At 44.6% G+C, this 72,089-nt stretch overlaps 2 protein-coding genes across 2 annotated transcripts; both read right to left on the reverse strand.

The window, feature by feature from the left end:
• Positions 1 to 2,484: 2,484 nt before the first annotated feature.
• Positions 2,485 to 17,141, reverse strand: TOPORS (TOP1 binding arginine/serine rich protein, E3 ubiquitin ligase; the record flags this gene model as incomplete). The annotated part of the gene is made up of 2 exons (XM_082245250.1): positions 16,938 to 17,141; positions 2,485 to 5,505 (listed from the first exon to the last, which is right to left on the reverse strand). The coding sequence occupies exons 1-2, from the start codon at positions 16,995 to 16,997 to the stop codon at positions 2,485 to 2,487; spliced, it is 3,081 nt and encodes a 1,026-aa protein (XP_082101376.1). The 5' UTR covers positions 16,998 to 17,141.
• Positions 17,142 to 47,654: 30,513 nt separating this feature from the next.
• NDUFB6 (NADH:ubiquinone oxidoreductase subunit B6) lies at positions 47,655 to 63,145 on the reverse strand. Its single transcript, XM_082243214.1, has 4 exons — positions 62,848 to 63,145; positions 53,257 to 53,346; positions 50,096 to 50,140; positions 47,655 to 47,803 (listed from the first exon to the last, which is right to left on the reverse strand). The coding sequence occupies exons 1-4, from the start codon at positions 63,025 to 63,027 to the stop codon at positions 47,726 to 47,728; spliced, it is 393 nt and encodes a 130-aa protein (XP_082099340.1). The 5' UTR covers positions 63,028 to 63,145; the 3' UTR covers positions 47,655 to 47,725.
• Positions 63,146 to 72,089: the final 8,944 nt, after the last annotated feature.

Genomic DNA, 72,089 nt, shown 5'->3' on the forward strand with positions numbered 1-72,089 from the left:
ACCCACAATACTGCACACAGCTTTGGAGGATATTGTTTGGTTAAACATTGGTTTGTTCCAGTTACAAAAGCAGCTAAACGTAAAAGACAATAAAATAAAAAAAGAGGTACTCAGTCCCAAACCAAAACATCTTCATTAGGTATACCCAATTCATTACAAATCAGTTTTATTTAAAAATGTTGTTACTCTATAAAGGGTAACTCCATTTTTGTGGGAAAAAACAGCAAATAAAAAAAAAAAAATTGTAATATAGTGTATATATTTGCTGACTGAGCCATATTGTATTTTAATGTTATTAAAAATTGCCTTTCCTTTTCAATCTGCAGCCGCTTTAACCACTGGCAGACCGCAATAGGTATATATACGTTGCAGTTTGCAAGTGGTTTACCCGGATTATGGCTAAAGCAATCAGCCATAACCCCAGTATTTTTTTGTTCAACCAGCGGCTGGCTCTCTCATGAAAAGCGATGAGTGGCTCATTAGCCAACGGATCGCTTTCCAAATTGGCGCACCCAAGAAACAATCAGAAGATGTGGTCACAGAGGCAACGAGGAACTAGATAGTCTAATTGCCTCTATGGCCTTGGAGGACCATCACTTTTTTTTTTGATCTTTTGCTTTTTAAAAAAGGTAAAAAGGAGAGATATGAGGTCTTTTTGACCCTAGATCTTACCATAAAGCGGCTCAGTCATTCTTATTTCTACTACAAGGGATGTGTACATTCATTGCAATAGTAATACGAGTTAATAAAAAAAAAAAAAAAAATTAAAGAGTGTAAAAATAAAAAAAAAGGAATAAAAAATAAATAAATAGCACCTCCATCCCTCCGTGCTCATATGCTTAAAGTTGGTTGCCATTCCACGAGCGTGAGCAACTTTAAAGGAGTGACATGTTAGGTATCTATTTACTCAGCGTATCATCATTTTTCATATTTTACAAACAAATATATATTACTGTTTTTTCCCCAGAAAGTTGCATTTGAAATACCACTGCGCAAATACTGAATGGCCTATGAAACTGATCGCCATTTTATTTCCTAGTGCCTATGCAAAAAAAAAATATATATACATATAATGTTTGTGGGCTATACGTAATTTACGTAATAAACTTGTAAACAAAAAGGTGTCAGAAAAGGCTTGGTCTTCAAGTAGATCATTTTCTTCCGTCCACCTCTGGTGTATAAAACACCCCCAGAAGCATAATTTCCATAGTTTCATAAAAAACGGATGCAAAAATGGTTGAAAAACTGATACATTTTGACGTGACTAAACTGATGAACTGAATGGACAGTATGTGTGAAAGGGGCCTTATAGTAAACCTGTGCTTTGTTTATGCAGAGAAACACAAAAAAATAAAGGCAAATAGAAATATTAGCTTTTCTAAGGAGAACATTTGACCCACTCCCTACCTTCCTGTGATGTGAACAGGGAGTCTAAGCAAAAAAATTGCCAAAAACTCTTATTTAGGGGTAAGAAGAATCCTGATGTATTGGGAATGATACCATCTGCAGAGTTTACTCATAAGAACACATGGTTTTTGGTGTACATTACTTTGTTTTATCTTTTGCAGAGGCTCTGCTATTTGTCTGAGAAGAAAAAAAAATAATGATGCACCATAGATCCCATTCCAAAAATCCAGTTTTTGTAATGTAGAGCTTTAAGTTCTACTTAAACTTTATTCTCTTTCCAAGTGCTTTAGTAATTTTGTGGGTTATACAGAAAACTTCCACAATCCTGAAAGGTTTCTGCAATCAATGCTACTGGTTTTCACTGTGCCTTGTAATGCATTGCATGTCTGTGAGCACATAAAAATTGTATGCTTACAGTCAGCACTGTAAATGATTTCAAACTGGAAAGGGCTGCCTCATTTTCCTATGTATTGTATATTCTCATTTTCCTTTTTTTATTTCTAATTTAAATGGTTATTGCAACTTGAATGCTTCAAGTATAACTATAGGCAAAACTTTGTTTCATTTTGGATAGAGTAAGGGAGGGTTATAACCAGTCAGATTTTTCTTTCGCCATCTGTGTCCCGTTGGAGATTTACCTTCACTTTGTGTCCCATAGCCAAACAGGAAGTGAGGAAATACCATGGGGATCCCCAGATCACCAGAACCAATGTTCCCATTGGAAGATTTTCCCCAAACTTTGGAATTTTCTTTTACTTTCAATGATAATGGTAAACAGGACAAACAGAGAGGATGAATCTTTCTAACTAGGACACAGATCGCAATAAAACTTAAACGTGTGCTAATCCATCTCCACTTTATCCAAAAAACTAAAAGGAAAGGAGGTGGTGAAGAATATGCCTTTAGGTATACTTTCAGACAAAAATGGTAACCAATTTCCCTCTAAATAAATTGAATTGAAACAGACATGCATGGCTCAATTAGAAAGACAACACACATCAAAAGCACCGATTGTTTTTATGATCTTCAAAATGTATTAAATGTTAAAATGAAAACTGAACTTCAAGAAATAAATGCTCATGAAATTGTTGGAGAAAGGTGTTCTACTATATCTTCCAAATGTTCACAGATGGTCTCGGCAAATGTATCTTGCAAGGTCTCTCTTTCTTCAGAGGCCATTAGAGGTGGTGCAATAGAAGGCATATTTTGCAAATGTTCACAGACAGTCTCAGGAAATACTTCTTGTGAGGTTGTTATAGGGGGTGTAGTAGAATTTTCTCTGTCCTGCGACAGTTTGGAATCAGATGTAGGAAGCCCGGTCACTGCAGTTTCATCAAGAAGTGAAGGTGTTTTAGGTGGACTGGGTGCTGGCAGAAAAGCTTCTCCATCCAAACTTTCACCAAAATAAAATCCATCAAGTATCTCTGACGCAGCATCAAGATATTCATTAACTGATGTCAGATTGCAAGCTTTGGAATAAGGGCTTGCCGCTTCCCCACAATCCCTGTCTATGGTGTTAACAGGTGCAGAGGTACTTGGCGAGTCATTTATCAGATCCATATTAGACTCCATGCCGTTACTTTTACCAGGCAGTGTATCAACATCATTACTGCTCAGCACATCAAGTTTCTCTGGTGTGTCGCTATCACTGTCAATTCTGATGACAACTGGAGAACTCTTTTCATGTTTGCGTTTTTTCTTGTGTTTCTTTTTTTTCTTTTTATGTTGTTTGGTATCTTGTGTGCTTTTTCCTTCATACACAATCTCCACACTGGGGCTCCTTGCCCTTTTCCTCCATTTAGGCTTGTGTTCACTTGAAGATTTATCCATCAAACTATCCTCCAAGTCTCTCAAGGCTGTCTGTGTATGAGCCTCTTTTCCAATGGGAACTTCCGTCTCACCATTGTTCTTGTTTTTGTCCTGTGGCTCCAGATGTCGGGTTTTATATTTCCTCTTACCACTGGGTTTGTCAGACTGGGTTTGTTGTGCACCAGTTGTAGTAGGACGACTGCTGTTTGATCGGCTTCTTGATTGATGATGATGCTTATCAACAATAGGTTCTTTGCGCTTCTTTGATTCTTTCCTTTGAGAAAAAGCCTGGAAATGGTAATCAGGACTGTCAGAATGACCTCTACCACGAGAATGTTTTTTATAGGACTTTTGAAACTCTTCTCTATTACGGTTTTTGCTATAGTATGTATACTCCCAGTGATAAGTACTGCGATAGTTGCCTGTATTGTCACTGTCACGACTTCGTGACCTTCCTCTGCTACGCTTTCGATTTCTAGAGCTGGATCTTTTCAGCTCTCTGGAGCTTTCACTTGACAAAGAAACAGTTCTACTCCTCCAAGATGAACTTCTATCTCTACTACGTGATCGCCTCCTTTCTCTCCAACTTTTATGCCTCTTTTCTCGAGTTTTAGTTCTTTGTTTATTCTTACTGTGACATTTTTTGTGACTGTCATAAGCCTTATTACGAGAAGAACGAGAATAACAATCAGAGCTCAAAGAACGTTCTCGCCATCTTGATGTGCCTTCATTGAAAGAATGTCTGTCGTCTTTTCTAGATTCAAACAATCTTCTAGAAGATGCCTCTGTTGATCTTTTCTCTTTCTTTTTTGAATGAGATTCGTCACTGGGTGACTTCTGTTTTTGTTTAGTTTTACATGATGGCTTATCGTTTGATCGAGATAAAGAAATGGAAGACCTATGTGACTCACTGCTGTCATATAAAGTAAAAGGTCTTTCTTGGGGCTTTTTAGTTTGCTCAATCTTCACTTCACAAAGGGAAGGTTCTGAATCAGAAGAGAGCTCAACTAATTCTGGGGTTCTTTCTGCAAGCGGTTTAACAAAACCCACTATAATACAGTCATCAGAAGGAATACTCTGGCTCTGAATATCATCAGTAGCGTCTTTATTCATATTGGCAGACTCCAGTCTACTACTTGAAGGCTCCTCATCTGAGCTATCTAAAGTAGTTAACATACTACTAGTTGCCTGCTCCACTGTAGAGTAGGAAGGTCCAGGTGTTTCATCATCCCAGGGAGCTTGACCAACTTCAACAGAAGAGGAAGGCACATCAGGCTCTCTTGAATGGACTTCATCTGGGGATATAGTAATTACAGAGGATTCTGATTCACTACCTTCTTCGTATGAAGGTGCAGGACAATCGTAGTTGGCATGCTGGTCATATGCATCGATATTATAAGGGCACCGTGCAAAATTAATGAACTCATGAAGAAAGTGTTCTGTACGGTGAAGCAGGAAAGGCTGCAAATCTTGTAAGAAGGCTTGACTTTCCATGTCAAATCGAGTAACATTGCTCATAATGATGTGCTGCACAATGTTAACAAGGGAACCATGTGTGCCAAATAACACTGTCAATTCCCTCTTAAGCCAGGGTATAAGCCGGTGAAGGCAAGCAGGATTTCTGCGGAAGAATTCGGCAGATATATCACGGTAGCGTCCTCCATCCTGAATATTTCTGACACGTATTCCAGATCTGTAAAGTGCTCTTCTGAAGTTTATGAGCTCCTGCTCTTGAATTTGTCTCATTGTCCTTCCCTCTGCACTTGCTTGTCGTCTGGAAGCTAGCCTTCTCATCATCTGTTGAATATTGCTGCCCCTTTGATGAGATTGTCTAGTTGTATATCCCTCAAACAGAACACCATTGTCTGGAGGTGAAAATGTTCTGTGTGCATTAGATCTTAACGTTCGCATGGGCAAGTTACTGTCCCTGGTCATAGTAGTACGATATCGAAATCTCTGCCCATCTGGACTGGCAAAAGAGCCATTTAAAGTGGGACGTAAAACGTATTCTTTGAAATCATCTTCAGCTCGCACACTATGAAATATAGAATGAAAGGGCTGCTTGCATAGAGGACATTCTGCTTTGTTTTTTGCCCATTCCTTTATACATTTAAAGCAAAACCTATGGAGGCATCGGTCTAAGTGCGATATGTTTTCAAGGCGGTCCAGACATATGGGACATTTTGAGTCTGGAGAAACATCTGTTGGGGATCCTTTATTGTGTGATTTCCTGGAACCAGCTTTAGAGCTGCTAGCTCCTATTAAGTCATCTGTTGAGGTTGACTGCATCTGCAAAAAAAACAAAAAACTATGTATTAGAACATGAAAATGAATGATAGGCAAACCTACCTACAGCACTGTGCTAAAGTTTTAGGTGTGGAGTAATGCTGTAAAGTATGAATGCTTCCAACATGTATATTTTAAATGTTTTATTTTTTAATCAATTCACAAAATGCAAAGTGAGTGAACAATCAAATCAATATTTGGTGTTACTACCCTTTAGCTTCAAACCAGCATAAATTCTTACACTTGCATAAAGTCAGGGATTTTGTAGGATTAGGCTATGTTCACACTGATCAGACACAAAAGTTGCACAACTTTTGTTCTGACTTTGCCATGAGACTTCATGTCGGACTTCCATGCAACTTCAAAGAACGGGATCCGATTTTGATCAGACTTTGAGATGATTGTGCCTTGTCCTTTGACCAATTAAAGCAATTCCTTTGCTTATGGTATGGATGAAACCGCACGCTAAATTTTTAAAAACACACGGCATTGGGTCCCCCCCACAATCCATACCAGACATTTATTGGAGCATGCAGCTCCCCACGCAGTTTTATGGGGGGGGGGGGGATTTTACTTTCATACACTTGATCTCAGCGCACAAGCCGTGTGCCACAAAGTTAAGAACCGACTTAGGTGCAACTTCCATTCATATCTATGGGCTGAAATTGTGCCCAAGTCGGATCAAAGTAGTGCAGGAACTTTTTTCAAAGTTGGACCAACACAAGTCAGACCAGTTTAGATAGTTCTCATAGGGAACCATTGATTTTTGACATGTCATGCAACTTGTGCTCTCGAAATCGGAGCGATTGTCAGACCAGTGTGAACCAGCCCCTTAGAGTCAGGTGTATGATTAACCAATTATACCAAGCAGGGGCTAATGATCATTAATTTCATAAGTAGGTTGAAACAGTCAGTAACGGAAACAAAACCAGCTGTGTAGAAGGCTTAAAACTGGGTGAGGAGCAGCCTAACTCTGCTACTAAGGGGAGGATGTGGAAGACAGTGCCACGTCACAGGTCATGCACCATGGCAAAACAGCAACAAGACACAAGGAAGTTATACTGCATCAGCAATGTCCCCCCCCCCTCCAAGCAAAGATTTCTAAGCTGACTGGGGTTTCAAGATTTTTTGAAGAAGCACAAAGAAATGGGCAACGTTCATGACTGTAGATGCAGTGGTCACATAACATAAAAATGGCACCAAGTGCTCAGTACTGAGGAGTCAAAATTTGAAATATTTGGCTGTAGCCAGAGGCAGTTTGTTTGCCGAAGTACAGTGCCTTGCTAAAGTATTCAGCCCCCTTGAACTTTGCGACCTTTTGCCACATTTCAGGCTTCAAACATAAAGATATAAAACTCATTTTTTGTGAAGAATCAACAAGTGGGACACAATCATGAAGTGGAACGAAATTTATTGGATATTTCAATCTTAAATAAAAAACTGAAAAATTGGGCGTGCAAAATTATTGAGCCCCCTTAAATGAATACTTTGTAGCGCCACCTTTTGCTGCGATTACAGCTGTAAGTTGCTTGGGGTATGTCCCTATCAGTTTTGCACATCGAGAGACTGAAATGTATGCCCATTCCTCCTTGCAAAACAGCTCGAGCTCAGTGAGGTTGGATGGAGAGCGTTTGTTAACAGCAGTTTTCAGTTCTATCCACAGATTCTCGATTGGATTCAGGTCTGGACTTCGACTTGGCCATTCTAACACCTGGATATGTTTATTTGTGAACCATTCCATTGTAGATTTTGCTTTATGTTTTAGATCAGGGATCCTCAAACTACGGCCCTCCAGCTGTTGCAGAACTACAAATCCCATGAGGCATTGTAAAACTCTGACATTAACAGACATGACAGGGCATAATGGGAATTGTAGTTCCCGAACAACTGGAGGGCCATAGTCTGAAGACCCCTGTTTTAGATCATTGTCTTGTTGGAAGACAAATCTCCGTCCCAGTCTCAGGTCTTTTGCAGACTCCCATCAGGTTTTCTTCCAGAATGGTCATGTATTTTGCTCCATCCACCTTCCCATCAATTTTAACCATCTTTCCTGTCCCTGCTGAAGAAAAGCAGGCCCAAACCATGATGCTGCCACCACGTTTGACAGTGGGGATGGTGTGTTCAGGGTGATGAGTTGTGTTACTTTTACGCCAAACATAACGTTTTGTATTGTTGCCAAAAAGTTTGATTTTGGTTTCATCTGACCAGAGCACCTTCTTCCACATGTTTGGTGTGTCTCCCAGGTGGCTTGTGGCGAACTTTAAACGACACTTTTTATGGATATCTTTAAGAAATGGCTTTCTTCTTGCCACTCTTCCATAAAGGCCAGATTTGTGCAGTATACGACTGATTGTTGTCCTATGGACAGAGTCTCCCACCTCAGCTGTAGATCTCTGCAGTTCATCCAGAGTGATCATGGGCCTCTTGGCTGCATCTCTGATCAGTCTTCTCCTTGTATGAGCTGAAAGTTTAGAGGGACGGCCAGGTCTTTGTAGATTTGCAGTGGTCTGATACTCCTTCCATTTCAATTTCAATTTTAATCGCTTGCACAGTGCTCCTTGGGATGTTAAAAGCTTGGGAAATCTTTTTTGTATCCAAATCCGGCTTTAAACTTTTCCACAACAGTACCTCGGACCTGCCTGGTGTGTTCCTTGTTCTTCATGATGCTCTCTGCGCTTTAAACGGATCTCTGAGACTATCACAGTGCAGGTGCATTAATACGGAGACTTGATTACACACAGCTGGATTCTATTTATCATCATTAGTCATTTAGGTCAACATTGGATCATTCAGAGATCCTCACTAAACTTCTTGAGAGAGTTTGCTGCACTGAAAGTAAAAGGGGCTGAATAATTTTGCACGCCCAATTTTTCAGTTTTTTTATTTGTTAACAAAGTTTGAAATATCCAATAAATTTCGTTCCACTTCATGATTGTGTCCCACTTGTTGTTGATTCTTCACAAAAAATTAGTTTTATATTTATGTTTGAAGCCTGAAACGTGGCAAAAGGTCGCAAAGTTCAAGGGGGCCGAATACTTTTGCAAGGCACTGTATATTAATGAGTGTTTGCAGGCAACAGTGAAGCATGATGGAGGTTTCTGGCAAGTTTGGGGCTGAATTTCTGCAAACTCCAATTTGCAGCCCATTCAAATGTATCACACTGCAGAACGTGCAAGAGTCGCACAGGAAAGTGGTGCGCGTTCCAGTGCGATTCGAGAGTTAACCAGCCCTAAATGCCATACACGTAGGGCAGGAATGGCATCCCCAAAGCCTGACTAAATAAATAACCCTGGCCGGCATTTAGATCTTCTCAACGGTCCGAATTGCATAATATCAAAAAATTCTGCAGAGCCTTGCAGCTCTCTTAAAGTGGTTGTAAACCCAAGAACATTTACCTATAGGTAAGCCTTTAACCACTTGCCGACTGCCTAATGCCGATTTACGTCGGCAGTCAGCCCCTCACAGGCAAAGCGACGTAGGTCTACGTCGCTAGCCTGTGAGGCTCTAGGGAGCGAGCACGCGCCGCCGGAGGCACGCTCCCGCTCGCTCACGGACCCGATGTCCGCCGGGCACTCGCGATTGTCCGCTACATCGGGAGAAAGGCAGGCGGCTAATGTAAACACAGTTTTGCCTATAGTTCTTCTTTACTGTCACTTGAAGACCCCTTTCACACTTGTGTAACCTAAAAGTCGTGTGATTTTGCTGTGGTTTTGACTGGACTTGAAGCAATGCCTGTGTAATCTTGAGGTCTATGGACCTCAATGTTTATCAAAGTAGTGCAGAGACTACTTTGAAGTAGCTGCGAATTGAAGTCGCACAAATATGAAAGGCGCTCATTGGAAGTCATGGAGTATGACTTGTCATGTGACTTTGCAGTCCCAAATCGCACAAGTGTGAAAGGGGTGTAAAGCAGAACTAAACCCTCCTATTCTTTTTAGCCAAGGAATTGCCATCTTAGCCTCTGATCTGCAACTGCCAGGGTGCTGCAAATGTGTTCAGTTATGACACCAGACATTTGATGGTTTGACAGTTTGGTTGAGGACACAAGCAAATGGGACAGTTAGCAATCCTGGATTGCTAACTGTTTTTTGAAACAAATCGATGGGTTTAGTTCCATTTTAAGGTGGCAGGTGTTAAAACCGTGCAACTGTCTATTTTTTACCAGCCTCCCAGGGCCAACAACTCCTCAGAGCTATGGATGCTGTTGGGATGATGTTACTGCTGTAAGGATTCCGTAGCAATGTCAGCCCTTCACAGACTGCCTGGCACACTTGGTTACGCGATCGCTTGGGTAAAAAAGGGTGTTTAAAACTTTACCCATAGCAACTTGATAAAAAAAAAAAACAAAAAAAAAAAAAAAAAAACAGTTCTTTAGCAAGGAATATACATTTCACGTTAATTATGCTATCAAAATAAATGTGTTCTGTAAATTGCCTCCAGCATTGCTCCTGTTCCTTCTTGCTAGAGGCTGCCATTTTGCTAAAGCCCAGAGCCCCTGAACAGCAGTAAATCATAAAGCAGAACTAAACCCACCAATTTAACAGTTTAAAAAAAAAAAAAAAGTTACATTCCTGTCACATTTGCTTGTTTTCTCAACCAAACTTGTCAAACCAGCAAATGTCTGGTGCCATAACTGATCCAACCTGCAACACTATGGCAGTTGCTGATCAAACAGAAGCAGCTTCCTTGGCTGTAAAGGATAAGGGGGTTTAAATCCACTTTAAGGCTGAAAGCAAATCTGCCTCTACAAACTTGGCATTGCCTAAAAGTGGAGAGCGACTATGCACGTGTAGAGCAAAGTAAGACAGCGTATTAATGGATTTTAAACAGTATACACACTTATTTTAAAGTTTTACATAACTATACCTATAAAAGGGGGCAGCCTGAAGTGATCTAGCATGACTTCATTTTCTGATTAAGGCCATGTTCAGGCCATATTCATACCATGATACATACACATCACTTTTTCTGCACGCATTCTGAAAGGGCACAGAAAAAAACAAAATGTTTTCTATGTGCCCTGCTCACACCACAATGTGCGAGTTTTTCTGGGCAGGAACCTGCAATGTGTATGCAGTTTTTTGCACGGGAAAAAAAAACTAACAGCAACAATGGTGTGAACAGGAAACTGTATGGACGTGCATGAATACTGATGTAAACTGATGTCTCCGCAAGTGAGATCTCCATGGTTTTCCCTTCAGTTTTCATGCACATATGCTGTGAACGAGCCCCAAAGTTCTGCTGTAAAAATAAGCGTATACAGTAAACCCCCGCTCCATCGCGGTTCAGTTTTTGCGGTCCCGGTATATTGCGTTTTTTTTGTAATGTTATTTTACTATATAAATCATTAAAAATGAAATATTTTTGTGTTTTCCATAGCTCTTGCTATGTCTCTCAGTATCTTTTATGTGTTTAAATGAGTTTCTATTGTTTTAAAAGTGTGTTTAAAGACCTTAAAATGCTTTTACACGTACAGTGACAGTAAAAAAAACATGCCTACAATGCATTTTAATAGGGTTTTTCCATTTTGTGGATTTTCCCTTTTCACGGCTGGGTCCGGAACGTAACCCCCTGCAATGGAGGGGGGCAATGGAGGGGGGGTTTACTGTATACAGTTTAAAATCCAGTAACACAGCATCTAACCCTGCTCACCACATGCTCAGTTGCTCTCTAATTTTAGGCACTGCCGAGTTTGTTAAAGCGGAAATAAAACCATCTATCCGATACAGCCAAGGAAGCTGCTTCTGTTTGATCTGCAACTGCCATGGTGCTGCACATGGGATCAGTTATGACATCAGCCATCTGATGGTTTGGCTGAGGACAGGACACAAGCAAATGTGACAGTTAGCAATCCCAGCATTCCAGGAAAGTAACTGTTTTTTGAAACAGTTAAATCAATGGGTTTAGTTCAGCTTAATGATTTACTGCTGCTCAGGACTTCAGCAAAATGGCAGCCCCCAGCAAGAAGAAACAGTAACAATGCTGGAGGCAATTTATAGCACACACTCATTTTAGTAGCATAAATATTAATGTTCCTTGCTAAAGAACATTATTTTTTATCATTTGGTTATGGGTAAAGTTCCACTTTAAGTCGAAATGTATTAGAACGTGCATGTAGGAAATAAAAGAGCAGTGCAGGTAGGTGTTTGTAGAGCCTTTCCATATACTTAAGAATCTGGTCCATGTAGCAGCTGTTGTGAATTACTTTAGTGCTGAAATCTGAAAATCAAGTGCTACTAAAAGCCCCATTGTGGAACACTGTTTTAGAACATGTACTTTGGAAGTTAGCAATAAAGCAGGCCTTCTCTTTTCATAGAAAGGTTCACTAGAACTACTTGCCGACTGCAATATGTATATATACACACACATTACGGTTTGTTTAAGTAGTTTACTGGGATTATGGCTGAAGATATCAACCATAACCCCAGTATTGTTTGACAACCAGCGGCTGGCTTTTTCTTGAAAGCGTCCGAGCGGCTCCCCCTTCCCGCCGGTGTCTCTTGGGCTTACCGATTTCTCTTGAGCTTACCATTTCCGCTGGCTGGCCTAAGAAACAAACTGACGGTGCCGTCCAAGGGTCAAAGAAACCATAGAGGACTGAATTGTCTTTGATCGCCTCTATGGCCCTGGAGAACTGGAGCGACATCATAAGATCACTTAAAGCGGAGTTCCAGCCTTTTCTGTGTTTATTAACCACTTCAATACAGGGCACTTTCACCCCCTTCCTGCCCAGGCCAATTTTCAGATTTTAGCGCTGTTGCATTTTGAATGACAATTGCGCAGTCATGCAACACTGTACCTACACCAAATGTATTATATTTTGCTAAACAAATAAAAAAAGACCGAAAAGTTTGAAAAAAAAAAAAAAAGTTTTTTTTGTTAATGTTATACAATTTTGTAAATAAATAAGTTTTTTCCTGCACTGATGAGGCTGTACTGACAGGCACTGATGAGGAGGCACTGATGGGGTGGCAGTGATATGCGGCATTGGTGGGCACTGATAGGCAGCACTGGTGGGCAATAATAGGCACTGGTGGGCGGCACTGATTATGGCAATGATGGGCACTGGTGGGCAGCACTGATGGGAAGGGCACTGGCGGGCTCCCTGAGCCCTGATTGCCATCCCTGGTGGCCATAGTGGGCATCCCTGGGGTCATGGGTGGGCATCTCTGGTGGTTCTAGTGGCACCCCCCCCCCCCCCCAAGGGTCTGCACTGGTAATCAATGATCCGATTACCAGTGCAGACCTCCCCGTCAGGAGAGCCGTAGATCGGCTCTCCTTTACTCGTGCCTGTCAGGCACGTACTGAGGAAAGCCAATCAATGGCTATTCCTGTGTACTATGTGACCAGCCGTGATTGGACACGGCTGGTCACATGGTAAAAAGCCTACATCAGGGTTCCACTTTTGGGTGGAAATCCGCTTTAAGGTCCAGGGTGGTCTAAAAGGAAACATTTATTTTAACCGCTTCCCACCTGCTGTAGTGTCAAATGACAGCCAAGCGGGAGCAAGCTTGCTCTGGGAAAACGTCCTATAGCATATTGCCACTCTCTAAGCGATTATGCGCCCGTGGGGGCGTGCAGCGATCAGGGGTGAGCTCTGTCCCACACACATACAGTATACAGACCGTATGGGGACACACACATATAGTATACAGACCGTATGGGGACACACACATATAGTATACAGACCGTATGGGGACACACACATATAGTATACAGACCGTATGGGGACACACACATAGTATACAGACCGTATGGGGACACACACATAGTATACAGACCGTATGGGGACACACACATAGTATACAGACCGTATGGGGACACACACATATAGTATACAGACAGTATGGGGACACACACATATAGTATACAGACAGTATGGGGACACACACATATAGTATACAGACAGTATGGGGACACACACACTATATATATATATTAGGGATGCACCGAATAATCGGCGGCCGAACATTATTCGGCCGAAAATAGGGAAAATGGCACTTTCGGTGTTCGGCCGAATAAATCAAAAGGCCGAATAATTTAAGCCGAACAATGTCTCTCACCTCATTGCGGCTCGCGGTCCTCTATTATGTCCTCTGCAGTAACCCTCTGATATGTATGCATTCTCTGTAGCTTCCGCCCTGACCGCGGCTCGCGGCTCCCTTCCCGCTGGTGTCCTGTCCGGCCGCGTAGGGGGGTGTGACGTCACGCGCGCGTCCCGCCCCCTGCTCCTGACTGGCGGCTCCTTCACACTTGGTCCACGCCCCGCCCCCCCTGTTCGCGGCATTTGGCTCTGGCTGCAGTTATAAAGGTATGTGATGTGCAGCTGAGCACATTTGGGAGAGAAGAATACAGTTGCTGGCAGCTGCACAAGCATTAGTGTGCAGACTGCCATATGTTGTTGCCACAGTGCCCTATAAAGTGCCCCTTGACATAAAATGTGGCCATCAGCGTGCCCCTTATTTTATGCTAAGGGACATGCTGATGAGCATATTTTATGTTAAGGGGCACGCTAATGGGCATATTTTATGTTAAGAGCAATGCTGATTTAAATGTTTTGTTTTGCCCATCAGAGTGCCCCCTAACATAAAATGTGCCCATCAGAGTGCCCCCTAACATAAAATGCGCCCATCAGAGTGCCCCCTAACATAAAATGAGCCCATCAGCGTGCCCCTTATTTTATGCTAAGGGACATGCTGATGAGCATATTTTATGTTAAGGGGCACTCTGATGAGCATATTTTATGTTAAGGGGCACGCTAATGGGCATATTTTATGTTAAAAAATGCGAAACACCGCGTTCGGTATTCGGCCTTCGGCCAAGCATTTTATTATTATTCGGCTTCGGCCAAGAATTTCATTTCGGTGCATCCCTAATATATATATATATATATATATATATATATATATATATATATATATATATATATATATATATATATATATATATATATATATATATATATATACACACATATATATACACATATACACATACATACACACACACACACATACATACATATACAGTATACAGACAGTATGGGGACACACACATATACAGTATGGGGACACACATACAGTATACAGACACACATACAGTATACAGACAGAATGGGGACACATACCGTATACATACCGTACGGGGACACATACCGTACGGGGTTGGGAACACACAAATACAGTATACAGCCAGAATGGGGACACACATACAGCCAGAATGGGGACACACATACAGCCAGAATGGGGACACACATACAGCCAGAATGGGGACACACATACAGCCAGAATGGGGACACACATACAGCCAGAATGGGGACACACATACAGTATACAGACAGTATGGACACACATACAGTATACAGACAGTATGGACACACATACAGTATGGACACACATACAGTATACAGTATGGACACACATACAGTATACAGTATGGGGACACACATACAGTATACAGTATGGGGACACACACATACAGTATGGGGACACACATACAGTATACAGACAGTATGGGGACACACATACAGTATACAGACAGTATGGGGACACACATCTATACAGTATGGGGACACACATCTATACAGTATGGGGACACACATCTATATATAGTATACAGACAGTATGGGGACACACCCATACAGTATGGGGACACATAGTATACATACAGTATGGGGACACATAGTATACATACAGTATGGGGACACAGTATACATACAGTATGGGGACACAGTATACATACAGTATGGGGACACACATACAGTATACACACAGCATGGGGACACACATACAGTATACACACAGCATGGGGACACATACAGTATACAGTCAGAATGGGGACACACTGTATATACAGTATACATACAGTATGGGGACACACATACAGTATGGGGCACACATATACAGTATACAGACAGTATGGGGACACACATATAGTATACAGCAGACAGTATGGGGACACACCTATAAATATATATATATATACATACAGACAGTATGGGGACACACCCATACAGTATGGGGGCACACAGTATACATACAGTATGGGGGCACACACATACAGTATACATACAGTATGGGGACACACAGTATACATACAGTATGGGGACACACAGTATACACATACAGTATGGGGACACACCCATACAGTATGGGGACACATACAGTATACATACAGTATGGGGACACACATACAGTATACATACAGTATGGGGACACACATACAGTATGGGGACACACATACAGTATGGGGACACACATACAGTATGGGGACACACATACAGTATGGGGACACACATACAGTATGGGGACACACATACAGTATGGGGACACACATACAGTATGGGGACACACAGTATACAGACAGTATGGGGACACACAGTATACAGACAGTATGGGGACACACAGTATACAGACAGTATGGGGACACACAGTATACAGACAGTATGGGGACACACAGTATACAGACAGTATGGGGACACACAGTATACAGACAGTATGGGGACACATATATAGTATACAGACAGTATGGGGACACACACATACAGTATACAGACAGTATGGGGACACACATATAGTATACAGCAGACAGTATGGGGACACACCTATAAATATATATATAGTATACAGAGAGTATGGGGACACACATACAGTATACATACAGTATGGGGACACATAGTATACATACAGTATGGGGACACACACGTATACAGACAGTATGGGGACACACATATACAGTATACAGACAGTATGGGGACAAACAGACAGTATGGGGACACACACGTATACAGACACTATGGGGACACACGTATACATACAGTATGGGGACACACACACGTATACAGACACTATGGGGACACACGTATACAGACAGTATGGGGACACATACAGTAGACAGTATGGGGACACACACATACAGTATACATACAGTATGGGGGGGACACATATACAGTATGGACACACATATACAGTATACAGACAGTATGGGGACACATAGTATACAGACAGTATGGGGACACACACACACGTATACAGACAGTATGGGGACACACATAGTATATAGACAGTATGGGGACACACATATACAGTATATAGACAGTATGGGGACACACACACACACACACACACACATATATATATATATATATAAAATATACACACAGTATGGTGACACGTATACAGACAGTATGGGGACACACACATATACAGTATGGGTACACACATATATACAGTATACAGACAGTATGGGGACACACATATACAGTACCTTCCACCCCAGTCTCCAGTCATGAAATGAGGGGGAGGAATGGGGTGAGGACTATGGAGCTCCCACACACAGCTTCTGCTAAGTCATAGTGACAGTGCCAGTCAGCACTACACAGGGACAGGGTAAATAATGGAGGAATAGCGCTCATAACAATATATATCCGGACTAACCATTGTTCCCGGTTCCTCTTTTCTTCCAGTTCTCCGCCGTCTGCCCCTCTTCTCCCTCATGGTGACCGTGGAGTGTCCCGACACCACCAACTCCTATTACCGACCCAGCCTGTTACACAAGCAACCGTCGTTCTCCGCCCTACCAGGAAGACCGAGGTGCCGGGGAGCCCGTCATAGAGAAGAGCGCCAAACGTTGCCCTGAAGGGCTAGACAAAGCGCTGGCTGCCCCCTGCAGGCGAGGAGGTGGAGACGCACCCAGCTTGTCTTCATAATTGTTCGACGACAAGCAGGGGGTGATCGCTGTGCATTGTTTTATAGTACATTAGATGTACTATAGATCTGTGCACGTTAAATAATGTTTATATTAGCAGGGTGCTCTGATCTGCCAGTAATAAAGATGGCCACTCTGCTTCTCCGTAGATCATTGACCTCAACGTGCTTAGTTGTGCGTTGCTATACAGCGCCAAACATTAACACACAGGAGGAGAGGGGAGGTTGGAGGACTGTGTGCACTGTGCAGATATGATCATCCTCAGCAGAAGAGCCCAGGGGAGACTCGTGTCTTTGGTAAGACCTGGGGAGACAGGCTACTGTATGCTGACAGACCCCTGATTTATTATTAATAATAGGATCCGATCATTGTATGAGGGTCCTTCTTACAATGATCAGCTTCTATTATCCCTTTCTTCTCATGGTGACATTCAACAGTCACAGCTTGGGATATGTTATAGAAGGCCAGGTGGATGGGCTTTGGGCTTGTGTACATAGACACAGCTTACATTTGACATCATTCTAAAGATGACTCTACACAATAGTCGGTGTAGATCTAAAGGAGACTGTGTAGTAGTGTATGGTCAGCTTTAGGCCTCATTCACACAGGTGTCCTGATCCGTACGAGTGCCGGTGTTCCGTGAAAAATCCATACCCGTGAGAAAACCATACCCTCGTCACTTCCGGTTCCGCTACGGAGGGTATGGATTTCTCACGGTAGTTAAACTTGCGGCGCTTACATTAAAACCGCTAATCTGAAACGTAAATCATCTCCGCTCTTCGCCCTGTCACTGCCCTCATCTCCGGTAATAAATATAAAAGCGGATCACGGAGCCGCGATCGCCGTCACATTTACATCTCATACACCCACCGCCGCTTTTATATTTATTACCGGAGATGAGGGCAGTGACAGGGCGAAGAGCGGAGATGATTTACGTTTCAGATGAGCTGTTTTAATGTAAGCGCCGCAAGTTTTACATTAGACACAGTGCCGTGAGAATTTCATGCCCACCGAGCATGCGCACTTGTCTAATTCTTTAATGTTCAATCACGTATCCGGGGCTCTGAGCATGCGCACTGCTGCGCTACTCAGCTGTTTCAGCCCGGAAGTGACGAGGGTATGGTTTCTCCACGGGGTATGGTTTTTTAACGTTACACCGGTGTTCTAAAATTTCGTCGGCCCCTCGTCACTTCCGGTGACGCTACGTCATAACCCAGCTGATGCGAGCCCAGGTGCGCATGCACACAAGGCATTTTCAAGGTCCGATGAAATTCTAGGACTTACGAACAGCTGACTGAGAGGAGGAGGGGCTGAGGTGGGACGCACACACCACCGCGTCATCGAGCAAGGAACATGTTGCAGAGCGGACTTAGAGGAGGCGGGAAGGAAGTGAATACTCATACTAAATAGTAATGAAAAAAAATAAATAAATACTAAACATTTTTTATCTTTACTATTTAGTATGAGTATTCAGTTCCTTCCCGCCTCCTCTAAGTCCGCTCTGCAACATGTTCCTTGCTCGATGATGCGGCGGTGTTGTAACATTTTCCCGCGGCGGTGTGCGCGTCCCACCTCAGCCCCTCCTCCTCTGTCAGCTGTTCGTAAGGCTTAGAATTTCATCGGACCTTCAAAATGCCTTGTGCGCATGCACACCGGGGCTCGCAGCAGCTGATGGTGACGGAGCGTCCCCGGAAGTGATGAGGGTCCGGAATTTTCACGGGTCCGACTAAATTTTAGAACACCGGTTCACACTTTTGCGATGCGGCAACGCTGCGAATATGCAGCGTGATCCCGCATCGCATCCGCACCTCTGGCAGTTCCCACTGCCATATGCGATACGCAGGTGGAGTCAATTAAAAGTTAACAACACCCCCAGTTGTGATCGCATATCGCAGTGCGACCTGCAAGTTCACACAGAATCGGATCGCACTAGTGTGAACCACTATGCGATCCGATTCTGCTGCGGATAAAAAAAAGCCTCATGTGCGAGTTTATTGCGGATGCGGTGCGAAATTCGCACCGCACATGAGATCGCATGTAATGAAGGAGCAGTGCGCTCCGAATTACATGCGATCTCCGCAATCGCACAAATGTGAATCAGCACTAAAGGGCCACTTTCATCAATGTGGTCTGTGCAGCTCCCATGCAAGCAGCCTGCTCAAATCAATGAGGATGCTTTGGATCTCCACGCACATCTCAAAGTGTACATCCATGTGGGTCTGATGCTTAAAGTGTCACTAAACCCACATCATAAAAGAACTATTGATAAATGATGTACTTACAGGCGACTCAAAACTCAGGAGCTAGTGCCACCCGCTGCACTAGCTCCTGACTCCCAGCCTCCCGCCGCTGTCAAAATGATTGGTTGCTAGGACCGTCTGGCATCCTAGCAGTCAGTGATATGCAATCACAGGCCCGGGCAGAGGAGGAGGATGCAACATGGTGGTCAGGCCCGGGGGAACCCAGGCCTAAAGCTGTGTAAGGGGCCCCAAAATTTCTGATGGCTATCCGGTCCCTGGTGTATTACATGCTATTCATACCCACTCTGTCACTATGAGATTAATTTTCTGTATTCAGCACCTGGTTGATCCTGCTGTTCTCTATCTCCACCCTTCGTTTATGTCCCCAAGTCAGCTAGTGATTTTGCAGCTGTGGTGGCAACTCTGCACATGCTCAGTTTTCAGTGAGTTTCTATGGTGAGCATTTCCTCCCTATCACATCTGGGCACCTAAACATGTGGGTGTATACACAGAGGTAAACGAAAGCCTACTCCCTCCCTCCTCCTTTATGCCCACTCACCAGCTAAACCTAATTAGGGCAGGATAATGCATGTAGATTAATGGAGGCTTCACCTCCATCTTATTCTAAGACACAGGCTAGAGGGGCGTGACACAACCGGTAAATAGCAGAAATCTGCCCACACCATGGTATTGCCAAAAAAATTTTGATTTCTAATATCTATTTGTATGACAATTTAAAACAGTTTATTGATATTATTTTTCTTTTTTTTTTTACTCTGTATTCCAAAGGCTTTTTTTTTTTTTTTTTTTAACATTTAACATGTGACCAGCAGCAGAGGACTAGAAGCTCCTCCTGCTTATGTTTCCCTGCAGAAAGGCTGGGAAAGATCTGGGTCATGTTACAGCTGTATATCTATTGGAAAAAAGGTAATTATATATATATATATTTTTTTTTTTTTTTACTAAAATGATAGTGGCATCATCCATATACAGAAATAGAAGGGACAATGTCAATTAAATAGTTTTTGTTTGGTATCACTTTAAATCAAGATGCAGTCTGCCTGTGAGACATTTCCCGATCCGCAGCTGCACAGACTGTGAAATGTCTCAGTGCCTGTGATTAGCGGAGTGCAGTGTTGGCTTCCTAGTGGGATCAGGCACGTGGGAACACGAAACACGCTCAAGCCCATCTCTAGTCCTGATTCATTCATCGGACCTGCACTGATATACATTTAAATTGATTGTAAAGTCTTGTTTTATTTTTTTCTATAAAAAAAAATACAAACATGTCATACTTACCTGCTCTGTGCAGTGGTTTTGCACAGAGCAGCCAGATTCTCCTCTTCTTGGGCCCCTCACTGGCACTCCTGGCCCTTACCTCCTGCCGAGTGCCCCTACAGCAAACAGCTTGCTATGGGGGCACCCGAGCCACTTTAATCTTTGTCCATTCAGACACGGAGCCACAGTTTGGCCCCGCCCTCTCTCTCTCCTCATTGGCGGATGCCTGAGATAATGCTGCATGGCCAAGGCACACATGGACATTGCTGGATCAAAAGGGAGCTCAGGTAAGTATTAGTGGGTGCTGGGGGCCTGCTGCACACAGAAGGCTTTTTATCCTAATGCAAAGAATGCATTAAGATAAAAAAAAAAAAAAACACTTCCGGTTCGAGCGCCGCATGGAGAGGAGCTAGGAGACTTCAGCTCCTGCCACGCTCCTCCTAAACCCGCTGCCAAGCCTGCCAGCTCCTGAGGTAACTCCTCCCACTACCTCCCTCCTACGCGGGGAACTACCATGGATTGCTTTGTGGAGCGATCCTTGGCCCCCGCTCATAGGGGACACAGCACATGCTGCAGCCAACATGGCGCCCGCTCCTTCTGAACTGTCAGCTACACAAGCGCCCCCACTATCTCAGGCAACCCCCACGCTCCCACAGATGGACCCCGCCCCACGCTCCCACAGATGGACCCTGCCAGTATTGCTTAAGCAGTAGTGACCCTCCTTACCCCCATGGTCACTGAGGCCATGGATCAAGCAGTCCTTAAAGGGCTAGAACACCTTCATAAAGAGCTGTAGCTCCAGTCCCTGAGAATTGATCAAGTAGAGGATCTCCTCCATGGAAGTGGATACTGCTGCAACATCTGCTGCCATAGCCAGGCTCTCCTTACAAAAGGAACTCCAGAAAAAAAAAAAAAGTAGATGACCTGGAAAACCAGAAGACCCAATAATCTACGCATCATTGGGCTCCCTGAATCATTTTCCTCCTCCACGCTCACCACTATCTGCTCTATCACCAGCCTGGAACAGCTGGGGTTACACACCGCCTGCCTGCCTGGTGGAACGGGCACACCGTATCGGACAGCCATTGAACAGCCATCGGACTCGCACTCCAAGCCCCGACCTGTAATTGTCAGATACCTTAACTGTGCAGATAAGCATGCCATACTTCAAAAAATCCGCTGACAGCGCAATCTGTCTGTTGATGACCACCCATTACTACTTTTCGCTGATTTTTCCCGTGAAGTCATGCGTCAACATAAGGCCTTATCGGTAGTCTGCTCTTCACTCTTTGACAATCACATCAAAATCACTCTGGCGTACCCGACAACCCTACGTGTCCAACTTGCCACGGGTGAGCATGTTTCCTTCACCTCTCCATCTGAAGCGGAGCGCTACCTTAACATGGCACAACTTTCTGCTATGGAACAGGAGAACCCTTCTCCCACCAATGAGCCTTCTTCCCCCAAGAGATCCTCTCTCTCTTTCAAGAACCAACAAAGTCCTCAGAAACCTCCCTACAAAAAAGTGTGCACTTCAGCCTCCCAGATAATCGTGTTACGCATCGCTGATCTTCGGTCCCACCAACCCCTCTCCTCAGAGCTACCTTACGTCTACTGACTTAGGAGCAGTGCTCTCTGTCAGTGGTGTTTGGGTGGTGACTCCATGGGGAAAAAAGAGAAGTCCCTGAAATGTTTCTGGAGGCATAGCCACCCGTTTGTTTCTATTTTTTGTATCTGGTAGTTTGATCTTTTTCTCTTTTGATTTATCTCTATGATTCTACCAAAGCCTGGGGGGGGGGGGGGGGGGGTTCCAGATCCGTTGGGGCAATGTCTGCGGTAGCTCTACCCCTGTTTGGGCTGTCTCACTTCTGTTCAGTACATCAGCCATGGCCCCTTCTGATACTGGGAATCACCTAAAGGTAATTTCAAGGAATGTCAAGGGGCTATGTTCCCCTCCATAAAGGCATGCAGTTTTTGAGACACCTTAAGCGTCTGCGAGCAGATGTTGCTCTCCTACAAGCGACCCACCTGGCCGCAGACGACCTTTCTCGTCTATGTAAATTGTGGGTAGGTAAAGTTTATGGCTCTCCAGCTGTGGGACGTAAAACCTTTGTGGCTATTCTACTTCACAAAACCTTCCATCACACAATTTGCTCCATTGAGACGGATTCGGTCGGTCGCAGACTCACTCTTTATCTAATGATTGCCTCACGTGACATCGCTAGCTCTAATGTTTATGCCTCTGATTGCTGCACGTGGAGCGCAGATTATCCATGTGGCTACGGGTGCCTGTTTCTGCTGGGTGGTGAGTTTGGTAGGGTCCTCTCCCTCTCTGCTGAGGATCGCTTGGTGCATTTGTGCCTGGCAACAAGGTGGTGCTACCAGCGCGGTTGGGGCTGTCCCTTTTCAGAGTTTTACACGTTTTGTTGGGTTCCCCTGGTGACTTATGGAGTCTTTGGAGCACATCTCCTCACCTGATCCCCTCTCTGAGCCTGCGGGGCCCAACCATCCATCAATGCACTGACGGCGGTCCTGGAGTCCTTTGTGTCCTCGGTGGAACTGGTTTAAGGGGGACAGGCTAGCAAAAAGCGCCCCCTGCCTCACCTGTCTAATCAGATCCTGATCCTGAACCTGATTCGGTCAACGCGGACATGGGTCTTCCTGCTAGGTCTGCAACCACGTGCCCGGAATCCTCAGAAAGTGAGGATGATTCCTCCACATATGCAACCGCGCACGAAAAGGCGCTGGTGGAAGTACTGATTGTATCTGAGACCTTAAAACAGAGGCGCAGGTTCCCTTTGGCACTCACAAAAAAGTGTTCCCTTTCCCCACCTATTTTGACAGAATTGTCCAAGAGTGGGGACAACCAAAGCATCCCCTTGGGGTCCCTAAGCGATTTACTAGGCGTTACCTCTATGAGGAGTCCCTTATTAAGAAGAAGATTGTTCCACCGGTGGCAGCCCCTCCGGTTTCCAGATTGAAGAAGGCAACCATGATTCCGATTGAAGAGTCCCTAGCCTTAAAGGACCCTGTCCAGAAGGCGGAGGCTGTGGCCCGCACTATGTACACTCTAGCTGGTTCTGCTGTTTTTGCTGCTGAGCAGATTTTCTGTTCCCATAACTGGGCAGAAAATAAATATGATAGTTACTGGGACAGAATGACAGTAATAACCTGACCGAGGTTCCAACCCTATAAAATATTGTAGAGATTTCCCACTAACCCTTGTTTTAACAGGAAGTGGTGGAAATGTTTCCAGTGGGGTACAGGACTGCCGTTAAAGCCAGATGGGTTCATTCTCTGCCTCACTCCACCCAAAACTAAAAAAAATGTAATTCGACTGGAGTTGGGTTTAAAAAGTTATGAACGACTCGTGAAAAATTAAGCCAGAAAATGTATGCTTTTTTATAAGTATTTAAATAATTTCTTTTTTTTTTTCTAGGTTCTCTTCTGCATTGTGATCATTTCCTGGGGTTTTGTGCTATATGCTGCAAGACTTTCGGCTTTATGGCAGTTGCAGGCCAAATACCCAAATCAAATCTTAAGCTGACACCATTAGAAGATTGGGCACCTACTGTCATCGCCATGATGCAGATGAGTGATAACCCATGCCACCACCTGACATGGGGTGATACCACAACCATGGAAAATATTTTACAGAAAAAAAATGAACTACCAAAACTATAACATGGCACCACTTTCGTGTCTTGGATTTTTTTGTAATGAAAAATGTGACTGGCCTAGTCCTCTTTGATACAGAACTTCTCCTTTGTGGATCTTCGTTGAAACTGATATTTCAGGATACATTTTGTACATCTTGTTTAACCCTGATATGTAGGCCTGTACTAAAATTGCATGAGAAATGTTTGTTAAAGTAACACTTCCAAAATTATTTTTATATATAAATCTGTGTCTTTAAAAATGTTTGATTTATTGGACAGGCTTGACTATTATGTGTTGCAAATTGGTGAAATGGAATTATTACTTTACTGTACCTTGCAACAGTTTTGGCACCTAGAAGGGTTTGTCCTCTCAGAATATTAGAATGACCTTTGCCTCAAGCAACAGACCAAAAATGTCTGACCTTCAAGGGTGGTAGTGTCTGATTTCTTCCTTTTACTTCCTCTACTGCAGTATTCAGAGCTTGTCTATGAACTGATCTCCATGGCTTTACTCTATGGTCCATTTTCTAATGATGGTTTTGAAGAATCCAAAACTGTCACCATATTGTGGGCTATTTTATAGGGCTCGATATAATGCACTGCAGAGATGAACCAGGAATTTCAAATCACAGTCCTAGTTGCAAGGCTGTGAGTGGACGAGAGGTACCTGTCAGGTTCATATACAGCTTGTAGTATAGACCTAGAGGGGATTTAAAACCCACTTTAAGTTGGCAAAATGTAAAAAAAAAAAAAAAAGTGGAGCATTACATTTTAGTGATGCTTACAGAAAATAAGGCATAATCATTGTGACGGTGACGGGTATCAGATCCCTGCCCTTCTCACTAACTCGTGACCAAGGACCAGCCAATCTCACACCCTGCCATCACTTGCGTAACAATGCCACTCTCAGCTGCACCCGGCACAAAGATTTTCCAGCTTGCGGGACCACAATCTAGATGCCAGCAGGCTGAGAGCGATTGTCACCGGGCTAATTAAGCAATTAACCCTTTCACTGCCACCACCGCTACGTTATGAGCCCAGTGGACGCTCGTAATTTTAGAAATACCAATTTCTTTAGAATGTTCAGAGGATTTATTCTATACAGTAGCACTCTTCAAGAGACAGGTTCGTTGTTAGTTTGCATTAAGAGCTTAGGGACAAGATTAACACTTTTCAGAATAAAGTTTAATAATAAAAAAGTTAAAATTGGTGCAAATAAAATGGTTACAGAAAAAGGTGTTTCAGAGAAATAGCGACATAATTCAGCAATTTAGAAAAATAAGATAGAATTGAGAAGTAAGGATACTTGCATTCAATGTCCTGAGTATTATCAGAATTCAAAAGCTGAGCCAGTGATTGGGTCTCAAACTTGATAGATGTTCCTTCTTGATGTTACCATGAGAACTCCCAACCCTGTCTGCTTCTCTCTTTTTCTAGGATACTGCAGGGGGCAACAGATGCCCCTGACCAATAAACACAGTGGCCATGGGCTGCCCTACGGTTTACGACCATACCAAGGAACCTCCCGTATAGACAGATTTATAACATAATTCATATCTTCCAATATCTACCAGTTGCCTTCTTGAAACTGATAGATTATTGTGCAGCATTGAATTTGATATCCATAGATACCAAACACCGGCTATCTCAAAGTAACCTCTGACCCGTAAGCCATCTGACAGCTAGCTTGTCCTCCATAGAAGCTAACGTGGTCATGCATGGTCTTGTTCCGTTCAGTATTTTATTTTGCATTTAACTATACACTTTCTAGAGACATATCTTGTTTGAGTTTAAAGTTATGAATTTGTGTGTGAATGTGTTCAATTAACAGAGCTCTTGAATGGCTCTGTTTTACGACCCATTAGCCATTATCCTTCTTTGCCCGGTTATGGCTTTACGACCGGCCTGAGTATCAGAACAGATATCGGTCCAGACTAGGCTTGTGACGGTATCAGATTTTCATGCTGCAATTAATTGATTAAGGTTTTGCCACGGTATACGGTATTATCACGGTATTCTATTATTAAATTTAAATTATTAAATTTCCACCTCACTTCAATTTCATTGCTGAATTTAGGGGCTTTGGTTCACTTATGCACATTATTATATAGTCAGTCAGTACAGACTCTGTGAACCAGGCCTAAAATAGGTCATCAAGCAGTGTCTGGCCTAACTGGTGATAACTGGTCCTGGCGCTCGGCTCCGATCCGATGGCCTGGTCATTAAGAGGGCAAATCCTTGTGGTCAAGAAGTGGTTAAACCTGAAGGAGGTGTTGTTTATAAATTACTTTACTATTGCTTTAGGCCTGGTTCACATGTATGCGGGTTGGTGGTTCACATGTATGCGGGTTGGCGGTTCACATGTATGCGGGTTGGCGGCCCACATTTGCACAGGCATAGCAGCCCATTGATTTGAACGGGCTGCTATGCCCTCATTTTCCGCAGAAAAAAGGTGCATGCAGCATTTTTTTTAAATTCAGTGGCCTTGAAATCCATCCTGCTTTTGCACCATGCGACTAACCTGCAGTTCCTTCTCTGGCAAGCTTTCTGAATTGTTTGTATACGTGGGCACGGCATTTAAAAACAGTTTGCGTGTGCAGCAACAGCAGGTAAGTCGCATGGTGCAAAAGAAGGATGGATTTCATGGCCACTGCATTTTTTTAAATTCTGCATGCACCTTTTTTCAGCTGAAAACGCAGGCATAGCAGCTCAAGCCCATTCACATCAATGGGCTGCTATGCCTGTGCAAATGTGGGCCCCCAACCCGCATACGTGAACCAGGCCTAAAGCAATAGTAAAGTCATTAATTGGTTAAACCTGCAGGAGGACCGGTGTTTTTATCTATTAATGACTTTACTATTGCTTTAGGCCTGGTTCACATGTATGCGGGTTGGGGGCCCACATTTGCACAGGCATAGCAGCCCATTGATGTGAATGGGCTTGAGCTGCTATGCCTGCATTTTCAGCTGAAAAAAGGTGCATGCAGAATTTAAAAAAATGCAGTGGCCATGAAATCCATCCTTCTTTTGCACCATGCGACTTACCTGCCGTTGCTGCACACGCAAACTGTTTTTAAATGCCGTGCCCACGTATACAAAAAATGCAGAAAGCTTGCCAGAGCAGGAACTGCAGGTTAGTCGCATGGTGCAAAAGCAGGATGGATTTCAAGGCCACTGAATTTTAAAAAAATGCTGCATGCACCTTTTTTCTGCGGAAAATGAGGGCATAGCAGCCCGTTCAAATCAATGGGCTGCTATGCCTGTGCAAATGTGGGCCGCCAACCCGCATACATGTGAACCGCCAACCCGCATACATGTGAACCAGGCCTAAAGCAATAGTAAAGTCATTAATAGATAAAAGCCCTGGTCCTCCTGCAGGTTTAACCACTTCTGGATCGCAAGGATTTGCCCCTTTAACCGCTTCCATACAGAGCAGTTAGACACCCTTCCTGCCCAGACCAATTTTCAGCTTTCAGCACTCTCACACTTTGAATGACAATTGCTCAGTCATGCTACACTATAACCAAACAAAATTTTTATCATTTTTTTCACACAAATAGAGCTTTCTTTTGGTGGTATTTGATCACAACTGGGTTTTTTTTTTTTTCGTGATATATGCAAAAAAAGAGCAAAAATTTTGAAAAAAAAACACTTTTTTTTAGTTTCAATTATGAAATTTTGCAAAAAATTTTTCTTCATACATTTGGGCCAAAATGTATACTGCTACATGTCTCTGGTAAAATTAACCCAAATTAGTGTATATTATTTAGTCTGTGTGAAAGTTATTGAGTCTAGAAGCTATGGTACCAATTACTGAAAATTGATCACACCAGATGTACTGACTGCCTATCTCCTTTCTTGAGGCCCTGAAATGTCAGGACAGTACAAATACCGACCAAATGACCCCTTTTTGTAAAGTAGACAGTCCAAGGTATTTAGTAAGAGGCATGGTGAGTTTTTTGAAGTTGTAATTTTTTCCCACAATTCTTGGGAAAATGAAGAAAAATTTTTTTTTTCTTTTTTTTCCCACAAAGTTGTCAATTTATAAGCTATTTCTAACACATAGCATGTACACAGCAAAAATTACACCCAAAAATACATTCTGCTACTCCTTCCGAGTATGGCGATACCACATGTGTGAGACTTTTACACAGCCTGGCCACAAAAAGAGACTCCACGTCCAAGAAGCACATTCAGGCGTTCTAGGAGCATAAATACACATAAAACTTTCTTACTACCTATCACACTTTTCAAGGCCCTAGAGCACCAATACAATGGAAAAGTCCACAAAATGACCCCATTTTGGAAAGCAAACACTCCAACGTATATTCTATGAGGCATTATGGGTCGTTTGAACATATCATTTTTTTCCACAGGTTTTTGGAAAATGTGGGAAAAAAATGAAAACTTTTTTTTTACACAAAGTTGTCAATTTATAGGATATTCCTAACACCTAGCATGTACACAGCAAAAATGACACCCCAAAATACATTCTGCCACTCCTCCTGAGTATGGCAATACCACATGTGTGAGACTTTTTCACAGCCTAGCCATATAGAGGGGCCTAACATCCAAGGAGCATCATCATGCATCCTAGCCACTTGCCCTGGCCTATTTTTGACATTTGGTGTTTACAAGCTAAAATCAGTTGTTTTGCTAGAAAACTGCTTAGAACCCCCAAACATTATATATTTTTTTTAGCAGAGACCCTAGAGAATAAAATGGAGATTATTGCAATATTTTTTATCACACCGTATTTGCGTAGCGGTCTTCCAAACGCAATTTTTTTGGAAAAAATTCACTTTTTTTAATTAAAAAATAAGAAACCAGTAAAGTTAGCCCAATTTTTTTCCATAATGTGAAAGATAATGTTACGCCGAGTAAATAGATACCCAACATGTCATGTTTCAAAATTGCGCACGCTCACGGAATGGTGACAAACTTTGGTACTTAAAAATCCCCATAGGCGACAATTTAAAAATTTCTACAGGTTGCCATCTTTGAGTTACAGAGGAGGTCTAGGGCTCAAATTATTCCCCTTGCTCTAACGATCGCGGCGATACCTCACATGTGTGGTTTGAACACTGTTTACATATGTGGGCGGGGTTTCTGTATGCATTCGCTTCTGCGCGCGAGCTAACGGGGACAGGGCGCTTTAATTTTTTTTTTTTTTTTTACTATTTATTTTATTTATTATTTTTTATTTTTACACCGTTTAAAAAAAAAAAAAAAAAAATTGATCATTTTTATTTCTATTAAAAGAAATGTAAATATTCCTCGTAATAGAAATAGGCACGACAGGACCTCTTTTTTTGTGAGATCTGGGGTCAAAAAGTCCTCAGATCTCACAAGTACACTAAAAGATAGAAAAAAAAAAAAATAAATAATTATAATATAAAATGAAAAAAAAAAAAAAAAAAAAAGGACCTTTAAACCGGTTGCTAGGCAACAACATTTTCCGTAGCTCCGGTCCTCCAAGACCATAGAGTCAAGTGAGGGCAAGCTTGCCCTCACTCGACATCCTGTCTGTGAGGATTCGGGACCGGATCGTTTTCCCCGCTGCCGGCGGGTCCGGTAAGCGGGGAAAAGGACCGGAACGCATCGGGAGGGGGGGGGGGCGCCTCTTCCGCCATCCCGGAAGGGTGATCCCACGGCGAATCCGCCGCTGGGACCACCCTTATCGGAAAGCCAACCGTCCACCGTTTAAAAAAATACCAGGGTTATGGCAGCTATCTGCTGCCATAACACCGGTATTTAGGTTTAAACGGACGACGTATATAAACCTTTTTGGACTTGGACATGGTGGCTGTATGAAGGGTGACAGGTACTCGGGTACTTTGTTGGGCAGGTGACAGGTACTCTGGTACTGATGAGCAGGTGGCAGGTACTCGGGTACTCCGATAGGCAGGTGACAGGTACTCGGGTACTCTGATGGGCAGGTGACAGGCAGGTGATAGGTACTGATGAGTAGTACTCACTGACTGATAGGTGATACTGTACTGATGGGTACTGATGATCAGTACTGATACGTGATAGGTACTGATGAGTACTGATGAGTAGTGATGGGTACTGATGAGCAGGCGGCAAGTACTTGGGTACTTCAGGCGTCAGGTACTCTGATGAGCAGGTGGAAGGTACTCGGGTACTCTGATGGGTAGGTGACAGGTACTCAGGTACTCTGATGACGGGTACTCCGTTGACAGGTACTCAAAGTACCCGAGTACCTGTCATCAGAGTACCCGAGTACCCGTCATCAGAGTACCCGAGTACCCGTCATCAGAGTACCCGAGTACCCGTCATCAGAGTACCCGAGTACCCGTCATCAGAGTACCCGAGTACCCGTCATCAGAGTACCCGTCAGAGTACCCGAGTACCTGTCATCAGAGTACCCGTCAGAGTACCCGAGTACCTGTCATCAGAGTATCCGTCATCAGAGTACCTGAGTACCTGTCATCAGAGTACCCGAATACCTGTCACCAGCCCATCAGAGTACCCGAGTACCTGTCATCTGAGTACCTGATGACAGGTACTCGGGTACTTTGATGGGCTAGTGACAGGTGCTCTTTATTGAGGGGGGGGGGGCAATCAGTGTGTTTAGGGTGCACTGTAGTTGGTAACTAGCTGTTACCACAATCTCCTCCTCACACAGGATCAGTGTGTGAGGAGGAGAACACGGTGACAGCTAGTTACCGTGTTCTCTGTTGACATTTGTGACCGGCTGTGATTGGACACAGCCGGTCACGTGGTAAAGAGCCAATTTCATTGGCTCTTTACCTAGATCGGGGATCGACTCTGTCCGAGGGACGAGCCTCGTCCCCGATCGCTGCTCTGCGCGCCCCCGGGGGCGCGCATTGCAGAGAGAACGAGCGGCTCGTGCTGGAGCCGCTCATGTGATCGGCTGTGATTGACACAGCCGATCACGTGGTAAACAGCCAATTTCTATTGGCTGTTTACCTTGATCAGTGATGGGCTATGTCCGAGGGACGAGCCTCATCCCTGATCGCGCCGCTGCGCGCCGCCGGGGGCGCGCAGTAGCAGCTAGAACGGGCCGACGTCATATGACGGCGGCCCGGATCTAGAAAACCACTTTGCCGACGTCATTTTACATGACTCGGTATGGAAGTGGTTAAAGACCAGGCCATCGGATCAGAGCGCCAGGACCAGTCATCACCAGGTAGGCCAGACACTGCTTGATGGCTATATAATAATGTAATGTGGGCTGCTATGCGTGTGTGTGTGTGTGTGTGTGTGTGTGTGTGTGTGTGTGTGTGTGTGTGTGTGTGTGTGTGTGTGTGTGTGTGTGTGTGTGTGTGTATATGTGTATGTATGTGTGTATATATATATATATTAGAGCTGCACGATTCTGGCCAAAATGAGAATCACGATTTTTTTAGCTTGGAATAAAGATCACGATTCTCTCACGATTCTCTGTGTAACAAAAAAAAAAATTGGGATAACTTTACTGTTACGTTTTTTTTTTTTTTTATTCATTAAAGTCTACTAATTGTGTTTGAAAGACTGCTGCGCAAATACAGTGTGACATTAAAATATTACAACAATCGCCATTTTTTTCTGTAGGGTCTCTGCTAAAAAAAATATATAAAATGTTTGGGGGTTCTAAGTACTTTTCTAGCAAAAAAAAAAACTGATTTTAACTTGCAAACAACAAGTGTCAGAAAAAGGTCCAGTCTTTAAGAGGTTAAACTTCCTTTCTCCCTGGCAGAGGGAAGGAAAAGATACAAATGTAATCATTTTTGTTTATAGTTAGGAGACTCAATGCTGAAAGGCTTAGCTGTGTGAGTGAATGAGTCATCCAGCTCACTGAAATGTATCAATTCACAAGTCAGACCCAGGAGCAGAGAAACTCGGTATTTTAAAAATGCCACAATAACAATACCGTGGCTATGCAATACCGCGATATATCGAATTACCGAAAACCGGCATATGTCTAGTCCAGACATCTGTTCAGATAACGGCTTGTTTGAAGTCGAAACTCTCTGCATTCCAGGAATTTAATTGAGGTCGGGAGGGGGCTGTGTGAGTGTCATGGCGTCCTGAATAAAATGGTTGCCCGTGACAAAATGGTTGCTTGCGACAGCTTTTAGTATATCCAGTGCAGGATATCATTACAATCATGACCTATCCTCCAGAAAAATCACTTTGTATGTAGGCCATACTAATTAGAATTCTTGTTTTGTTTTTCTAGAATATGAAACCTGTTTGGTTATCATGGGTAACAATTCATTTTTTCTCCTCCAGTTTTCTTTTTTATATATATAATAAGCCATCTCGGTCTGCAGTGTAATAATGAGAAAAAAAAAAAAAAAACAGTACACATCCTTTAACTACCCCAACAACATACACAACTGAGCTCTGCGGATTGGCCTAGAGTTCATTTTTATAGCAAGGTATAGTCAGTCAGTCAGCTGAAAGGTGTATTGGTTGTGCTTTTTAGCAAACTCTGAAGGTTATAAAAGCATTTATGCTATGTGCGCATTAGCGTGCTGTGGTACCCTTAATTCTTAATGGCACGCTTTGTCCTTGTTACACACAATAATATACGACCATGTGTTGTGGTGAGCTTTTTTAAAAAGGAAAGTTTATGCGCTTTTTTTTTTTTTTTTTTATATATATATATATATATATACTATTGTCACGTACCTGGTCAGTGAGCCTGACGTGTAGAGTAGAGCCTCTTGTACGGCACCGGCTCAGGGGTTACTGATATGGAGACAGCAGCCACAAGTGCACGGAGACGTAGGAGCACCTGCAATAAGTCCACTAATCCGCGTGGCAGCAATCAGCAGGAGGATGTGCAGCAGACAGGCTGGTGGTAGGTACGCTGGCACGGAGCTTGGCAGACTGAAGAAGCAGACTGGAAGTGCAGGTGCAGAGCCAGAGGAGCCAGGTTGGTAACGTTCAGGTAGATCGAAGAAAAGCAGCGCCAGCTTAGTGAAGCATAAGGATTATTAATACAGAAAACACATAGTGACTTACTCTTAGGTAAGTAAAGGCCCGTAGGGTAGGTGAATGGGATCTGCCCTGGATACCGTTGCAGAAAGGAGGGGTGCAGGGCGCCGGTGGTGCGTGGAGGCTGTTGTCTGGCAGCCTGTCTGATGGTGCTGTGGTGGTGGAAGACTCTCAGTGGGGCTCCACTTCCTACTTCCTGTCAGCCCGACATCACTTCCTGTAAGGCGGAGGGAAAGATGGGCGTTGCTAGCTTTCGGAGCATCCGTGCTCCTTCATTAGGCGGTGGGGGTGGCTTGACAGGGAATATATACCCTGTTGATAAGTAGCTCATTGGAGCATAAGTCCGGAGAGGATGGGTCCCAAAAGAGGCGGGCCGAGGTCCACAACCATGTAATTTTGCCTGAGCAGTTGCTGGCTTGCGCACATTTTTGTAAATATTTTATTCTATCTTTTCATGTGAGAACACTGAAGAAATTATACTTTGCTACAATGTAAAGTAGTGAGTGTACAGCTTGTATAAAAGTTTAAATTTGCTGCCCCCTCAAAATATCTCAACACACAGCCATTAATGTTTAAACCGCTGGCAACAAAAATGAGTACACCTCTAAATGAAAATGTCCAAACTGGGCCCAATTAGCCATTTTCCCTCCCGGTGTCATGTGACTCATTGGTCGAGCGCAGAAGATTTTGTCTATCTTTTTGCAAATGCTTGGTATCGGCACCGATATTGGTATCAGTGCATACCTAAGCAGTAGTGTTAAAAAACTATTCTGCTTTGCAAGTAAAGCTGAACTTCTTAGGAAATGATTGGTCTGGAAAGGAGTATGGTCCAAACTCTTCAGCAACTCAACAATAAGCATCCTAAAGGTGAACCACAGAAGACATATAAAGGACACAAACGAAGCTCCGCATACATTAATAAAATGTATATATTTTTTTAAATGTAAGTACCTGAATTTGACTTATTATTAGTTTGCAGTCCCTGCATTACAGAGCCCAGGATGAGAAACAGAAGGCAGCAAAAGGAGCCAGTCAGTCATGCTTTAGACCCCAGATGCTAAAAAGAAGCATACTGCTAGGAGGAGAAAGCAGAGTGAGCGTGATGAGTCTGCTGCTTCTCCTCTCACTGTACAGTCACAAGCTGGGGAAAAGACAAGACTTGTAAGCTGAATTCTGAGCACACAAAAGCAAACCGGTCATAATTAGGTTTATGTGTAAACATTAGAGATCTGAGGTCAGGTTTATTTTAAGTACATTTCAGAAAGTTATTATATTAACATGCAATGTACGTTGTTTGACAAAACGTATTATTGCTTTGCCTAGGTCTGAATTTTAACGAGACCATGTCATCACAGAGTCACTTTTACCTAATTGGTCATCTGTAAAAAAAGCGTAATTATGCTTATCTTTCAGACAGTGTAGAATACTTGCAGTGGTGAATTGGCAGCTCTTCAGTACCCAAGTTACCCATACAGAGAAGCTTTAAAGTGACAGTAAAAGAAACGGTAGGGAGAAAACCTACTGAAAGTTCCTTTCTCCTAGCTTCCAGTTTGCAGGGGGGGACATGACCCTACTTTTGATAAGTCCTGAGTATAGTAGTTGAGTGCAAGATTTTGGGCTATTTAGCATTTCCCAGGATCAAACAGGACCGAGCATGTCATCCTCAATTAGGTACTGTGAGTAAAAGGGCAAAAGGTGGGGGAAATGTAAGTTTATTCAACATCTTTATTTCATACAGGTTTTCTTTTTTTTTTTTTTAAATTAAAAGCTGCTAGTAATGATGGGGATGGGGACACATGTATAATAAGAAGACCTTGCATGAACCATGGATACCCATAAAGCAGTGGTTCTCAACTCCAGTCCTCGGGATCCACTAGGCCAGATTTTAAGTATTACCTTGGGGAGATACAGACTAGAATACTGCAATCATTGAGCATAAAATGAGATCACCTGTGATGTCATTTAGTTATCTTGCAAACCTGGCCTGTTAGTGGGTCCCGAGGACCGGAGTTGAGAACCACCGCCATAGAGCTTAAAACATAACTATAGCTTTGTATAGTTATTTTCCCCAAATTATTCTCCAGGACAGCAACCTGAGAGAATACGGTTTCCTCCCTTGACATGAAACGCAAGCCAAAACTGTGAAAAACCCCTTCAGTTCTGTTAGTCACTCCCTGCATTAAACACCTTTTACACAGTTAAGCCCCGTACACACGATAAGAAATTTGAAAGGGAAATTTTGTCCGACGACCGATCTGCCGATTTTCGGATTGTTAGTATGGTGCATTCGACAGCCGACTCTGACTTTTCGGCTGACAAAATCCTGATGTGCTGGCTATAAAATTTTTGTCCTCCGTCAACACACGTCCGATTTTCGTCTCATTAGTACAGATTTCGACAGGGAAAAATCTTATGAGCAAGACTAGGCATGCTCAGAGACGAAAGAACACAAACAAAACAATCCAACACATGACATCACTTCTGAAGTAGAATTCTGTCATACGGGAAAATTCGTATGAAAATAACCTCTTTACTTTCCACATCCGACTAGCATGCCAGAAAAAAACGGACGACAGATCGTTCGATAATCTGATCGTGTGTACGGGGCTTTACTCTGATGGAGGATGTTGAAGTTGAATAAGTTATTTTTTCTATCATACTATTTTCTCCATAACACTTTCTAGTTAACCAAGTGAAGTAGTATGGCCTTAAAATGTAGGGATTTATGTTGCAGATTTTTGTGGGTCGATTCAGGACCCTACCCACTTAGTTCTCATGGTTTAGGGGCTTTTTATAACCTGCAAGGGAGTCCCTCTCCACATGTAGAGATTGCGCTGTTCTCAAGAGAGGGGGGGATCTGTTAGCGGTTGTAAGCTTCTGCACCCAAAACATGTAGATACATAGATATAAGTTGTAGTATCCAGGGGCACTAGCTAGATAATCTGTTTCTACCTTTGCCCTGTTTCAGGTTGTCTGCCATTTTCTCTGCTAAGAACCTTCTCTGGAAGGCATAGTATTTATTCCACAATGGGAAAACTCAGGGTTGACATCACCAACATGGGACAAGGTGCTGGGGAGGTGGGGGGGGGGGTTGCTAGAGCCCCTCTTGCCCCAAAGCACCCCCCCATGTTGAGATAATGTGGCCTGGTATGGTTGCCAGGCTGCATACACAGATAAGGGTCTGGTATGGGCTTTGAGGGGGACCCCCACACCGTTTCTTTTTTTTTATTGTGGCATGGCGGTTGCCCCTCAAAATACTTACCAGACCAAAAAAAAAAATACTTACCAGACGAAGGGGACTGGTATGGTCTTAGGGGGACCTTACTCTGTTTTTTTTTTTTTTGCATGGGATGCCCCTCAAGAGCCGTACCAGGCCCCACACATTTTTTTTTTTTTTTTTATTTGGCCTGAGGTTTAATCCATACCAGAACCAAAGGAATTGTTTTGATTGGTCAAAGGACAAGTCACACTCATTTCAAAATCATATCTCCCTCATTACCACCTCAATACCGGGCACTTTTACCCCTTCCTGCCCAGACCATTTCTCAGCTTTTAGTGCTGTCGCACTTTAAATGACAATTGCACGATCATGCAAAACTGTACCCGAATTTTTTATCATTTTCTGCACACAAATAGAGCTTTCTTTTAGTAGTATTTAAAAAACTAAAAAAAGACCTCAAATTTTGAAAAAAAAAGTGTTTCTGTCAGCAAATTTTGTAAATAAGTAATTTTTCTCCTTCACTGATGGGCACAGTGTGACATCACGGATGGGCACTTTTGAGGCTGCTCTGTAATCAGGGCACCGATGATCAGTGCCCTAATTACCTTTACACATCTCCCCTGTGAGGAGATGCCGCTGATTGGCTCTCTTTGCCTCACACTAAGCCAATAAACGGCATCTCCTTGTTTACATGTGATTGCCTGTGATTGGACACAGCTGAATGCATGGGTAAAGAGCCTTAGCTCTTTGCCGAGATCGGGGTCACGTTGTGTCCCAGGAACATGGCACGACTGCGATCGTGGCTTAACCAGTCATAAGATGTCGTCACAGAACAAGAGCCGCTCCACCGTCATTTGTCTATACGGTGGGCGGGAGGCGGGTAAAGTCGAATGAAAGTCAGACCAAAGTCGCAGGGCAAAGTTGGACTGAAAGTCGTGCGATTTTCCTAACGCACCAGTGTGAACTGGGCCACAAGCTTTTTTTTTTATGTCATGCATATCAAAGTGTTCAGGCACTTTAGAGGTTTGTTTGCATCCTGAATCTGCAGGAGTTACTGTTTTGAATATTCTTCTGCTTGGGGTATTTTAGCCTCTGTAGCTATGACCATAGTTCTTCTGCAAGATAGCCTTTGCCACAGTGGGGTTTATTTACTAAAGCTGGAGAATGCAAAATCAGGCTCACTTCTGCATAGAAACCAATCAGCTTCCAGGTTTTTTTTGCCAAAGCTTATTTTAACAAGCTCAGGTTAGAAGCTGACTGGTTTCTATGCAGAAGTGAGCCTGGTTTTGCACTTTCCAGCTTTAGTAAATAAACCCTTCTGCTTCCATGTTGGACTTGCAGTCCACAAACTGTTCAACCTTCCGTCTTTGCTTGATACGTATGGGTTTGATGGTATTCTCCCCTTGAGGCAGTTTAATATGCTCTGATTCCACTCCAGATGTTCTGGCAGAAGCCACAATCTCTAGAGGCCCGTACACATGTAGCGATTGTCGGCCGAATATTTGTCGGCCGCCGAACGATCGGCCGATTGTCGGCTTGTTAGTATGATGCTTCCGACAACCGACTTTTCGGCCGAACAGAATCGGGTGTGCAGGCTATAAAATTTTTGTTGGCCGTCACCAGAACGGCCGATTGTACGCCAGTCAGTACAGAATACGGCCGACTAACATCAGATGAGCAAGACTGGGCATGCTCAGAGAAGAAAAAACACACGGAAAGTTAACCATCACATGGCATCACTTCTGCAGTCGGCTGTTGTTGGCCGACAAAATTCGTGTGCAGTCTTTAGCACTTTTCAACCGACAGGACAGCACCAGACAAAAGACGGCCGATCGTTCGGTACGTGTGTACGGGGCTTAGGCCTGATATCCAAGACCCGGTTGTCTCTAGCCTGGTGTGTCAGGGTTCCAGCCTGGAAGTCAAAATGGGAATTTTTCAATCCATTGGTCTGGTAGATTCTTACAATGATTGCCAAGCCCCTCTTTTGTACAAGAAACTTGGTCAACGCTGTAAGCTACATAGTTAGTAAGGCTGAAAAAAGACACAAGTCCATCTAATTCAACCAATACATAAAAAAAACACAACCGTACAATCCCATCAGCACAATCCTATACCCACAGTTGATCCAGAGGAAGGTGAAAAACCCCAGCAAAGCATGATACAATTTGCTCCAGCAGGGGAAAAAATTCCTTCCTGATCCCCCGAGAGGCAATCGGATATTCCCTGGATCAACTTTACCTATAAATGTGAGTACCTAGTTATGTTTATTTAGGAAATAATCCAGACCTTTTTAAAGCAATCTACTGAGCTGGCCAGAACCATCTCTGGAGTGAAGTCTATTCCACATTTTCACAGCTCTTACTGTGAAGAAACCTTTCCGTATATTTCCATATCAAATCTGTTTTCCTCTAGACATAGAGTGCCTCCTTGTCCTCTGTGATGGCCTTAAAGTTAATAACTCAACACCAAGTTCACTATATGGACTCCTTATGTATTTGTATATGTTGATCATATGCCCCCTTAATCGCCTCAAGAGAGAATAAATTCAGTTCCTCTAATCCAGGGGTGGGGAACCTACCTCCTGGGGGCCATATGCGGCCCTCGAAGTCATTTGGTCCGGCCCCCCGTGAAGCTGAGTCTGTGTCCCTCAGCTGATCTGTCAGAACGGAGCCAATGCTTCCTGTATAGTTCAGGCTCCGTTCTGACAGTCTGAGTGAGTCACAGGCGGAGTGATATCAAATGCACTCCGCCTGTGACCAATACAGGAACCATTGCCTCTTCCTCCAGCGCGGCGCCGCTGCTAGCCAGCATTTCCCGCCAGCAGCACACACAGCAGTACCAGCCAGAGCCAGCAGTACCAGCCAAAGCAAGCAGTACCAGCCAGAGCCAGCAGTACTCACAGCAGTACCAGCCAGAGCCAGCAGTACGCACAGCAGTACCAGCCAGAGCCAGTAGTACCGACAGCAGAACAAGCCAGAGTCAGCAGTACCCACAACAGTACCAGCCAGCAGCACCTACAGCACAGTACCAGCCAGCAGTACCCACAGCAATACCAGCCAGCAGTACCCACAGTACAGTACAAGCCAGCAGTACCAGCCTGAGCCAGCAGTACCGACCAGCAGAATCAGCCAGCTATACCCACCAGCATTATACGCCAGCAGTTCTTTTCAAAACTTACCACCACAAAGTCGACTGCGCTCCAGACTGACTGACGCAAACCTGGAAAACCAGTTGCGAGTAACAACATCATCAATACCAGCTAACATGACACACCTCACCAAAGAGAAGCAGTTGAGCCATCACATTAGGGGTAAATTAATAACATTTTTGACCAAATATAACAGGCACATTTTTAAGTTGATAATTTTGTACGGCCCCCGAATGATTTTATAAATACCCAAATGGCCCTTGGCAGAAAAAAGGTTCCCCACCCCTGCTCTAATCTATCCTCATAGCGGAGCTCCTCTATGCCTCTTATCAGTTTGGTTGCCCTTCTCTGCACTTTCTCCAGTTTCCCAGTATCCTTTTAGAGAACTGGTGCCCAAAACTGAACTGCATATTCCAGATGAGGTCTTACTAATGATTTGTACAGGGGCAAAATTGTATCTCTCTCTCTCGAGTCCATATTTCTCTTAATACAAGAAAGAACTTTGCTTGCTTTGGAAACTGCCGCTTGGCATTGCATGCTATTATTAGAGCCCTTTCACAGTGAGGTGCCTTTCAAGCTTTGGCACTACAAAAAGAGCCTGAAAAGCTCATGAAAACCTATTCCCATTGCAATCAATTAATGGTTTCACATTGGGGTGGTGGGGTGAAAAAAATCTGGCAAGCAGTATCTTTGGAGCACTAAAAAAAACTGCCTCAAAAATGCCCCTCTCCATTGAAATGAATGGGAAATGCCTCAAAAATGGTTCTTGAAGCAGTTTTTGAGTCACGTGTCTATAAAAAAAAAAGCATACTGCTAACGCCTCATAAGTGCAGCAAAAGCATACGTTTTATGGGCAATTCTCAAGCACCTCAGTGTGAAAGGGCTCTTAAGCTTAAGATCTACCTAAACCTCCAGATCCTTCTCCACCATTGATTCCTTTCAATGGCCTTTCCCCATTTAACACATTTTGATGACTGGGTTATCACTTTCAGAGATGGACCTTTTAAATAAAGGTCGACAGTTCAGGATTCCATTGGGCTATTCTGCAGCAACTGTTTAGGTCGACCATCAGGGGAACCAGTGGTTTCTACTTTGGACAAAGTTTAATTTCACAGGCTTGTCTGCCATGATTTTTCTGGTCTTCAGAATTTGGTGGGCGCCCAGACTCAGGAGTATAGTCTCTTCACCTGCAGCCCTTCTAGACCTTTGTTTTAGGTAAAGAACATTGAAAGTGGACCTCCTTGGGTTCAAGATTCTACAACATACTGGCCAGGTTTGTCTCCATGTCCAGGAACCCGCTAGCTATCACAGGGGATGCTCTGATTACTCTGTAGGATAGATTTTGTTAGCTGGTTTGGTTCTGTTATCCCTAAGCCAGAGGCGTAACTAGAACCTTCAGGGCCCTGATGCAAGAAACCATGAAGGGCCCCCCAGACCCCTGGCCGGGGCCCTTACCTTCAAGCCCAGGGCTCTTCCCACTAATCCTGGGGCTCTTTACACTTGTTGCATGGCCTTTTATTACGGTCCCGCAGCAGGATTCTTTCACAAGTTCTGCAGTGGGCCCCCTTCCTGCAATCTTGTGGGCCCCCTTCCTGCAATCTTGGGGCCTCCCCACAGTGGTGCAATGCCAGGGTCCGGTTGCAAGTGTGACCTTTGCGATCCTGGAAGTTCACCCACTGGTTTGCTACCGGGCCCCCTGGAGCATGGGGCCCGGTAGCGATTGCAACCCCTGTAGTTACGCCCCTGCCCAAAGCTGTAAAAGGGTAACTACACTTTCATTGGAAAAAATAGCAAAAAAAAAAAATATATAGCATATATAATTGCTACACAAACCATATTGTAACTAAATGTTTGTAGCACTGCCCCCTGGAGGACTGCTGAGAATTGCACTTTCTGGATTATTTTTTTTTTGTTCAACAAAAGTTATACTTAAGGGCTCTTTCACACACATAGTCAGTCAAACAGAATCTGCTTTTCTCAGCGGGGGATCGATCCGCCGATCCCCCACTGAGCAGTAGAATGACAGCTGTTCTCCGCACTGTGTGCGGAGACACAGCTGTCACCAGTGGCGGCTGGTGTTCAAAATTTTTGGGGGGGCGCAAAAAGAAAAATTTGCGTCAAAAAACGCAGTAAAAAAATTGCGTGACTGACGAGTTCCAAGTTGAACCTGCTAAAGGCTCACCAACCCTGGGATTATCTACAGCACCTGGAATGGCATCTGTCAGGTAGTCTACACCTCTTTTGTCTGCTGCACATGGACACATCTTTTGTGCTGATCTGCTTGCTGGATGTGTAGGATGGAAGCAGAGGAGGACTAGAAGTGCCTTCTTGTGGGTCTGTTAGCAGTGACATGGTTATTGGAAGTGGTGGGTGTGTGATCCTGTCCATTGTGTGGGTTGTGTACAGGGGACCTGCATGGCACTGCTGCTCCCATGGATCTTCTTCCAGGAGGATCCAGCACTTTAAGCTGCTGATTACAAAGCATATGATGATATGTATGTAAGTGTCTGTCTCATCTCCTAGGCACATGCTGCCCATAGTACACTCTATGTCCTGGTGCTCCATCAGCTCAGCTATTGATCCAGCAGGGGGGTTATTAGCAATATCTGATTAATTACTAATAACCCTGGCTGGATCAATAGCTGAGCTGATGAAGCACTAGGACAGAGAGTGTACTATGGGCAGCATGTGCCTAGGAGATGAGACAGACACCTACATGCATATCATCACATGCTTTGTAATCAGCAGCTTAAAGTGCTGGATCCTCCTGGAAGAAGATCCATGAGAGCAGCAGTGCCATGCAGGTCCCCTGTACCAGCGTGTGTGCGTGCCCCCTTCATAGCACCAGAACACGTGACAGGTCACAGGACAGGGTGTGGGCCCCCCCCCCGAGGCATCATTCAGAAATTTAATCACTTCACTTACCGTTACTGGCTGCTGCTGGTCTGTGAGACTGTCTGCGGCCTGCTGCGGACTCGTGGAGTACTCTCTCTGCCCGGCTGCGCCTGCCTGACTGAAGTCAAGTAGTGTCTGACTCTGGGACTGGGAGACTGGTCTGGGGTCACTCAGCCTTCAGGACAGTAGAGGTAGGCGTAGGTCACTCACTCGGTCGCGTACTTCTTCTGCGATCGCCAAATGCAAAGATCCGATCTGACTCAGGACTCACTCAGCTCTTGCTCCTCTCTCTCTGCGCCGGGCGGGAACGGAAGGTGATCGTGACGCCGGGGCAGTGCACCGTCCCCACGCGTCACGTCACCAGGTCCATGTCCTCCTGTGATTGGTCCAGGCTAGAGTCTGGACCAGTCACAGCCCGGACATCATTAAAGGGGGGAGTGTCGGGGCGCATTGCTCTGCGCCCCGATGACCCCCAGAAGAGCGCCAGTCCCCCCCCCATACCCAGCACTAGGTCAGGCGCCCCTAGTGGGCGAAAAATAGAAATTTTTTTTATTTAATCTTTTTTTTTTCTTCTTTAGTTTGGGGGGGGGGGGGGCTATCGGCCGGCCGCCACTGGCTGTCACAGCCCCATACATCTCTATGGGGGAATCGGATGGGAACGGATCGTTGGTCCATTCTCATCCGATCCCATCCGCTGGACGGATGGAAAATAGGGTTTCCATCTGTCCAGATTTGACGGATCGTATTGGATGTCAGCGGACATGTCTCTGCTGACATCTGATGCCCCATAGGGATGCATGGGGGGACCGTTCAGATCCGCAACGAACAGGCAGATCTGAACGGTCCGCCTGTGTGAAAGGGGCCTAAAGGTAATCAGCCTCTTGCATAGTCTACTATTGCTACTGATAAACTAATTTCTCAGATTGCGAGGCAAGGAAATCCCATTCCAAGAAGTTCTCCATGGGATGGACCTTATCTTTCTCCAATCTGGACTAGTTCAACACCTGGCTCTGAGTAACTTCACTGGCCAAGGTAGGCCTTGGCAATTCTCTTTGGTAGTCTGTTTGGCTCTGTATCCAGCTTCTCTATGGCTGGGTGTAGCAGTATAGCTGTTAGGCCCTAACTTTAGGACTTGTCTTTATCAGTTTCCATTTTCCTTACACTTCTCCGAGCTAGAGAATCTGCATCTCCCAAGGTCTACCTTGTTTCTCAATAGGCATAGTTCCCATGAGAAGGCAAGGAAATGTATCCAAGATATTCCCTGGGGGTGTATTGCGGCTTTCCTCTAGTCTGGTCTGGGCATAGTCTGTTATTGCACCTGGGAGGTGTATTTCCCATGGTAGGAAAGATAATCTATCCACCTCACAGGTGTGGCATATCAAGATGCTGATTCGACAGCAGGATTATTGCACAGGTGTGTCTTAGGCTGGGCACAAAAAATTGTGCAGTTTTACTATATTGGGGGGTCCAAAAACCAATCAGTATCTGGTGTGGCCACCATTTGCCTCACGCAGTGCAACACATCTCCTTCACATAGAGTTGATCAGGTTGTTGATTTTGGCCTGTGGAATGTTGGTCCACTCCTCTTCAATGGCTGTGCAAAGTTGGTGGATATCGGCAGGACCTGAAACACGCTGTTTTATACGCCGATCCAGAGCATCCCAAACATGCTCAATAGGTGACATGTCCGGTGAGTATGCTGGCCATGCAAGAACTGGGATGTTTTCAGCTTCTAGGAATTGTGTACAGATCCTTGCAACATGGGGCTGTGTATTATCATGCTGCAACATGGAGGTGATGGTCATGGATGAATGGCACAACAATGGGCCTCAGGATCTCCTCATGGTATCTCTGTGCATTCAAAATGCCATCAATAAAATGCACCTGTGTTCGTTGTCCATAACATACCCCTGCACATACCATAACCCCACCACCACCATGGGCCACTCGATCCGCAAACTGCTAACCCACACTACGCCATACATGCTGTCTGCCATCTGACCTATACAGTGAAAAAACAGGATTCATCGGTGAAGAGAACACCTCTTCAAAGTGCCAGATGCCATTGAATGTGAGCATTTGCCCACTCAAGTCAGTTACAATGACGATCTGCAGTCAGGTCGAGACCCCGATGAGGATGGCGAGCATGCAGATGAGCTTCCCTGAGACGGTTTCTGACAGTTTGTGCAGAAAATCTTTGGTTATGCAAACCGATTGTAGCAGCAGCTGTCCGGGTGGCTGGTCTCAGACAATCTTGGAGGTGAAGATGCTGGATGTGGAGGTCCTGGGTTGGTGTGGTTACACATGGTCTGCGGTTGTGAGGCCGTTTGGCTGTACTGTCAAATTCTCTGAAACGCCTTTGGAGACGGCTTGTGGTAGAGAAATGAACATTCAATTCACGGGCAACAGCTTTGGTGGGCATTCCTGCTATCAGCATGCCAATTGCACGCTCCCTCAAAACTATGCGACATCTGTGGCATTGTGCTGGGTGATAAAACTGCACATTTTAGAGTGGCCTTTTATTGGGGCCAGCCTAAGGCACACCTATGCAATAATCATGCTGTCTAATAAGCATCTTGATATGCCACACCTGTGAGGTGGATGGATTATCTCAGCAAAGGTGAAGTGCTCACTAACACAGATTAAGATTTGTGAACAATATTTGAGAGAAATAGGCCTTTTGCTTACATAGAAAAGTCTTAGATCTCTGAGTTCAGCTCATGAAAAATTGGAGCAAAAACAAGTGCTGGGTTTATAATCTTGTTCAGTGTATATCTCTCGCTCTCTCTTATCTCGCTATAAATACTTTTTTTTTTTTTTTAACTAGCAATCACATAATTTAATTTATTTATTACAGGTACGTATATAGGGCTGACAATTTACCCCACACTTTACATATACTGTATATTGTACATTCACATCAGTCCCTGCCCTTAAGGAGCTCTCTGTTCTCAGCTGCATAAGGGACTTAGAGTGGTGGGATGGAAAAACAGCAGTACATTGTTCTTCCCAGTAAATGGCTGTGCAGGGGGGCATGTTAGCATACAGTGGGTACGGAAAGTATTCAGACCCCCTTAAATTTTTCACTCTTTGTTATATTTCAGCCATTTGCTAAAATCATTTAAGTTCATTCTTCTTCCTCATGAATGTACACATAGCACCCCATACTGACAGAAAAACACAGAATTGTTGACATTATTGCAGATTTATTAAAAAAGAAAAACTGAAATATCACATGGTCCTAAGTATTTAGACCCTTTGCTGTGACACTCATATATTTAACTCAGGTGCTTTCCATTTCTTCTGATCATCCTTGAGATGGTTCTACACCTTCATTTGAGTCCAGCTGTGTTTGATTATACTGATTGGACTTGATTAGGAAAGCCACACACCTGTCTATATAAGACCTTCCAGATCACAATGCAAAACTTAAATGATTTTAGCAAATGGCTGCAATATAACAAAGAGTGAAAAATTTAAGGGGATCTGAATACTTTCCGTACCCACTGTAAGTCATGGCAATTGGATGAGAGGCAGAAAACTGACCACGCTTGGAAGGATGTGCTCTTATGCCTAGCTCGGTTTAAAATAGGAAAGCAGGGGAAGTAGCAAGATCACCAATTTATTTCAAACACAGAAAGCAATAAAAAGAGAACAGGATACTCTTTAACACAAGAACATGGTACAGCAGGCACATATCAGGGAATATGAAATGTTGGGGTAACATTCTAAACATATAACTAAGGGCAAAACATTTTTAGTTTTGGATAGAGCTGGATTAGAACACCTGTCAATTTTTTTATTGCTACAGGGGAAGTCTTACCATGGGACACTAGTTCTGGTGACCTGGGGGTCCCCAAGAGATTCCCTTCATTTGCAGGGATTTCTTCTCACTTCCTGTTTTGGCTATGGGACAAGAAGTGAAAGGGAAGTCTCTGCAATAGGATACAGATGGCAAAAAAAAAAAAAAGAGACAGGGGTCATCATAACCCTCCCTGGCTCTATCCAAAATAAAACAAAATAGAGTTTGCCTATAGTTCTGCTTTAATCCTGTCAGAGGGTTTTTGTGTGTCTAAATTTACCCACAGAGTTGCCTTTTTCTCTACGAGACTAGTTCTTTTGTTGATGGCCCGGTCTTGTTTAGTTCTTTTTCCTGTTCCACCCAGAGACAGGTTTTACTGTGGACACCATCTGTTTTTCTCCTTAAAAGTGGTTTATTCTTTCACCTTAATTAAGAGGTTGTTCTTCCTTCACTCCCACCGGCTTCAGTACATTCCCAGATCTCCCTCCATTGTTGAATGGTGTTTGGGCTGTTGAGTGGGTCTCTCTGCCACCTGTTTATCTGGCTTATGGGCAGTTTCTGTGTCTTTTCTAAAATCCCTGTATGGGACAATGCCCCCTGTCTGCAATTACCCTTTAGACCTGTAAGGGAACGTAGATCAACCATGTCAACAATTCTGGAGGATTCAAGGTCAACCTGTTTTTCTTGTCTTGTTTAGGGGTCTATGAAGTGTTTTTACAGTCCCCCTATGGGGGCCTACAGGGGAACTGCTGCTGAAAACTGCTCTCCCTCGGCGCCGGCATCACTGCTGTGGGCACCCGGCTGTGACAGTTTGCGGCTTCACAGCCGGGTACCCACTGCGCATGCGCGAGTCGCGCTGCGCGCCGTGATTGGCCGGCAATCTTCTGGGACCTCTGACATGTCCCAGAAGATTGCAGGGAAGGAGGAAGAGTGGAAGTGGGAGCGGGTACCTGTCAAAACTAGGTACCCGCTCCCCCCCAAAAAATGACATGCAAAATGTGGCATGTCAGGGGGTTAGGACCACCTAAAGCGGAAGTTCCACTTTAATAATAAACCAGGATTTGCAACAGTAACTGACCTGTTTTAGTCAGCTGGAGGGTGTATTTCTAAAATCCACAGAAATCAGTCCTTTCTTCCCCCCCTCCCTCTCCTTGATTAATTCTTTGGGGCATAAACAAGGGTTACTAATTGACAACCTTTACAGAAGCACAAAACTAATTTTGTAACAAAAAAGGTATAATTAATATTTTATTCTAGATTATACTTTTGACCACACATGTGTATGAAAACATAACAAGTTTCTGCCTTAGTGGTGGTGATGATGACTGCTTGTTGGTTCCTCAATGGGTGGGATAACTTCTCCAGTTTCTCTGATGATATCACCCTGTTGAAACAGACATAATTAATATAGTAAACTTAAGTGAAAGTTTATAATAACACCTCTCTCTACCTCAGATTCCTCACCTGTGCCAATATCCACATGGATCAGGCTTATTCTGCAAGCCATGCTAATAACATTACTGCTAACTAGTTCAGTCTGAAATACAGAAATATTCAAGACACTGGCTACTTAACCACCTCAATACTGGGAACTTTCACCCACTTCCTGCCCAGGCCACTTTTCACATTTCTTATTATTATTCTATATTATGCGTATGCTTACCTATTCTGAGAAAGATCCAGTCAGGTGACATGATCAGCTGTCAGCAGGGGATTCAGTGTAGAGGAGGGACAGCAGACTATGGATGCCTCATAGTAAGCCTATAGGGCAGGGGTCTTCAAACTATGGCCCTCCAGTTGTTCAGGAACTACAATTCCCATCATGCCTAGTAATGTCTGTGAATGTCAGAGTTTTACAATGCCTCATGGGATGTGTAGTTCCACAACAGCTGGAGGACCGTAGTTTGAGGATCCCTGCTATAGGGGATGTCAGTGCCCAGGCTCTGTTGCAGTGGTCGGTGATCTCTCCTCTATACTGAAGCCAGCTGCTAGGGATCTCATTTGACCAAACCACCCTCAGAATAGGTACCATGTCTTCCTTTCAGAGGGCAGATACAAAAGGTTTTAGAAGAGAGTAGGAGAAGGTTTAAGCTTAGTTAGGAATAGGCAGGGCTTCTACTTTAAGTGCCTGGAACACAGTGTGGGAAACACATGTTTCAAAGCACTGGGTGTGTGATCTGCTGTGAGTGAAAACTGCACCCTAAACGCTGTGTGTGTGCCTGTACCTGTGCGTTGTTACCAAAAATCTATGAGAGTTAATCTATCTCAGACAATATTTGGGTTAATAATGAGAGTTCTATGACTGTGTGAAAACTTTAACACAACAATTATTTATTTGTATAAGGTTTGCCCATTCTACATAATTTACATCAATAATAACTATTGTACATACTACAAAATGTAACTTTTTCCTAGTTTAACTAAACAAATACAATGCATAGAGTATAGACTCATATACACACACTATGACCGACACAAGTAAAATATACAATGTACCCTTAATCCTTACTCCATAATTACCTCTAGTGATGGCTCTCGCTCTCCCATGCCAAAACAGGAAGTCACCCTGTCTCACCGAACCTAATATAGACCCATATCCCATAGCCTTGTATAGGGCCATTCTCATTGGTTCAGCTATCTTGCTTGTCACTTCCTGTGGGCGTATCTCTTCCCAGATTGGACCATTTCCCCCTCCCATAGTTACGCCTCTTTCTAACCACTCCTTTTTCTGTGTGTGGGGGGGGGGGGGTGTGTTTACTCCTCACTGTGGAGTAACTCTGAAATGGCTACTTAAGATATGCAAGATGTGTCCTGGCTCCAGAAAGTCTCACTTCCAGGATGTAAACACGGGTTGATACTATGCGTAGGTATTTATATGTAAATAGCCAGCTGGCCTTTCACAGGAATGTGTTACCCTGGATTAATTAATTACTAAAAACCAGTCCGTCTGGCTCACGCAAATCTATCTACACTAAAATTCCCAAGTATGAGTTTGCAATCAAAAATGGGTACCTTTACTACTTTCATTAATATATATATTTACAATTACTGATGGAGTTTTATACATAAACCCCTCATCCTCACCACACGGTAAGAGATTACGCCTAAACCCCATATGGCAACAGCGTAAAATATATATTTGTAAGTTATTCATATAGCACTGTATTTTAGAATACTGGGAGCTTGAGCTCCACTCCCTTACACTTTTATTTGGAGCATTGGTATTTTGGTTTCACAATTTTCTGATCCATGGTTGGTTACTTGTAAAAAGATCATGTCTATTTACAGCACTGGGAGCGTGTTTTCAACTTCCTCACATGTCCTACTTGCAGCACTGAGATTTTGATTATATTTGATAGCGGTTAATAAAACATACACAATACATGATTTAAAGTTGTTAATATATGGAGTTTACACACACAAGACTAAGCGGAATGCTGACATAAAAAAAAAATCATCACTTTGCAACTTTCTATGTCGCTTCTCCACCTCTATGCCTGAAAATAAACTTCAACAGAACCAGCAAAAAATTACAGCTTGCTATCAATTACAGAAATCTATTCTGCTGGCCCCTTAGGTTCACTTTAAAGGAGCATGGGGGTTTCTGTGACACCATTAAAAATGATTTCTGTAACACAAAACCTGACATTTATATTAACCTGCGGTCAATACTTACGGGATACAAGGCAGGCTTTTTAAAGGTGATGGCATAGGGGGAGTCCTAAAACAGAGAATACATATTAGCTTAATTTACTTTACACCAATTAATAGTCATATACATTTCCATCACAACATCATTCATGAGAAGCTGTTGACCGACCATTCATTTTTATACCCCTATTTATATACCATTTATTTAGAATATGAAAGATGATGTTATTCCGAGTTAATAGATACCCAACAGGTCATGCTTAAAATTGTGCACGCCCGTGGATTGGCGCCAAATTATGGTACCTAAAAATCTCCATAGGCGATGCTTTAAAAAGGTTTTACAAGTTACCAGTTTGGAGTTACAGAGGAGGTCTAGTGCTATAATTATTGCTATCGCTAGAACAATCGTGGCAATACTTCACATGTGGTGTGAACACCGTTTACATGTGGGCGTGACCTACGTATGCATTCGCCACAGCGGGCGAGCACTTTAAAAAAATTATTTTTTATTACGTTTTAAATATTGACACTGTCCCTCTACAAAAATGCACAGTCAAAAAAAAAACAGTGCCTGAAGCAGCAAAGCAACCCCAAAAACCCCAGTGAACTTCCACCATGTTTGACTCTAGGGACTTTATTCTTTTCTTTAAAAGGCCTCATTTATTTTTCTGAAAACATTAGAATGATGGGCTTTACCAAAAAGCTGTCATTTTGATTCGTCTGTCCACAGCACATTCTCCCAAAAGGATTTTAGCTCTCTCAGGTATGTTTTGGCAAACTCTTTGATCAAATATTTTTTTTTGTCCACGTCCAGAGAGATTAGCTACAGTGCCTTGGGCTGTAAACGTCTAGACAATGTTGAGCATAATGGACTTAGCTCTAAAGATGGACTTGTAACCTTGAAATTGTCCATGTATTCTACAATGTTTTTTCTGAAATCCTCAAGACAATTATTTGCTGCTCTCTCTTCTCTATGTGGCACACAACAGAAAGTTTGAGTCAATATTTCACCACTTTAACTGGTTGCGGGTGGGATTTCTATATTGTCAGCACCTGCTAACTGAATACAGGTGAGTTGAATTACAAATTACAGGAGCATCACAAACTTGGAATGCAGTTAGGTCTTACAATTTTGAGAAGGTGCCAATAATTTTGTCCAGTCCATTTTTGGATTTTTGCGTGGAATGTGTCAGATTTGGCTTTTTGTTTCTCCACTTTTGTGTCATACCAATTACAAACAAAAGAAATAAACATGAGAATGCCGAAACATTTGTAATTGCAACAACTTTCTGGGCAAAGTGGTGCATTATCTGACAGCAATGCAGGGGTGCCAATATTTTTGGCCATGACTTTATTTAAAAGCACACGATCTCATTTAGTTCTGTATCTATATGTATTTGTGGAGAAGTAATGTTCAAAGTTCACAATACAAGCATTGAAATCTTCGTTTTAAAATGAGAGCAGATCTTAGCAGGCATCAATCCCCATAATGTAAACAACCAGCAGATAATTCTAAGCTGTTGGAATTTAAAGTGGTTGTAAAGGCGGTTGGCCTTTTTTTTTTTTTAACTTGCCTGCAAAGCAAGGCATAATGTGCTAGTATGCATTGTATACTTGCACATTATGTGAAACTTACCTGAAAACAAAGCCTGAGATCGCATCGCTGGAGGCTGCTTCCATCTTCAACAGTCTTGCTTTCGGGTTCACGGAATCCGACTCTGTGACTGGCCGAACCTACGATGACGTCACCCGCACATGCGCGAGGAAGCCACCGGTCACGGCACAGGACTCTGAAGGAACCGCACGAGTGGCCTTCAGAGCGCATGCACCAGTGATGTCACTGGCTGCATGTGCAGTAAATTATTTCTAAACGGTGCACGTTTAGAAGATATTTACACTACCTTTAGGCAAGCCTCATTATAAGGGTTACCTATAGGTACAATTTAGTGATGGAAGTTTACTTCCGCTTTAACTGAATCTGACTCTAGAGTCTTTGTTGTGATCTCAGAGAAGCATCTAGAGAGGTGACTGAGGGAATGTTGTAAAGCTCTTTCACTTCCAAAGAATATGGTAATAGTTTAATGCCCATAGTCGGGGCACAGGTGCACTTTCATTTTCATCCAGCAAATAAATGTTTAGCCCACACATAAATCGCATGTCTAATCTTGTGTAAATCTTGGTCCATGGGGAACCACGCACTTAATTCTTTCCAATACTTTTTAAAAGTACACAAAAGCATTCAAATTTCTGACGTATGAGTCAGAACATGGTTACTCTAATCAATGGGTCTCATGATAGCAGTTTATCTGAATGATTTTTTTTTATCACCAGTATAACTAAAGACAGGTGGGAAGTTTTTAATAATGGCACAGGAGAAAGGCAATTCTTTCTTTCACACAGGCCAGGTCCGTTCTAATCAGCAGGGAATCTGAACAGACCCCCTGCTGAATCAGAATTTAATCATGTGTTACATTTGTGGCATTTGTGTCTGTTCAGTTGTTTTCTGACAGAGCTTAACAGACCTATGTTAGGTCTACAGTCAGGCAGATACAAACAGATGTGCATTCTTGAACATCTTTTTACCTCTGATTCATCAAGTTTAGGTCAGAAAATCAGAAAAGGTCGACCGAGGTGAACTCAGAGGTAACTGAATGTACTACTGTCCATTTACATCTGCCTTCCCACAGACTAACATGGAGCTTCTATTCAGATCCACCTGAAAAACTGACGGGTGGATCTGATTAGAACTCCTGTGTGAAAGGGCTCTTAAGGCCCCTTTCACACGGGCAATCCAATCCGATCCGCCTGTCAGTTTTTCAGGCAGACCGGATCGGATGCTCCATGCATCCCTATGGAGCAGCAGATGTCAGCTGACACCCGCTGCTATCCGATTCCGGACAGATGGAAACCCTATTTTGCATCCATCTGGCAGATGGGATCGGATGAGAACGGACAGGCGGTCTGTTCTCATCCGCTCTCCCCATAGAGGACAGTGGGGATCTGACAGCTCCGTCTCCGCACACAGAGAGGAGACGGAGATGTCATCTGCCTGCTCAACGGGGATCGGCGGATTGATCCCCTGCTGAGCAGAACGGACTCCGTTCCGTGTGAAAGGACCCTATGAAAAAAAAAAAAAAATTCCTCTCATATAATTTCATGCCAGATAACATTTCATTAGAATATTACCATCAGGTGGTACTTCGTGAAGTAATATACAACCCACGTTATGGCTAAAATTCTTGAGGACGTTTTGCCGAAATTGTATGCTTTATAAGTCTGAAAAACAAAAAAAGACATCAGAAAATATTTTTTAAATTTTTATCTAAACAGTATGCTTAAAATCTACAACTTTCCCAAAATCTGTAGCATTTAGGTAACGGACATTCCACTAAAGTTCCATCATTGCAGTGTCAGTGTCCTGTAGGCTTATGCATAGTATTAAATGTGGCAGCAACACATGTACGAGGAGGGGGGGGGGGGGGTGGGTGAATGTTAAGGTCCCTTCAGAAGTGAACACTTAACCACTTCTGTACTGAGCCCATTTCTGACACACGTTGTTTACAAGTTAAAATCAGTATTTTTTTTGCTAGAAAATTACTTAGAACCCCCAAACATTATATATATATATATATATATATATATATATATTTTTTTTTTTAGCAAAGACTCTGGAGAATGAAATGGTGGTTGTTGCAATATTTTTTGTCACGCGGTATTTGCGCATCGGTCTTTTAAACGCCATTTTTTTGGGAAAAAATAAATTTCTCTGCATTTACAAAAAACAAAACAGTAAAGTTAGCCCATTTTTTTGTATATTGTAAAAGATGATGTCACGCCGAGTAAATAGATACCCAACATGTTACGGTTTAAAATTGAGCACACTCGTGGAATGGCGACAAACTACGGTCAATAAAAATCTCCAAAGGCGATGCTTTAACCACTTAAGCCCCGGAAGATTTTACCCCCTTCCTGACCAGGGTTTTTTTTGCGATTTTTTACTGCGTGACTTTAATGGACAATTGCGCGGTCGTGCGACGCTGTACCTTAACGAATTTCACGTCCTTTTTTTCCCACAAACAGAGCTTTCTTTTGGTGGTATTTGATCACCTGTGTGATTTTTTGATCATGCGCTATAAACAAAAAAAGAGCGTCAATTTTGCAAAAATAAATATTTTTCACTTTTTTTTTTTATATGAAATTCCCCCCCAAAAAAAAGTAAAAATCAAAATTTTTTAACATTTTCAGCCAATTTGTTTTATGCTACATATGTTTGGGGGAAAAAAAAAAAAAAAAAAAAAAAAAAAAAAAAAAAAAAAAAAATCGCAAAAAGCGTATTTTGATTGGTTTGCGCAAAAGTTATCGCGTTTACTAACAAAGGGAAAGATTTTTGTCATTTTTGGTGTTTTTTTTTTAACGAGTAATGGCGGCGATCTGCCATTTTTTTTTTGCGGTACTGCGACATTGCGGCGGACAGATCGGACCCTTGACTGACATTTTTGACACTTTTGGGGGTACCAGTGACATTACTGCAGTAATCAGTGCTATACATATGCACTGTTACTGTAAAAATGACACTGGCAGGGAAGGGGTTAACTATATTGGACAGGGAGGGGTTAAGTGTGTCCTAGGGGCGTGCTTCTAACTGTAGTGGGACATGTCTCCTAGTGTAAACTCTGCCTGGCCGGGGCAGACTGCCGCAGTAAATATACTGTGGGCAGTCGGCAACCGGTTAAAAATTGAATCGTTACCAGTTTAGAGTTACAGAGTAGCTCTTTTTGTTTTTTAAATGATTGCTCTTGCTCTGGCGATCGCAGCGATACCTCACGTGTGATTTGAAAAGCGGTTTCATTTGCGGGCGCGACTTCTGTATACGGTATCTTTCGTGCACAAGCTCACGGCGACGGGGGGAGCTTTAAAAAAAATTTTTTTTTCCTATTTATTTTATTTAAAAAATAAAAAAATCTGATCACTTTTTTGCTGTCACAGGCGATGTAAACATCCCTTGTGACAGCAATAGGCAGTGACAGGTACTCTTTAAGGAGGGATCAGGGGTCTAAAAGACCCTCGACCCCTCCACTGCACTTGAATGTATTCAAAACGCCAAAAACTGCATTTTTGAATACTGCCACTCTTCAAATTCGGCGCCTTTAGCCGCCGAGTAACCCGGACGTGACGTCATGGACGCTGCTTCCGGGTTACATAATCGGAGACGCGATCGAAGCCGAATCAAGCTTCGTTCGGGACTCCAACCAGCCGGGAGACATGCCGGCCTGTTGCTCAGGTCTCCCGGTGGGACAGGGGACTCCCCTTCCGCTCGCTGGGGTAACAACCTAGCAGCCCCTGAGCCGCATCGGCCATTACCACCTGAAAGCCGACCACTTGCTCTAAAAAAATGGTACCGGGATGATACCTCTAGCTGCAGGCATCACCCCGGTACAACCACTTCTTGCAGCCGACGTAGACCTACGTCAATTTGCGGGAAGTGGTTAAAGGGATTCTAAAGGTACGTTTGCTCATTTTAACCTCATCGGTCCACAGAACTTGCAGAAGATCAGCCGGCTGCTTCTATAGTGAATATCTCCTAAACAGTGCACATTTAGGAGATATTTACTGTAATTATAGGCAAGCCTGATTTTAGGTCTACCTATACGTAAAAATCAACAAAGGGAGTTTACTCCCACTTTACCCCCGCCCACCGTACATATACTGCGGCACTCAGCCGCTGCTGGGTAAAGCGATGTATCCCTACATCGCTCGCTCAGCCGCCCCCGCTCGTTCCCTGGGGAGTTAGCGAGTGTGACCGGCGGCTCACGATCTCCCGCAGCAGAGGGAGAAAGACAGACGGCTGATGTAAACACAGCCGTCTGTCATTCTCCCTTAGATGATCACAGAGGCTATACGATCCTGCTGTATAGGATCTCATGCCTCTGTGATGATCTAACAAGCCACGCCCTGACAGTTAGAATCACGCCCCTAGGGTCACACTTAACCCCTTGATCACCAATAAAGTTAACCCCTTCCCTGCCAATGTCATTTTGACAGTAACAGTGCATATTTATAGCACTGATAATGTAGTAATGTCACTGGTACCCCCAAAAGTGTCAGTCAGGGGTCCGATCTGTTTGCCCTAATGTCGCAGTCCCGAAAAATCGCAGATCGCTGCCATTACTAGTAAAAAAAAAAAAAAAAAAAAAAAAAAACCAACAACAATTACATAAATCTTTCCCGTAGTTAGTAAACACAATAACTATTGTGCAAACCAATCAAGATACGCTTATTGCGATTTTTTTTTTTTTACCAAAATATGTAGCAGAAAAAAAATTGGCCTAAAATGTTTAAAAATTTTGATTTTTACATTTTTTTTGAGAATTTCATATAAAAAATGTGAAAACATGTGAAAAATATTTTTCACATTATCACATTTTCAAAATTATTATTTTTTATTTAAAGAGAGAAAAAAAAAAAAAAAAAAAAAAAAAAAATCGCACAGGTGATCAAATACCACCAAAATAAAGCTCTGTTTGTGGGGAAAAAAAAAGGACGTCAATTTCGTCTGGGTACAGCGTCACATGACCGTGCAATTGTCAGTTAAAGTCACGCAGTGCCGAATCGCATAATAGGGCCTGGTCTTTGAGCAGCCAAATCTTCCGGGGCTAAAGTGGTTAAATACATTATCTGTTGCTTTTCAACTTCTTTTAACAGACCAAGATTTCATGTAAAAGTGGCAGTTAGAGGGTTGAGACAAATCATTTAAGACTGGCAGAGTACTTAACCCAATTGCCTACTGGCACTTTTACCCCCTTCCTGCCCAGGCAAATTTTCAGCTTTCAGTGCTGTTGCATTTTGAATGACAATTGCGTAGTCATGCAATGTACCCATATGACATTTTTATACAAATAGAGCTTTCTTTTGGTGGTATTTAGAGCCCATTCAGACTAGCGCGACACGACTTTGGGGGGCGACCTGTGAAGTCGCGTGCACCGCGACTTCAGCGCGACTTGCAGAGACTTCACATAATGGAAGTCTATGCAAGTCGCCTCCAGGTCGCCCCAAAGTAGTACAGGACCCTTTTTCTAAGTCAAAGCGACTTGTGTCGCTCCTATTAGAACGGGTCCTGTGCTAATCAATGGACCGCGACCGAGCGCGACTTGTCAGGCTGACAAGTCGCCTGACAAGTCGCGCTAATGTGAATGGGCTCTAAATTACCACTGGGCTTTTTATTTTTTGCTAAACAAACAAAATAAACTAAATTTTTCTTAGTTTGTTCAAAACACGGCCGATTTTCGTGCAGTCAGTACAGATTTCGACAAGGAAAAATCTAATGAGCAAGTCTGGGCATGCTCAGTGAAGAAAGAACACAAAGAAAGCAAACCAACACATGACATCACTTCTGAAGTAGAATTTTGTTGGGTGAGAAAATTCGTGTGCAGTCTAAGCACATTCCAACCAACAAAACACCACTCTGGACAAAAGATGGACGATTGGTCGGCCGATAATCGTTGCGTGTGTACTAGGCTTTAGTCTTTAACCACTTGCCGCCCGCCCACTGTCAAATGACGGTGGAGTGGTGTGGCTCTCGTTCTGGGACGACGTCATACGACAGCGCCCCAGAACGGCCTCTCTCTCGCGTGCAGTGCAGCAATCGTGGCCACGCTGTGTTGCTAGGACACAGCGTGACCCTGATCTTAGTAAAGAGCCAATGACGTGGCTCTTTAACCATGTGATTGGCTGTGTCCAATCACAGTAGGTTACATGTAAATGAGGAAGTGCCGTTTATCGGCTCTCCTCGCCTCACACTGTCAGTGTGTGTGGCGAAGAGATCTGATCAGCGGCTCCTCCTCAAAGGAGAGCCTAGGACAGGTAATTAGGGCACTGTTCATCAGTGCCCTGATTACAGAAAAGTAAAAAAACAGTGTCCACTATCAGTGCCCATAGTGCTGCCAGTCAGTGCCTGCTCATCTGTGCTGCCTATCAGTGGCACCCATCAGTGCGGCATATTAGTACCTCCTCATCAGTGAAGGAGAAAAATTACTTATTTTCAAAATATACTGACAGAAAATAAGAAAAACTTTTTTTTTTTCCAAAATGTTCTCTTTTTTTTTTTTTAGTAAGAAATAAAAACCCAGCGGTGATTAAAAACCACCAAGAGAAAGCTCTATTTGTGTGAAAAAAATGACAGTGTAGCATGACCGCGCAATTGTCATTCAAAGTGTGACAGCGCTGAAAGCTGAAAATTGGCCTGGGCAGGAAGGGGGTGAAATGGCACTGTATTGAAGTGGTTAAATACAATCTTAAAGCCGTTGTATCCTCACCGAAAAAAAAAAAAAAAACCCTGCAAGACAAAGGCATAATGAGCTAGTATGCATCGCATACTAGCTCATTATAAAAAACTTTAGAACGAAGCCCTGACATGGTCGCCCGGACACCGCTGAGGGAGCTGTCATGTTCCCTCTGCGTCTCTTCTGGGTTTGGCGGCTCCGGCTCTGTGAGTGGCTGGAGTCGCGATGACATCACTTTCCAGCAAGGAGCTCTGAAGGTCCGCCGGACCTTCAGAGCGCATGCGCTGCTGGTTTCAGCAGCTGCATGCAGGGCGAATATCTCCTAAACCTTGCAGATTTAGGAGATATTCATTTTACCTATAGGCTTACCTGTAGGTAAAAGGTAAAAAAGCAACGATACTTTAAGTACATCACTTTAGATATAGTCACCTAAAGCCCAACTCCAGGCAGAATCCCTTGCAGGCAGGCTGTGCCCGTACTGCAAGAGTTAATAGTTTCTAGAAAAGAGGAGAAGCACTTTCACTTACCTGATCCTTCGCTCACCCCTGCAGATGGTACTTCCTCCCACTTCAGCAGTGTAATGTCACCCAGTGTCATCACGTTCAATGCAGGGTGATTGACCTTGCATTGGTCTTTATGACATCAGGACCCTAAACCGCTGAAGTGTGGAGCAGAAGCTCTGGAAAAGAGTGGAGGATCTTTTTTTTTTTTTGTTTAGGGGTAATCAAGCCTTGCAGTGTATGCACAGCCCCACTACTTGGGATACTTTTGTAGTTGCTTAGAGTTGGGCTACAAAGCCCTTTGAACTTTTAGTTTAAATCAGGGGTGCTCAACCTTTTGTAGAGCGAGAGCTACTTAAGTGATTTAGTTACTGGTCACAATGAAATATGAAGTTTTATCCCCCCCCCCCCTGAATTGAAAAATGTTGCTTTCACGCAGATGTGCTACAGTTTACCTGAACCGTGAAAATGCAGCACAGCGCCCCTGCGGCTTTCCTTTGGGTTAGCTCCTCTTTGCCTTAGACTTCTAATAAATATTGCGGGTGTTGTGCACTTTCTGAAAGCACACCAAACCCAAAGGATATAATATAAGTCTATGGCTTAGGACAGCTAACCCACATTAAAGCTGCAGGTGCACTGCTCTTGCAGATCAGTGTGAAAGCAGCCCAACAACTTTAATAAGTGCCAATATGCCCTTCGCATGTAGTGTATGTGAGGTCTATTACACAGACCTTTTCCTCTTCCAGCTTCTGCTGGCATTGCTCTCCAGGCTGCTAGAAAGGTCCCAGGCAAAGTGCACTTGGTACTACTCGTCCTGGGACAGAATCCGGTGTTACAGAGGATGCATCAGCTTATGCGGCTCCTATTTCCCCTGCTGCTGGTGCAGACTTCATGCACCCGGATACTCTGGGACGGCAGGTCGGCAGCAGGTCCATCGCAATCTGGGCTTGCCGACCCACCATCCCTGAGCAAAGGCATGCGCTTCCCTGGTTTGAGGCCACACCAGTGGGCTCAGCGGCCCCCCTGGTTTAAATCATCTAAAAACATTCAGGGTGCTTTAAAATAAAAGCTGTACAAACTCCTACAGTTTCTTACTAAAGCAACCACCACCAAGTAGAAAAGTCTGCTCCCCTTGCCAGCATGCAGCAGAGTGCAACCCTTGCTCTCTGTGTGGAAGCAGGGATCTCTCTGCAGAGGTCAGGCACGCTTCTTGCTGAGACAGAGGTTAGAACTCTCCAATCTGCAGCGAGCATGAGTTTTGCTGACTGGAGATCTCTAACTCTGACTGTGTATGGGTAGGTTTGCCCCCTCATCCCTTTAAACCAGGACACATATGAAATACACAGGTTCTGTGGCTAAAATAATGCACATAAGGCACTAAGTGAGTTTAATTACCACCTTAATCAGCCACATAACCTGTGGAATTAATGTGTCCTGGCTTAAAGGGATGAGGTGACACCCCTATGTATGGGATGTGTGAGAGCTCTGAAATGGATCGCTGCTTCCACATCCACACCGAGAGCAACAGTTGCAAATTCTGCCTATTTCCAAACCGCAGCTCTCTGTGTCCCCCTGCTTTTCTGTGCTGCAGTGTTTTCTGCGATGTGCCTGTCCCCCTGCCTTTCTGCGATGTGCCTGTCCCCCCTGCCTTTCTGCGATGTGCCTGTCCCCCCTGCCTTTCTGCGATGTGCCTGTCCCCTTCGCCTTTCTGCGATGTGCCTGTCCCCCCTGCCTTTCTGCGATGTGCCTGTCCCCTTCGCCTTTCTGCGATGTGCCTGTCCCCTTCGCCTTTCTGCGATGTGCCTGTCCCCTTCGCCTTTCTGCGATGTGCCTGTCCCCTTCGCCTTTCTGCGATGTGCCTGTCCCCCCTGCCTTTCTGTGATGTGCCTGTCCCCTTCGCCTTTCTGCGATGTGCCTGTCCCCCCTGCCTTTCTGCGATGTGCCTGTCCCCCCTGCCTTTCTGCGATGTGCCTGTCCCCTTCGCCTTTCTGCGATGTGCCTGTCCCCCCTGCCTTTCTGTGATGTGCCTGTCCCCTTCGCCTTTCTGCGATGTGCCTGTCCCCCCTGCCTTTCTGCGATGTGCCTGTCCCCCTGCCTTTCTGCGATGTGCCTGTCCCCCTGCCTTTCTGCGATGTGCCTGTCCCCCTGCCTTTCTGCGATGTGCCTGTCCCCCTGCCTTTCTGCGATGTGCCTGTCCCCCCTGCCTTTCTGCGATGTGCCTGTCCCCCCTGCCTTTCTGCGATGTGCCTGTCCCCCCTGCCTTTCTGCGATGTGCCTGTCCCCTTCGCCTTTCTGCGATGTGCCTGTCCCCCCTGCCTTTCTGCGATGTGCCTGTCCCCTTCGCCTTTCTGCGATGTGCCTGTCCCCTTCGCCTTTCTGCGATGTGCCTGTCCCCTTCGCCTTTCTGCGATGTGCCTGTCCCCTTCGCCTTTCTGCGATGTGCCTGTCCCCCCTGCCTTTCTGCGATGTGCCTGTCCCCTTCGCCTTTCTGCGATGTGCCTGTCCCCCCTGCCTTTCTGTGATGTGCCTGTCCCCTTCGCCTTTCTGCGATGTGCCTGTCCCCCCTGCCTTTCTGCGATGTGCCTGTCCCCCCTGCCTTTCTGCGATGTGCCTGTCCCCTTCGCCTTTCTGCGATGTGCCTGTCCCCCCTGCCTTTCTGTGATGTGCCTGTCCCCTTCGCCTTTCTGCGATGTGCCTGTCCCCCCTGCCTTTCTGCGATGTGCCTGTCCCCCTGCCTTTCTGCGATGTGCCTGTCCCCCTGCCTTTCTGCGATGTGCCTGTCCCCCTGCCTTTCTGCGATGTGCCTGTCCCCCTGCCTTTCTGCGATGTGCCTGTCCCCCCTGCCTTTCTGCGATGTGCCTGTCCCCCCTGCCTTTCTGCGATGTGCCTGTCCCCCCTGCCTTTCTGCGATGTGCCTGTCCCCCCTGCCTTTCTGCGATGTGCCTGTCCCCTTCGCCTTTCTGCGATGTGCCTGTCCCCCCTGCCTTTCTGCGATGTGCCTGTCCCCTTCGCCTTTCTGCGATGTGCCTGTCCCCTTCGCCTTTCTGCGATGTGCCTGTCCCCTTCGCCTTTCTGCGATGTGCCTGTCCCCTTCGCCTTTCTGCGATGTGCCTGTCCCCCCTGCCTTTCTGCGATGTGCCTGTCCCCTTCGCCTTTCTGCGATGTGCCTGTCCCCCCTGCCTTTCTGTGATGTGCCTGTCCCCTTCGCCTTTCTGCGATGTGCCTGTCCCCCCTGCCTTTCTGCGATGTGCCTGTCCCCCCTGCCTTTCTGCGATGTGCCTGTCCCCTTCGCCTTTCTGCGATGTGCCTGTCCCCCCTGCCTTTCTGTGATGTGCCTGTCCCCTTCGCCTTTCTGCGATGTGCCTGTCCCCCCTGCCTTTCTGCGATGTGCCTGTCCCCCTGCCTTTCTGCGATGTGCCTGTCCCCCTGCCTTTCTGCGATGTGCCTGTCCCCCTGCCTTTCTGCGATGTGCCTGTCCCCCTGCCTTTCTGCGATGTGCCTGTCCCCCCTGCCTTTCTGCGATGTGCCTGTCCCCCCTGCCTTTCTGCGATGTGCCTGTCCCCCCTGCCTTTCTGCGATGTGCCTGTCCCCCCTGCCTTTCTGCGATGTGCCTGTCCCCCCTGCCTTTCTGCGATGTGCCTGTCCCCCCTGCCTTTCTGCGATGTGCCTGTCCCCCCTGCCTTTCTGCGATGTGCCTGTCCCCCCTGCCTTTCTGTGCTTCAGTGCATAGAAATGACGCTGAGAAAACAAAAAAAGGTAAACAGTGCCTTTCCTTGTAAATAAAATAAATAAATAAATAAAAATGTACTGACAAGACATAAGCCCCGTGTGGGCAAGTGTGACTGAGCCATAAAACAAGAACCATGTAACAGTAACAACCTGAATTCTATAGTGATAATGATTCTGAACATGGCTGTCTGTGAACACCCTATGTGTAATACTGGCAGGTAAAGCAATGTAATTCCTGATCCCTTCCCTCCCCCCTGCTGGTCACATACATAGGTCCTCCAGAGGCTCTTCTCCCGCAGGAAGTTGCTCCAGAATCTTTCCACTGGACCCTGTTTGGTGGGGGGAAGGACGGGCTCCCGAGGACTCAGCTCCTGGTCCTTCAGCCATTTCCTCCTCAGAACCCTCAGCTGCTGCAGCCGTAACTTCTCGTCTGCAGGGTTCACAGCCATGTCTACGTGACCTCAGCCCCCCACCCACGGAACACTAGCCTCCCCACAAATGACACTTCTGTTCCTTCAGCTCTCCACAGAGGGCACTTGGAGACTTGGGCGCAGTTTAATGACGTCAGGAATAGGAATAGGTGCGCAGGCCCCCCTCTGCTGGTTATTGATGAGTACTGCATTGCTAGCTGTGACAAGCAGCTAATGAGTGAGGAAAGCAGTACAGTATGCCTTTCATTGGCATGCTGCTGTGTAGGGGGCTGCATGGCCTTTCTTTCATATTCCTATGGGAAATGTAAAAAATGTAGTCACATTATTCAGATATACAATACATGCAGCTGTTTGCCTTGGTCTTTTTTTTTTTAGTACTCTTTGAAGTGAAAAAGTTTAACCACTTCAATACTGGGCACTTTCATGCCCTTCCTGCCCAGGCCTATTTTCAACTTTCAACAATGTTGCACTTTGAATGCAAATTGCACGGTCATGCAACACTGCTCTGATTGGCCCTTTACGCCGATCTGTGATCTGTGATCATCTGTGTCTGATGCATGCCACAGAAGGGAGGCGCACAGGGGAGTAGGGTTCCCGAAGGAGGTCTATTGATGTCCTCTCAGAACTGAATGACCATAGCACTTTAACCACTTTCCATGAGCACAGTTGGAAAGTGGGTAAAGTATCACTAAAGACTTTACGTCTGTGTGCATGAATCCTTAAAGCGGAACTTCACCTAAAAGGGAAAGTTCTGCTCCTCTGTAACATTTACATAATTTTTTGTGTGTGTGTGTGGGGGGTGGGCAGGTGCCTGCTTGTCCACTTGGGGGGGGAGGGAGGGGGGAGGTACCTGCTCGTCCACTTCCAGTAAGATCACCTTGGTGATCTGAGCAGAAGTTCGGCCCCCCCCACAGCCTTCTGGGACATGTCACAGATCCCAGAAAGCTGCAGGACCAATCAAATAGCACAGTGAGGTGCAGTGAGCAGCTGACTGTGAAGCCGCAAGCAGTCACAGCCGGATGCCCACAGTTAGTATGCTGACACCAGGGACCAAGGACCAGTGAAGAATCCAGCTGGGTGAGGACAGCGCTGGATCCCTGGGACAGGTACAGTAAGTGTCCCATCATTAAAGGCAACAGCTACAGATTTTGTAACTGCTGACTTTCGATTTTTGAACTTTAGACTGGACAACTGCCCTATTTAAAGCGGAGTTCCAGCCATTTCACTCACCTGTCCAACAGTCCAGCGATGCGGCCACCCGAAGCCTCGATCCTCTCCCTCGGCGCCAGCATCACTGCTGTGGGCACCCGGCTGTGACAGTTTGCGGCTTCACAGCCGGGTACCCACTGCGCATGCGCGAGTCGCGCTGCGCGCCGTGATTGGCCGGCAATCTTCTGGGACCTCTGATCTGTCCCAGAAGATTGCAGGGAGGGAGGGGGAGAGGAGAAATTCCGCTCAGGGCGCCGCGGCGCTCCGAGCGGAAGTGGGAGCGGGTACCTGTCAAAACTAGGTACCCACTCCCCCCCAAAAAAAAATGACATGCCAAATGTGGCATGTCAGGGGGTTAGGACCACCTAAAGCAGAAGTTCCACTTCTGGGTGGAACTCCGCTTTAAATAATCAATCCTCTCCTAAATACAAGAGCCACATGTTTATAAAGCCTTTATGTGCTTTGTGTGTTTCTTCCAGATCTGTTCAATAATCCAGTGTGAAACTTTGTCTCTGTGCAGGAGCTTCCTATAATAAAAACTGGACAATGCCACCCTCTTCCTTTGTGAAGGGTGATTGGTCTTGTATCCTCCCCCTCCTCTATTTTTTATGTTGCATAAATAAGTGAATCTAAACCCCAAAACCACAAATGTAATGTATTGTAGCTTACTAGAACTTGGATGTGGTGGCTGCATTGGTTTTCTTTTTTTCAAGCTAAGAACGTTGTCTCCAAGTACAGAAAGCACTTCTTGATCTTGCCATGCAATGTCCTTGTCACTTTCTTTGAACTGAACTGAAATTCACTTTACAAGCTATCTTCTGTGAACCCCAACACCCCTAATCCCTTTTTAATAGATATGAGGAGAAAGAGAGGCGTTTGTAGTCCAAATGAGGAGTGAAACCTAGGGTGACAAAACAGCAGTTTTGCAGCGATTGTCGCATGTTAAATCTTCCGCTCCTTTTCAGATAACAAGCTTTGCGTGATACGGTTTTGCCTGATTGCAGCGTGTTTAGGTGCCATTGAAAAGTATTTCAGCCACGATTCAGTGTTGCCAACCCTCAGTATTTTTACTGGCAGCCAGTAAAAATTGGGCACTTTTCTCCTGCCAATAAATGCCAGTGACAGGAAAAGGTTGCCAGTAAAAAATATGGCTGTGAGGCTCGGCTCAGAACTGCGCATGTGCAGTTCTGGTCCAGAGCCGGCCATGACTAACCCAGTGCCTGTTACAGTGTGTTCGGCTGTGACGGCGGTAGGGTGGGTCTGGCGGAAGCAGTGTCTGAGTGTGTTATGTGATGTCATGCTGCAAGGGAGCCGAGTGGACAGTCTAGAGCCTCGTGTGCGGGTCTGTGGGATGGGAGTAAGGCAAACCGGGAGCGGGACTGTCAGTGCTGTTTGGACTGGAGTGGACTGAAGGGACCACCTGGCATGCAGAGACAGGGCTGCTGTTAGAAATCACGGGACCTCATACAGCCTACCTGGCAGCCCCCCCTCAAATATATCAAGACAATATTTTCCACTAAAAATACACTAAAATCATTATTAGTGAACACAAACAAACAGACAACCTGTGTGAATTAGCCCTTTTTAATTATTTTTTACATTAAAAAAAAAATAAAAAATTACATTTTTTTTAAACGTTTTTACAATTATTATTATTTTTTTACAATTTGTTAAAATTGTTTATTACAATGTTTAATTATTATTTTTATTTTTTTACAATTTGTTATTTTTTTGTACAGGACAGGGAAGCCTTCAGTGCTGCGGGGGGGGGGGGGGGTGGCACAGTGAAAGGGGGCACACGGGGAGGGGGGGATCAGAAGCAGGCAGGACAGGGAGAGGGAGGATTGGTGTCGGAGAAGCAATTGCAAGAATGATAATCTGTGTCTCTCCCTGCAGCAGCTGAAAGCTGGCAGGAGGAGGAGAAACTGTGTTTCAGCTGCTGCCTGCAGAGAGCCACACAGGGCTACCTTCTGTAATTTCCCCTCCGGCCGACTGCACTGATTCACGGTACTGTTTGGGCCCCCCTGTGTGCCCGGGCCCCCTACAGGAGGACTGGTGGTCCCCCCTATCAGCGGCCCTGTGCAGAGAGACTGTCACTGTGACTCAGGAGGTGAGGTGTCATCATCGTCTGTGCTGCTGCAGACTGCTGTCAGTGTCACTGTGAGAGTCCGTTTCATGTGTGTGTGCCTGCCAAATATAATTTCTTGTCCTCCTGAGTCCTGTCCTTGTGCTACTTACTTACTATATTGAAAATAAAATATGAAGTATGTTTTTAGCATTAATATCTACCTTAAATCACATTGCTAATTGCATATTGTACTTGTTTGCAACCTATATACTGAAATTTGCACTTAAAACTGTAATTTTGGAAATGTCAGTAAAAACTTGGCTGTGCCAGTAAATTTTGGGTGTCGAGTCAGTAAATTTCAATCTGGTAGTTTGGCAGCACTACCGTGATCCCAAGTCTCTGTCCTCTCTTTGGAATGTTGGGGTCACACCTTTCGTCTATTTTTTTAAGTATTGAAATCTGCCCCCCTACTCTTTTTTTGGCATGTATATCTCAGCTTCTCCAGTCATTGAGCTTGGGGCTCTGTTCTCTCTTTGTGGAGCACTGACCTTGGTTATTTTGTCTTGGCGTGTTACATTTGGGGCTTTATTCTCTGTTTGTGGAGCACTGACCTTGGTTATCTTGTCTTGGCGTGTTAAATTTGGGGCTCTATTCTCTTGAGTGTTGAGCTTATCACTTAAAGTGGAACTTTTGTGAAAAAATGAGGTTCTGCTATTTCTCTTTAGGCTGGCCCCTTTTGCAGGTATAGCTATGTAAAACAATAAAAATAAGTGTCCATATTGTTTAAAATCCAGTATCGCCCTGCTCAAGACATGCTCAGTTGCTCTATATTTGTAGACGCTGCTGAATTTGTAGAACCCTAGCTGGTGACAGCCTTAAAGCAGAATTAAACCCTTCTCCCTTTTACAGCCAAGGAAGCTGCTTCTATTTGATCTGCAACTGCCATGGCGCTACACATGTGATCAGTTATGACACCAGCCATTTGATGGTTTCACAATTTGGTTGAGGAAACAAGCAAATATGGCAGTTAGCAATCCTGGCATTCCAGAAATATACATTTTTTTTTTAAACCATTAAATCAAGGGTGTTTAGTTACGCTTTGTGATTTACTGCTGTTCAGGGGCTCTGGGCTTCGGCAAAATGACAGCTTCTAGAAGGAGTTTTGATTAGACTATCTACCTCCCATTCTTCACCAATGTAAGGACACTCTTCCTTTTCATAAAAAAATGTACAGAGTTAAGACTGCAGATAATATTGGGGTGCCTTGAAGTGGCTCTGCAGTTAATGTGTGTTCTTTGGTTTTGTTTGACATGTGTCGCCCTTCCATGTGCTCCTTGCTGTGAAGGCCAGTTATAGGTGGGGGCAGTGGCTATTTGTGTTTTCTGTTGGAATACCGGTACACTGGACACCTTTGCTGCCGTTGTGCTGGGTGTCCAGTAAACCCCCGTAGGTTTAAGAAGGAGTGGGCTCCTTCCAGGCTCACCTTCCCTTTATCTATCCATTATAATTCATGTGCTTTTACTATGGAGGTTCTTAAAAATTTATATTTAGGACTGCAGGTAATACTGGGGTCAGTGGGGTGCCATGAATTGGCTCTGCACCTTTTGCATGTATTTGGAAATGTGTGCAAACTAAACTCCCCAGTTGGTTGTAGGCTGATGGGTAATGTGAGTTGGGAATTTTCTCTTGTTTGGCATTCTTCCTTTCACCGCACACCAGTGCCTGGATATTGTCCTTCTCAGCCTGACAAGAAAACAAATGAAACCACCACATCTAAAGCTGTAATACTGTACAGTGGCAGCTGGTGTGTTGAGGGTGCAGCCGGACGCATGGAGTGCAATTTTTTTTTTTTTTCATCACCTGATTAGAGCCAGAGGCTCTAATAGGGCGATGCAAAGGGTGGACCCGGGGCGCAGAGCAGTGCGTCCCGAGCCCACCCATTGTGTGACAATAGCGAATGAAAATTCGCTATTGTCACACCGATCCTCCTCCTGGGCAATCAGGAAGCCGGTCTAATACCGGCTTCCTGATTGGCCGCATGGCAAACCCCATGACATTGGCCGAGGAGGAGGCGGGACCAGAAGGACTCGAGAAGACACGCCGCCGGAGTGAGAAGCCACCCGCCGAAGCCATCGCCCAGTGACCGCCGGGACAGAAGACAGAAGGCGTCGCCGAGTGAGGAGAAGCCGCCCGCCGGGACAGAAGCCGTCGCCGAGTGAGGAGAAGCCGCCCGCCGGGACAGAAGCCAGAAGCCGCCTGCCGGGAGTCCGAAACCTGCTTCAGGTTTTCATCACCTGATTAGAGCCAGAGGCTCTAATAGGGCGATGCAAAGGGTGGACCCGGGGCGCAGAGCAGTGCGTCCCGAGCCCACCCATTGTGTGACAATAGCGAATGAAAATTCGCTATTGTCACACCGATCCTCCTCCTGGGCAATCAGGAAGCCAGTCTAATACCGGCTTCCTGATTGGCCGCATTGGCAAACCCCATGCCATTGGTCGAGGAGGAGGCGGGACCAGAAGGACTCGAGAAGATGCGCCGCCGGAGTGAGAAGCCGCCCGCCGAAGCCATCGCCGAGTGACCGCCGGGCCAGAAGACAGAAGCTGTCGCCGAGTGAGGAGAAGCCGCCCGCCGGGACAGAAGCCGTCGCCGAGTGAGGAGAAGCCGCCCGCCGGGACAGAAGACAGAAGCCGCCCGCCGGGAGTCCGGAACCTGCTCCAGGTAAGTGCACTGGTCTCGGGGGGTGGCACACTGCATTGAAAGGGGCACGCACGCTGAACTCTGCATTGATGGGGGCACGGCACAATGTTCATTGCATTGTGGGGGCACAGCACAGTTGCATTGAAGGGGGCACGCATGCTGAACTCTGCATTGTGGGGGCACAGCACACTGTTTATTGCATTGAAGGGGGCACAGCACAGTGTTTATTGCATTAACCACTTTACCTCCGCTCACATGGAGGCTACTGCGGCAAAGTGCCGCGATCCCGTCCAGCGACGTAGACCTACGTCGCTGGACTCCGCCCCTTGTGGGCGGCGCTCGCGCGCCGCCGGAGGCTCGCTCCCGCTGTGTTCATTCACAGCGGGAGTCGGGCCAGCGGAGGAGCAGCGGCGATTGCCGCTGCTCTGCCCCGATCGTCGGGGATCGAGTCTGGAGATCTGCCCACTGTGTGTAAACACAGCGGGCGGATCTCCATAGTGACAGGGACTGACAGATCGGAGTGTTCAGCATAGCTGGACATCCGATCTGTCCTTCTGTCACACAGTCACCTCCCCCCCCCCCCCACACGTCAGTAAGCACCAGGCATACATTAACCCCTCCCTCTCCAATAAAATTAACCCCTTCCCTGCCAGTGTCATTTTTACAGTAACAGTGCATATATATAGCACTGATTACTGTAGAAATGTCACTGGTACCCCCAAAAGTGTCAAAAATGTCAGTCAAGGGTCCGATCTGTCCGCCGCAATGTCGCAGTCCCGCAAAAAAATCGCAGATCACCGCCATTACGCGTTAAAAAAAAAACACCAAAAATTACAGAAATCTTTCCCTTAGTTAGTAAACGCAATAACTTTTGCGCAAACCAATCAAAATACGCTTATTGCGATTTTTTTTACTAAACATAGGTAGCAGAAAACAAATTGGCCAACAATTTTAAAAAAATTTGATTTTTACATTTTTTTGGGGGGGGAATTTCATATAAAAAAATGTGAAAAATATTGTTATTTTTTCAAAATAAACGCTCTTTTTTTGTTTATAGCGCAAAAAGTAAAAATCGCACAGGTGATCAAATACCACCAAAAGAAAGCTCTGTTTGTGGGAAAAAAAGGACATAAATTTCGTTAGGGTATGGTGTCGCACGACCGCACAATTGTCAGTTAAAGTCGCACAGCGCCGAATCGTAAAAAGTGGCCTGGACGGAAGACAGCAAAATCCTCCGGTGGTAAAGTGGTTAAAGGGGGCACAGCACAGTGTTCATTGCATTGAAGGGGGCACAGCACAGTGTTTGTTTTATTGAAGGGGGCACAGCACAGTGTTCATTGCATTGAAGGGGGCACAGCACAGTGTTCATTGCATTGAAGGGGGCACAGCACAGTGTTCATTGCATTGAAGGGGGCACAACACAGTGTTCATTTCATTGAAGGGGGCACAGCACAGTGTTCATTGCATCGAAGGGGACACGCACGCTGATCTCTGCATTGAAGGGGGCATGTACGCTGGTCACTACATTGAAGGGGGCATGTACGCTGGTCTCCGCATTGAAGGGGGCATGTACGCTGGTCACTGCAATTAAAGGGGGCATATACCATCTCCTGTACCATGACCTGTGACATGCCCGTACCATGACCTGTGACATGTCTTTACCATGACCTGTGACATGCCTATAACATATCTGTGCCATGCCTATACCCATGCCTGTACCATGACCTGTGCCATGCCTATACCATATCTGTGCCATGCCTATACCATCACCTGTGCCATGCCCTTACCATGACCTGTGCCATGCCTATACCATCTCCTGTACCATGACCTGTGCCATACCTGTACCATCACCTGTGCCATGCCTATACCATCACCTGTGCCATGCCTGTACCATCACCTGTGCCATGCCTGTACCATCACCTGTGCCATGCCTATACCATGACCTCAAAGTCACGCAATTATTTTTTTACCGCATTTTTTGACGCAAAGCAATACCTATTACATTTTTCTTTTTGCACCCCCCCCCAAAAATTTTGAGCACCAGCCGCCACTGATACTGTATATAACATTTTAGACACTATAAATAAGACCAAGTATTTGATGTTCAATGAAAGCCAGTTTCTGATTAATTGATATTACCTCTAAACAGAAAAATGATTTATTTCATTATTTAATCTCAAGATTTGCTTTCCCAAATGAAAACGTGTAACCTAGATAGGAAGATGTCTGTAAATGTTTAATTTAGCTATGTATTATAAAGTTGCGTGGAAGAAACCACAAGAGGGCAGTAATCCCCTTAAGTTATTATAATTCAAGACTGTGTGAATAGAACTTTGTTTTATATACTGTACCACTAAATGACTTAGAGAAAAAAGGCAAACCAATAATTTCTCTTGTAATATTACATTTTTTTTTTCAATTTAAATGAAATCCTGGCCCATGGGAATGTACAGTTGCATGTACACCTTACTAGATTCTCCATGGAAAGGTTTAAAATGAATGGGCGAAAATGAATGGGCACTTAGTGCAGCATTCACAGGTTTCAGTTTTTTTATGTAATGTGTTCTAAGAACTAAGAACATCTACCAATCAGGATAAAAGCTTTAAACCCGTTCACACTTTCGAGCTGTGTAAACATGCATTATGCAATGCATTAACCAGTTCTGGACCGGAAGGATTTGCCCCCCTTAATGACCAGGCCATTTTTTGCGATTCGGCACTGAGTTACTTTAACTGAAAATTGTACGGTCGTGCGACAATGTACCTAAATAAAATTTATGTCCTTTTTTTCCCACAAATAGAACTTTCTTTTGATGGCGTTTGATCACCTCTGCCATTTTTATTTTTTTGTGCTATAAACAAAAAAAGAGCGACAATTCAGAAATTTTTCCCCCCACATTCTGCTATATAACAGCCCCCCCCCCCCTAAAAAAATGTAAATTCTAAATTTTTCATCCTTTTAGGCCAATTTGTATTCTGCTACATATTTTTGGTAAAAAAAAAAATCATAGTATGTGTTTGATTTTTTTTTTTTACTAGTAATGGCGGCGATTTTTAGCGGGACTGCGACATTGCAGTGGACAGATCGGACAACTAACTGATATTT

The sequence above is a fragment of the Pelophylax lessonae genome, assembly GCF_965119305.1.
Source record: "Pelophylax lessonae genome assembly, chromosome: 1".
NCBI classification, from domain to species: Eukaryota; Metazoa; Chordata; class Amphibia; order Anura; family Ranidae; genus Pelophylax; species Pelophylax lessonae.

Coding starts and splice junctions, on each gene's coding strand:
- NDUFB6 (XM_082243214.1), bottom strand. CDS start 63,027: ATGGCTGTGAACCCTGCAGACGAGAAGTTACGGCTGCAGCAGCTGAGG. Junction 53,347..62,847: donor AGAGCCTCTGGAGGACCTAT/GTATGTGACCAG, acceptor TTTGTTTTTCAG/ACTTATAAAGCATACAATTT. Junction 47,804..50,095: donor AAAAGCCTGCCTTGTATCCC/GTAAGTATTGAC, acceptor CTGTTTCAACAG/GGTGATATCATCAGAGAAAC.